Source organism: Zootoca vivipara, chromosome 6, assembly GCF_965207765.1.
Source record: "Zootoca vivipara chromosome 6, rZooViv2.hap1.1, whole genome shotgun sequence".
Classification (NCBI taxonomy): Eukaryota; Metazoa; Chordata; class Lepidosauria; order Squamata; family Lacertidae; genus Zootoca; species Zootoca vivipara.
The window spans coordinates 73,666,657-73,729,049 of NC_142589.1; the positions used below are offsets into that span (position 1 = coordinate 73,666,657).

The 62,393-nt window shown below is 45.6% G+C and overlaps 3 protein-coding genes across 6 annotated transcripts; 1 reads left to right on the forward strand and 2 right to left on the reverse strand.

The window, feature by feature from the left end:
- Window positions 1-4,916: 4,916 nt before the first annotated feature.
- On the reverse strand, window positions 4,917-16,303 carry LOC118087998 (protein RoBo-1-like). Its single transcript, XM_035121143.3, has 5 exons — window positions 16,015-16,303; window positions 10,875-10,994; window positions 10,052-10,207; window positions 8,294-8,437; window positions 4,917-6,801 (listed from the first exon to the last, which is right to left on the reverse strand). The coding sequence occupies exons 1-5, from the start codon at window positions 16,058-16,060 to the stop codon at window positions 6,599-6,601; spliced, it is 669 nt and encodes a 222-aa protein (XP_034977034.2). The 5' UTR covers window positions 16,061-16,303; the 3' UTR covers window positions 4,917-6,598.
- Window positions 16,304-30,312: 14,009 nt separating this feature from the next.
- Window positions 30,313-60,313, reverse strand: LOC118087731 (urokinase plasminogen activator surface receptor). Of its 4 annotated transcripts, none has more exons than XM_035120670.3 (10): window positions 59,772-59,806; window positions 54,485-54,585; window positions 41,834-42,246; window positions 39,293-39,406; window positions 38,564-38,599; window positions 38,123-38,269; window positions 36,737-36,874; window positions 35,367-35,543; window positions 34,209-34,340; window positions 30,313-32,351 (listed from the first exon to the last, which is right to left on the reverse strand). In XM_035120670.3, exons 3-10 carry the CDS (start codon window positions 41,913-41,915, stop codon window positions 32,149-32,151), a joined length of 1,029 nt encoding a protein of 342 aa, XP_034976561.1. In that variant the 5' UTR covers window positions 41,916-42,246; window positions 54,485-54,585; window positions 59,772-59,806; the 3' UTR covers window positions 30,313-32,148. The 4 variants fall into 4 exon arrangements, with proteins under 4 accessions (XP_034976561.1, XP_088528722.1, XP_034976559.1 ...); XM_088672596.1 differs by lacking the exons at window positions 54,485-54,585; window positions 59,772-59,806 and adding exons at window positions 43,969-44,047; window positions 46,874-47,393; XM_035120668.3 differs by lacking the exon at window positions 54,485-54,585 and having other exon boundaries at window positions 59,772-60,313.
- LOC118087732 (urokinase plasminogen activator surface receptor-like) lies at window positions 45,020-57,110 on the forward strand. The gene is made up of 7 exons (XM_035120675.3): window positions 45,020-45,149; window positions 48,971-49,099; window positions 50,883-51,020; window positions 52,046-52,189; window positions 53,391-53,537; window positions 54,492-54,623; window positions 56,684-57,110. The coding sequence occupies exons 1-7, from the start codon at window positions 45,101-45,103 to the stop codon at window positions 56,899-56,901; spliced, it is 957 nt and encodes a 318-aa protein (XP_034976566.2). The 5' UTR covers window positions 45,020-45,100; the 3' UTR covers window positions 56,902-57,110.
- Window positions 60,314-62,393: the final 2,080 nt, after the last annotated feature.

Genomic DNA, 62,393 nt, shown 5'->3' on the forward strand with positions numbered 1-62,393 from the left:
AATATATATGGCCAATATTGAGTGTTGTAGCATGTGTGTTTTTTTTCCAAATGCAACATTTGTTGGGGAAAACATTTGTCAGGGATGTAGCAGAGTCAGACGACTGGGAAAGGTCTGACTCTGAGAATGAGAGAGCGCACTCACAGGCAGAGCCAGAGTGGGTGAGTTGAGCCCCGCACCCTTCAGAGTTTCAAGACATTTTAGAGCAGCAGACCCAGGAAGCTCACAGTCTGGGAATGAAGAGGGAGACGACCTTGGGGGGAGGGCGGTTGCTGGAGGAAAGCAGCGTTCAGAGTACTCTTTGTTAGAGAGTGGGGATGAAGTCTGTCCACTTTCTCCATGAAGCAGGAGAGAGGAAAGGGTTAAGATGCAACGGAAGGACAAGAGGGGAAGGACCGGACATTGTCGGCCTTCATGTTACATACAAGGCAGGGACACAGACTGAGCAACTCTTGGTCATTAATGGCGGGCTCTTGCTTCTCTCTGTGTCTTAATTGTTAATATACTTCCCATAAATCTTCCAAGAGGCTCATTAATTCTTATCGGAGCTTGTTTGCCTGCCTAAGATCATTACATCTCCCTAAGAGAGAGAGCCATTTTATTGAACATTGTCCAGTGTGTGTGTGTGTGTGTGTGTGTGTGTGTGTGTGTGTGGTGGCTACCATTTTGTATCTTGGAATGTAGCCCTGAGTGAATGGAGCAAGGCTGAAGCACCACACTTGGAGAAGTGCTGCGAGCTGGTACAATTCCCGCCACTCACCTACAACAATATGTAGAACAGAATAGATACTTTATTGTCATTGTACATAGTACAACGAAATTGAATGCCATCCCATAAAAAAACAAAATAAAAACACAATTACAGCCACACACATACACACCCCTTCCAACTCCCCGGGATCATATTATTTAGTTACAGCATTTAAGATGGTTATAGCTCTTGGATAGAAACTGTTTTTTAATCTATTCATTTTTGATCTAATTGTTCTGTATCTCTTGCCCGAAGGCAACGGTGCAAAAAGACTACGGTATATCCAGGATGAGATGAATCCTGTAAAATATTATTCGCTTTTTTAAGGCAACGGGAATTGTATAGTTCTTCCCAAGATGGGAGAGGATGACTGATAATCTTTCAGGCTGTGGTTATGACCTTCTGGAGCACTTTCCCATCCATGACTGTGCAGCTGGAAAACCAAGCACAGATACAGTATGTAAGAATGCTCTCTATGGAGCCTTGGTAGAAGGACATCAGCAGTCTCTCACTCAGCTTGTTCTTTTTTAAAAGTCTGAGGAAATATATTCTCTGCTGGGCAATGTGGATTGAATCTGCAAAAGAAATACCAGTAAATCGTTCCGGAGGTCCATTCTTAACCTGAAACTGTTCCTAACTAGCAGTGTGCTTTTGCTAATGGGGCTTCTTGCTGCCCCTGCGCCACCGGCAAACAATTTCCATTCTCATCCTGGGGCAAAGTTCTCAACTCGAGGAAACTCTTCCAGGTTAGCAGAGTTTGTAACCTGAAGCGTTTGTAACCTAAGGCGTTTGTGACTCAGGGTACCACTGTATTCTCTTAGGCATGCATGGTTCAAGTGTTCAAAAATTATCAAGAGACTTCACAACAGACCTGCGAAGTAGGTTAGGATTTGTCCCAGCCTACTTCACCGGACTGTTGTGAAAAGTACAACAGTACAAATTTTGAACACTAGAACCATGCATGTCTAAGGGAATGTGCAATTTTGCAGATGGGGCAGGGAACTAGGACTAATGGAATGGCTTGATTGATGACATATTGTGAACACAACATGTATACCTGGTGTTATGTTCCTGTTCATATTTTTTGAACTTATAAGTTGATAGACAACAATTACTACCAATAATACAGGTGAAACTCGGAAAATTAGAATATCGTCAAAAAGTGCATTTATTTCAGTAATGCAACTTAAAAGGTGAAACCAATATATGAGATAGATGCATGGCATGCAAAGCAAGATATGTCAAGCCTTTATTTGTTGTAATTGTAATTATTTGTCGTTAGGTGGGTCAATTATAAATGGAATGTAATTAATGAAATGTAATAGCGGTGTTTATTTTTGCTTATTTTTGTATTATTGTAACTATTTGTTTTATTACTGTGAAATTTCCAAAAGAAAGTATTTGTAAAAATTAAAAGAAAAAAATAAATAAGTTGCATTACTGAAATAAATGCACTTTTCCACGATATTCTAATTTTTCGAGTTTCGCCTGTATGTAATATACTTTACAATGCTCCTGACATATATTTCAGCTTCCTGGATTTTTTTTTCACCTGGCCTTCAGATATTAAAGGCAGAGTGACTTAACACCTGTTTAGATTTGTCATCCATGTGACGAAATGAAAAGTATGCTGTTTGCAATCAACTTTGCATAAAATAGTTAATTTGCATTTAATTTTAATGGTTCAAAGAATGTCAGGCAAAATGCTCAGCCATCACGCATGTTTGGCCCTCTTTGAAAAAAGTTTGGATACCCCTGCCCTAAAGACTTGGAGATTCTTGGTTCTTTTGGAGGAAGGGTCTTGGCGGGGTGCTGGACCAAGAGAACAGAGCCAGGACTCCTCTAAAAAAGGTGAAAAAAGTGAGTTTCAGAAGATTGGAAAGTGAGAGCCAAGACTCCTACAGCCTTTCTTTCCAACTTGGGAGGTAGCAGGGCCAGGATAGCAACATTTTTATCTGCCTGCTGCGTTTTTAGCTGGGTATCAGTGCTAGCAAGGCTGCCAGGCACACAAGCTGAAATGCATAAAATACTTCCAGCCAGAGTAATAAACCAAGTTGGTTTCTTATGGTGTTACAGCACCCTCTGGTGAATGTCTTGGGAGGGTTCTGAAAAACAGCATCATGACTCCCAAATTCTCTGGTTGGTTGTGCTGAAAAATCTAAGGACATTTTAATTTAAAACCATGACCTTGTGAAATGGGTTTGATTGAAATGAATTGGATGGAGCTGAGGCATTATTTTTAAATTGTGTGCAACTGTCAGTGATGTTAAGAATTAACACAGGCTCATTGTCCTCCCATAAATATTGTAAATAAATCAACCTGTCTGAATGGGCCCTGAGTCAGTTTCTTTCAGGAAGGTTGTTACTACTTATTTCCTCTCACTTTTTTTTTCCTTAGTGCTGCTTGGCCTTTTCAAACACAACAAAAGAGAGAAAACCCATAATTAAAACTCTCTCTCTTCTCTGCCTCCACCCCACACAGGAGGAGAAAGTAGCAGGAACGATTTAGAGGCTATTTTGTCACTAATTCCCTATCCCAGATTAAGCAAGTAATAAAATGGACATGACCTGCCACCTAGAAAGATATTTTGCTGACTGGAACTTACTTTTGTAAGTAAGTGTTGCAAAAAGGATCTTGTCCACAGGAAAAGGTATCAGTGGATAATTTGTAGGATGTTTTAAGCGTAGCCAGCACTTTTATTCTGCTTTGAGCTCATTACACACACACACACACACACACACACAGAGAGAGAGAGAGAGAGAGAGAGAGAGAGAGAGAGAGAGAGAGAGAGAGAGAGAGAATGGAAACAGCAGGCAAGATGACTATGAAATCCAAAAGATATCACGTGACAATTCTTTGTAAAGCTTAATACACATTCAGAACCGGTAGCATAGTGGCAAATTCAGAAATGCAGTGGTCCCTCCATCATAGCTGCCAAGTTCAGCATTGAAAAATAAGGGATCAGAGACTCACCCAGCGGTGTGGCACCAGAAGTCGTTTCTACGCATGTCTGGACATGCGCAGAAGCGACTTCCAGTGCCAGCTCTGCCCATGTCTGGGCACCGAAAGAACCCAGTGCCGGTCCTTTTCTCTCCCTATCTAATGCGGAGGGTGGAGGGGTTGGCCTGCAACCCAAGCACGTATAAGTTTGCACCTCTCTTCAGAAGCCACCCCCCTCCTAGGAATCCTGGTGTTGCTGCTTGAGTTGCTGAAAAATAAGTCAGCATGGGTTTCTGAAAAATAAGTCATGTCAGACTAATCTGATTTCATTTTTTGACAGAATTAAAAGCCTGGTAGATGAAGGGAATGCTGTGGATATAGCCTATCTTGATTTCAGCAAGGGCTTTGACAAGGTGCCCCATGATATTCTTGTAAAGAAGCTGGTAAAATGCGGGCTAGACAATGCTACCATTCAGTGGATTTCTAACTGGCTGACTGACCGAACCCAAAGGGTGCTCATCAATGGCTCCTCCTCATCCTGGAGAGTAGTGACTAGTGGGGTGCCCACAGGGTTCTGTCTTGGGCCCAGTCTTATTCAACATCTTTATCAATGACTTGGATGATGGGCTTGAGGGCACACCGAGCAAGTTTGCAGATGACACCAAATTGGGAGGGGTGGCTAATAACCCAGAGGACAGAATCACCTTAGAATGACTGGGGTGGCTCTCGGGCCAGTAAAATGGTCTTTGTGGGCCATATCCGGCCCATGGGCCGCACACGGCCAACCCCTGACATAACATGTCAAAAGACCCTCTGGGAAGAGAAAATGGCTCCTACTGAAAAGAACTCTGCTGTTGCTGTTCTTACTTCAAGATGGCCGCTGGTTTGTCTTACAACCAGCTGGGTAGTGGGATGTTTAGCTGTAGTTGCCTCGGCTTCTTGTCTCTCTCACCCACAGCTTTGTTTTAGCTATAATTTTATTTGTACACCACTTAGAGGTGGTGGTTCATAAATCTTTAAATAATTTTTTTAAGGCTTACAAATCAATCACTATACATTGGAACCTTGGTTCCCAAACTTAATCCATTCCAGGAGTCCCTTCGACTCCTGCAACAGTTCAGGTACCAAGGCACGGCTTCCAATTGGCTGCAGAGCTTCCTGCAGCCAATTGGAAGCCACAGAAGCCGCGCCGGACATTCAGCTTCCAAAGAACAGTCGAAAACCAGAACAATCACTCGCCAAAACTTCCAGTTTTTGATCGTTCAGGAGCCGGAACGTTACAAAAAATGCACAAAAAATATACAAAAAATGCATATATATATACAGACACAGACACACACACACACAAGTGTGTGTGTGTGTTTTGTCGATAGCTGAGTTTATGGAAAAGTATAAGACAGATACAAAAGTGTGCCTGATATACATATTTCCACCTGATTGGCCAATTTCTTTTATTTCCTTGTTTCTAACATTCTGTTTGGGGGAAGGAGGGGCACAGAGCATGCACCACTTTTGTAATGGGAATCTAGTACTAAGTGGAATCTAACCCACTTTTCTAGCTTTGCACTTCATTGGCTGCACATATTGATTTCCAATATTTGTCCCACCCAGTGATGCCATCAGGGCAAGACATTTGGGGAACAAGCCCGGGGTCTCTTGCAGTAAAATGAGCAGCAGGGTCCCCAAACACAGTAGGACTGACTGACTTTAAAATGTGGTGTGTGAAATGATACACATTTCCATTAAATCCAAAGCCTATACCTAACTGAACCAACCAGAGATTCTAGCCTTCCTCCAAAGGTTTCTCAAGAGGACCTCTTCCCCTTCATGTTATTGGTATAGCAACTCTGAGAGCAAGTGTCTGGCCCAAAGTAATGTTGTGAGTTCCATGGCTGTGCAGGGATTTGAACCCAGGTCTCATAAGAAAAGCCCCTGCTGGGTCAGGACAAAGGGTCATCTACTCCAGTGTCCTTTTCTCACAGTGGCAAACCAGGTGCCTATGGGTAACCTTGGTCCATGTCCTAGGCTCTGTTCATCACACTGGTGCTGGCTCTGATGTATGAGATGAGTTTGTTGACCTTCCGTAGGACTAAGGTCTCTCCATCCTCCCCATAGTCATTAGCAATGCACCCTACATACAGAGGATAGGTGGAGAAGACCTGAACACGACACAAAGCTCCTTCCTTCAAGGTGTGGTGGGCTTAGGTTGAAGTCAACATTGGCAGACGTTGTGGGGCTGTGAAGAGCTTTCTGACCCTACTCAGTCCATAGCATCAGTGAAAGATGTAGGGCAACATACAGAAATATTCCAAAGGGGTGAGCAAATATGTCGGTTTCAGTTTCTCTTCATTTCTCATTTTTCCAGCCTTAAGTTCAGTTCTCCACATCAGTTCGTTGTTGTTGTTGTTGTTGTTGTTGTTGTTGTTGTTGTTGTTGTTGTTGTTGTTTAACAAAAAGGCCTTGTGAAAATTCAGCTACATTTTATTGCAAATTTCATCCAAATACACCCGTTTGTCGGCAATTCTGCATAACGTACACATTTTTGCAAAGCAATTTTCCCTTACATGATGCATTTTGAATGCTGTTTTTACAAATAGGTGCATTTTATGCACATTTTACCTGAGCGCATGCATTTTGGTGCACATTACTGGGCTGGAGAACTTCACTGCAAAATTCAGAGAAGTGCAAAAGCTCGTGGAATGGCTGCATTTTGGTTTGCTTATTGTTTTGGAATTTGCAAATCAAGTAGGTTCACCTCTAAATGCAAAATGGATTGAACTCCTCTCCCATTCCTGGCTGGAATGGATGTCTGGGGTGGAGATCTGGATGAAAACTTACAAGGAGAGGAAGAAAAAGCAGGAGAGGACCAACAGAAGTAAGTTGTGGGAGGGAAGATATAAAAAGAATCAAGACCAACGGGCAAGAAAGAGTAACCCTGCCAGGACAGACAGGGCCAGGCTATATTGGGAGGGGACTCCTGGTGCACTGCTGCACAGGTTGACCTTGACTTCAACATTGCGGCCAGCAACAAACAGCACGTTGGCTCCCATTTCGCACATGGTCCTGGTGGCGCATCCTGTGAAGGCGACCTGTTGGTGCTTGGATTCCTCTGTAACAAGGGACAGAAAAGTAGAGTGGCTGCATTGCCTGAGCATAAAAGGAAGGTGCAGATTTGCACAGAACTTCCATGTGCTAATTTATAGGTAATGCCTATTTAGAAATCATTCCTATGGCTGTGTACGCGCAACATTTTGTTCTAGAATCAATGGGGGCAAGTTCTCTCTTCCCCCCCCCAAACCTGGTCAATGCAATCTAGAGTTGCTGCATATTGCTTGCTCCTGAAAAGAGCTTCCTGAGAAACTGGTTTCATTCCGAAAATGAAATCGAGTCTTGCAATTGATTCTGTTGCCCCACCACATGTCTGTCTGAAAACAGACGTAGGCTGTCCCAGCAAATAGGAGGGGGTATTCACACCTGCCCAATGGCATTGTGGGTGGGAGTATGCAAAGATTGCAAGGGGAGGGTTTTCGAACACCATACCCACCTGCGTGGAGAGCAGGATCTACACTCAACCCAGACTGAAAGCAACATTTTGGGGTGAGCATGAATGAGCCTGTACTATTTTTGCTCTAGAAAAAGCTAAGTGTGTACGCAGCCTCAAACTGAAATAGAAATATAGTATCACTGTTCTGGGGTAAACTGTCCCCAAGTGACCTGTAGGTTCCACTCAGTCTGCTGTCCAGGTGCTAATTTTGTTGATGGGCAACTTCATGTGAGGCACAGGGAGCTCAGCGCAGTGTGGGAGCAAGGCACCTACCCTGCATTGAGCTCCCTCTCAGGAACCGGCAGCAACACTCAGCATTGGGAAGCCAGGTAAGCAACATTGCCCTGCCTTGTGCCCTACCAACCAGTACTCTGCAATTAGGGTGGAGCTAACCTTTCTGTCAGGACACGGGTGGTGCTGTGGGTTAAACCACAGAGCCTAGGGCTTGCCGATCAGAAGGTTGGCAGTTTGAATCCCCGTCATAGCTGCCAAGTTATCCCTTTTTTACAGGGATTTTCCCTTATGCTGAATAGGCTTCCTCGCGAGAAAAGCGAAAACTTGGCAGCTATGATCCCCGTGACGGGGTGAGCTCCCGTTGCTCAGTCCCCGCTCCTGCCAACCTAGCAGTTCAAAAGCACATCAAAGTGCAAGTAGATAAATAGGTACTGCTCCAGCGGGAAGGTAAACAGCATTTCCGAGCGCTGCTCTGGTTCACCAGAAGCGGCTTAGTCATGGTGGCCACATGACCTGGAAGCTGTACACCGGCTTCCTCGGCCAGTAAAGCGAGATGAGCCCCAGAGTCGTCTGCGACTGTACCTGTCAGGGGTCCCTTTACCTTTACCTTTAACTTTTCTGTCATCATTTAACCATGGGATGCCAGGGTAGCCAATATGGTGCCCTCCCAAGTTTGGACTCCAACTCCCAATAGCCCTTGCCATCATGGCGATCAGTCAGAGATTATGGAAGTTGTAGTCTACTGACATTTGGAGGCCATCGCATTGGCTACCCTGATCTAGCCCAATACCGATTACCCCTCCAGTATTACTTCCCCACTTACCGTTTTTGGCAGTGGTGGCAAAGTGGATGCACTGCGTCAGAGTCCCAGTGCAGGCCAACTGCGTGTTGTTCAGACAAACATCAGAGCCAAAGACAAAGCAAGAATTGCAACGAACGCCATTAGGCTGTTGTGACGCTTTTTGTACTGTAGATGGAGAAGAGAAAAGGGGTGTGATCTCCTGCCACGCTCAACATCTCTAAAATCTAGTTTCCTTACATATAATAGAGTAGAGGGAAGCCACCCTCAAACTCAGGATGTTTTGGACTACAGTTCCCATCAGTTGCACTGGCTAAGGCTCATACACCCAATGAGAATTGTGGTCCAAAACATCTGGAGGTTGCCAGGTTGAGGAAGGATGGAGATCATGGCACCTTTCTCCACACACAGAAACATTAGGTTTTATTAGGTTCAACCTAGCAGTTCGAAAGCACGCCAAAGTGCAAGTAGATAAATAGGTAATGCTCCAAGCAGGAAGGTAAATGGTGTTTCCGTATGCTGCTCTGGTTCGCCAGAAGCGGCTTTGTCATGCTGGCCACATGACCTGGAACCTGTATGCCAGCTCTCTTGGCCAATGACGCGAGATGAGCGCCGCAACCCCAGAGTCGGTCATGACTTGACCTAATGGTCAGGGGTCCCATTACCTTTACCTTTACACATATATAGGCCACACTTCATGAAAAGGGGCAGACAAAGCGTAAGACAAAGAGACCTACAGTACATGCATTAGTGTTGCCACAGTCAGTGTGTTGTCAGTCTTAATATGTAAAACTGTGTTCTTGCCCAGTAACTATTCAAAGCCAGTGAATTCCAGATTATGCCTAGTTCTGTCCACAATCCACATGGCTTCCAGATTTGGAAAGTATATACTGCATTGCAAATACTTTCATATTTCCCTCAAAAAAAATTTTTTTAAAAAAATATTTATTGAAAAGCAATTGGGAGGGACCTTTGCCTTGCCCGTGCTTTCACCATTTTGGTCAACATCTCTAGAGTTAACATAAGACCATAAGAGGAGCCTATTGGATTGGACCAGTGGCCCATCGACTCCAGCATCCTGTTCCCAGGCTGGCCAAGCTATGGATTTGAGCACAAGAGCATTCTCTTCTCCTGTGGTTTCCAGCAACTGGTACTCAGAAGCATTACTGCCTCCAACTGTGAGAGAGATAAGATCTTTTCTCCATCAACTTTCTCCATGCTATTTGTAAATGGAAAAGTCCAAAATGCTGTAAACGTTCTTCCCAGAGGAGTCATTCCATCCCCTTTATCATTTACCTTTTCTTAACCCAGGTAGCACTGTGGGTTAAACCACAGAGTCTAGGGCTTGCTGATCAGAAGGTCAGCAGTTCGAATCCCTGCAACGGGGTGAGCTCCCGTTGCTCGGTCCCAGCTCCTGCCCACCTAGCAGTTCGAAAGCACATCAAAGTACAAGTAGATAAATAGGGACCGCTCCGGCGGGACCTGATGGTCAGGGGCCCCTTTACCTTTAACCTTGTCCAATATCCTTTTTGAGGTGGGACAAACATCCTTGGAATGATTTTAGAGAACCTCTTTGTGGTTTTCTTTGCAAGGTGTGCACTTACATCTGGACCCTGAGCATGAGCACATTCTACACAAAAGGACTCAAGATATTCATAGCTTAGAAGGCTTTCCAACTGTACTAGAACTCTGCTCCAAGGTTTAGTGAGCATACGAATTAAACCAGCCCCACACAGAAGTCCTGACCAGTTCCTTTTACATGAGACAACCCCAATTCCGTACCAATTACTTTGTTGGCATTACAGCGGTCAGCCCGACAGCAGCTGGAGTTCCAGCGCATGCGAAAATCCCCCGCCACCAGCCCATAGAACTTGTTGCAGAGGCGATCGTCCGAGTTGCATTTCTTTTCATAAGTTGGGTTCTCTATGTCCTGGGACCCTAAGAATGGAAAAGTCTGTTAGACTGAGCAGCCATCCCCTTATCTGTGCATCTTCTCTGAGGTAGAAAGGATATGGCCCCTCACTGTAACAACTGGACATGGGGAAATAGTTGCGGGTGGTTGTCGATGCTAGTCCTACTCAAAGTAGAGCTGTTGAAATCAATGGACATGGCTTAATCAGATTTGTTAATTTCAGTAGGTGTGTTTTGAGTAGAACTTAGCTGGATGCAACCCAAAGCTTTCTTTAAAAAGTGGGTCGGGAATCTTTGGCCCTCCAGATGTTTCTGAACCCCAACTCCCATCAGCCCCAGCAAGCATGGCTAATGACCAGAGGTGGTGGAGATTGTAGTTCAGCAGCATCTGGAGGGCCTAAATTTCTTCACACCTGCTTCAAAGCCCCACAGATGTTCCTAAAGACCCTGTACATTGTCTGTAATGGTGCATTGCTAGAGCAGAGCAGAATCTCAGTGTTTAGACAATAAATACTGGAGCTTCTCACCACTTGAGAAATTGGGGTGAGGATCATGATACATTTTAAAAACAGGAGAATCAGGCCACCTGCATGCTAAAAACAGCAGAGGGACTAGATGTAAACTTTAATGGTTTGTAGCTCTCAAAAGCCTGGCAGCAGAGAAAGGTTAAGGAGCAAACTCACAACCACCCTACCTGTGTCTTCATCCCGCGCAATGGTGATGCAGCTGTTGACCGTTTCAGTGCATTTTTGTGGGGTTGTACTGCAGTTGAAACCTTCAGTGCTGGTGCAGTCGAAGCAGAAGATAGCATCACCTGTGGAAGAATGGAGAGGGGCAAGTGCATCCATTAGGGCTGAGGCTGACAGCAGAACCATTCAATCACATGCCAACTTCCCCCTGAACCAAAAACCATACACCAGAAGTGAAACTTGGGGAAGGCTCAAGTTCGTTGGAAAATCACACCCTAACAAATCCCAAAGCCTTTCCTTTCTTAGATCCAAAATATATGGGAGATATTATATAAAATCAAATATATATGGGAGATATATATATGGCACAATTATGTGATGGCTTTGAAGTATCCAAAACTGAAATTGATGTTCCAAACCAAGCCTTCTCACCATAGAATAGTTGGCTGCTCTCTCTCTCTTGCTCTCTCTCTTCCTATTACTCACTTGGCTCCACACACCAGGATAAGCTTTATGTGCTGAATTTCTGTTCATTCATCCAGCTATTAAAGGATCGTGAACTTTGGCGGAAGAAAGAAGTGTCCTCCCTTTTTTCCTTTTTTTGAAAAATAGGATATGCCTGAATGGATGACTCGTCAGAGAGGTTAATCACACCAATTAATTAAGCACACACCCATTCCTTTGCTGCTCAGGAACTGGGCCAAGCCCTGTACCAGGCTGGCTCACCATCCCCCATGGCTGAACCAAGGATTAGACAACTCTAATCCTTGATTGAAGAATGATTGAAAAGTTCAGATGACACGATGGCAGAAGGTCCCATGCAATCTTGTCTTCGTCTTTTACAGTACTGCTCCTGCACAGTCATACAGCCAACAGTGCAGGGCACTGCTACCCTTTTCTAGTTCAGCCTTTTGAAGTTCAGCCTTTGAAGTTCTTTGAAGTTCTAGTTCAGCCTTTTCTAGTTCAGAAATACAAACTATGTGGGAAGCTTTACCCATTTACATTCTGCCTGTCAGACACTTTGTTAGCTGTAAGCCCACTGATTTGTTTTTGGTGCCCCCCACTCCACCTGAATAAGAGGACACAGATTTGCAGCCTGCGCAAATTTTATGCAAATCTGTGCCCTCCTTCGCAAGTGGGCTGGAGGGCCCAACCCACATACGGCATACTGGACCCACAGAAGTTTATGCCACACAAAATCCAGTTGCCTTTAAGGAGCCACAAGGTCAGTGTTGGCTCCAGATTTTGGAGGCTCCTTGGGCAAAAGACACACCGTGGAGGACTTCACAGACTCTCAAATTTCAGCAGTGCCCTGTGTGGTGCTAAAATTCAGCATGCGCCCACCCCACTGCCTCTCGCATTCTACAGCATTGTTGTGGCACTCTCTGCAGCACCCATGTGGCCGAAAAAGTCGTAACACCCTAAAAACCACCTCTGGCACCCACCCCTGTGGCCCTCCTTGCTGCAGGAAGTACAGAGGAGGTCTCTCACCAGTGAGGCCCATTACTGAGGCATGGAACCTCAGCAGATGCCCAACCATTGGCATCAACCACACTTGAGAGTCTTCATTGCATTTGCTGCAACAGCTTAACGCTGCTCCCCATCTAAACTCTGATAAAGTGCAGCGTTACTTAGGCTGGGAGCAAAAAGTTTTGCTTTGGTGGAAAAGTCCATGAAGCCAGAGGCTGAAACATGGCAATCTCTGTACCTGCATAAGTAGATGTTATCTGTTCCTAGTTTTATAAATTCTTCTACCCTGCAACTGAATCGGGATGGAGGTCAGAAAAAGAGCACGTACAAAGCAAGGGAAGGTCTGCTCTTTACACAACATTAAATGCACACAGAGGTAAGAAACAGGATAGAGTGCCACCATATGCTCCATGTCATAAAAATAGTGGAGCCGCCGCCGCCACCACCACTACCACTGACTTCTATGTCAATTGAGCTGAAATGTGGCTGAAATGTCTATACATAAGCCCTTGTTGGTCTGTCGCCTTGAGGAAGGTCCATAGCTCAGTGGTCAAGCAATTGTCACTGAGCTATGGCCCTTCCTCGAGGTTCACTTGAACCAAGGTTGCAGGTTCAATCCCTGGTATCTCCAGGCAGGGTTGGTAGAGAACCCTGTCTGAAATCCTGGCAAGCCTCTGCCAATGGTCTGACTCCTATGTTAAGGTGGATTCCTCCCCAGGATGCAGGGAGAAAGAAGGGGGACCCTACATGCTAGCCATGCCCCAAATGCCTCCATCCCAGCCCAGCTGGCAGCACTCTTGATGTTTGCCCATGAAGCAGGAAGATCTGGTGGGGGGATCTTTGGGCGCCTGCAGACTGCCAATATTTTGCAGGAGATATGCAAGCACATGGGGTATGAATGGGGTAACTGTGCCCCTGAAGGACCAGGTGCACAGCTTGGGAGTCATTTTGACTCACAGCTGTCCTTGGAGGTGCAGGTTAATTCTGTGTCCAGGGCGGCTGTCTGCCAGCTCCAACTGGTACGCAGGCTGAGACCCTACCTGCCCACAGACTGTCTTGCCAGAGTGGTGCATGTTCTAGTTATCTCCCGCTTGGACTACTGCAATGTGCTCTACGTGGGGCTACCTTTGAAGGTGACCTGGAAACTACAACTAATCCAGAATGCGGCAGCTAGACTGGTGACTGGGAGTGGCCGTCGAGACCATATAACACCGGTCCTGAAAGACCTACATTGGCTCCCAGTATGTTTCCAAGCACATTTCAAAGTGTTGGTGCTGACCTTCAAAGCCCTGAACAACCTTGGCCCAGTATACTTGAACGAGCATCTCCACCCCCATCATTCAGCCCGGACACTGAGATCCAGTGCTGAGGGCCTTCTGGCAGTTCCCTTACTGTGAGAAGCGAAGTTACAGGGAACTAGGCAGAGGGCCTTCTCGGTAGTGGCGTTCTCCCTGTGGAACACCCTCTCACCAGATGTCAAGGAAATAAACAACTATCTGACTTTCAGAAGACATCTGAAGGCAGCCTTGTTTAGGGAAGTTTTTAATTATTGATGTTTAGAGACGTGCAATTAAAAAGGAATCAAGTGCTCTGTCACCCTAGCACAACAAATCCACTTTTAATCAATCCTTCTCCACAGGGAAAGCTGGGAACTGTAGCTCAGGGAAGGAAATAGGGGTCCCCTTGCAACACCCTTAACAAGCTACAACTCCCTGAATTCTTTTGGAGGATCCACAACTGTTTAAAGTAGCATCATAGTGCTTTAAATGTGTGGTATAAATGTGGCCATGGTCAAAGCATTGCATAAGCTTTGTGCAAGCGATTCAGGATGAAGGTCATCTTAGAGGAGTCTTTTGCACATCCTGATAAATGTGCAATCCATTGTGCATATAGGAAATCCACCTTCACACATCCCTGTTCAATGCACAAAGGTAACCTGTATTACACTTCTCCCACCATACACTAAAGGCAAACACATGAATAAGGCTCTAGTGTTGGAAAGTTACCAGTCCCTCCTTCTGTGCCTTTAATAGCTCCTTGGTCTGCAGGCAATAGCAGCTGATAAGCCTTATCTCCTTACCTTAAAAAGCACCTGCTAGATTCTGTTGAGCAGGTAGCTGTTAATGACACAGGAGCATGACACCGTGTATTCTCCCTGGTTAGTTGGCAACCCTCTCTCTTGAATCGTCACGATTTTTTAAAATGTTGGTGTGTCCCGTTCCCCCCCCCCCAATTCGCTTAGAAATGAGATTCTGTTTCTTGCAAACAAATGCTGAACAACTCTAAACCTAGGAATCCTGAGAACTGCAGTTTGTTACAGGTGCCAAGAGTTGCCAGGAGACCCCTATTCCCCTCACAGAACTACAATTTCCAGAGTTTCCTGGAGAAAGGGACTGATTGTTAAACTACTCTGAGAACTGTGTTTCTGTGAGTGAAATAGGGGTCACCTCTACAATTCCCAGGATTCTTTGTGGCGAAGCAATGGCTGTTTAATGTGGCATGATACTGCTTTGAATGTACAGTGCAGACGGGGCCCCAATGTAACTTAAATAAAACAAGAATGGTTAGCTTCTTTTTTCTTTCTTTTTTTGCAGCACCAGAGTGTTTAAAATGTTTCACAACTATTATTGTAAAGTAATTGTTCTTAAAACACCCCTGCATGGGAGGGCTGCCAGATTTTTCACCAGTGCTGCTCCTGTCCCTTTCAACAGTTGCCTGACACTGATAAATTAAACAAATGAAGTCTTTCCTGCTTGTTTGGCTCCATGCCAGGAAATAAGCTTCACTTAGTAAATGTCTGCATGTCAGGCTGTTACTACACCTTGCTAGCACATTTGCAAAGCTAAGCAGGGTCCGGTATGGTTTCAGATTGGATGGGAAACTGCATGTGGAGATTCCTGCATTGCAGGGGGTTGGAACAAATGATCCACAAGGTCCCTGATGATTCCATAAGGCATGGAAGAAAGCCAGATTAAAAAGATGGCAACCCTTTCTTTTTCTGTGGGTCATTATGCCCATACTGAAATGGAACTGAGAGCATGGAGTCTTCCACACTCCTAGACAGCTCCCTTAGACAGCTTCCTGATGCCTAACTGTCTGGAGCCACAGCAGAGAATTACCATTGCCCATTCTGTTCCATTCCCACAATCCTTCAAGCAGATTATTACCTTCACCCGCTAAGCCTGCATCAAAAGAACAGGGTCAAAGTACAACCTTTCTCAACTAGCATTGCCAACTGGCCGGGGAAAACGACTCCGGCTTGCTCCTACGCCTTCAGGGGGAGGTTTGACAGGCGAAATCAGCAGATTGAAGCTCCTCACTACCCACAAACATTCAACACCTTCTAATCACTAAAGGGGGAGCCAGTCCAAAAGTAGGCAACCCTGGCCAGGCACTCGGTAGGCAGGTACAGCGCAGGCACACGTTTTGAGAAACCAGAGGTGGAAATCTGGAATCCACCTGCAGCTGTAACAGAAACTTGCATGATCAAACCACCCCTGCAGGAATGCTACCGAACTCTTAACGGTGCAGAGGAGTCCTGCAATACGCCTACCTACCAACCCAGAGAATTCACACTTGGAGGAAACTGGGGTCCTTTTATTTTGAGGGGCCAGTAGTAACCCCTCCACCGCTAGGGGAGACACTCTGCAAAGATCAATCCGAACCGTGACTTACCTGTAGCCAACAGAGCCAACAGGAAGGAAAGAGCCAAGAGAGACATGGTGCCGCAAAGTGGAATTGCCTCTGCTTTCAGGAACCTGAGCCAGGAGCCACCTGTCCTCTGGGGAGTTTATACAGCTGGGACTGGGAGGGACAGGGTTGTGTTACTCCGAGGGCACAGAGCTGGGTTGAGCAACAGTGCGCTTTTGTGATGCCCTGGGCAAAACCAGTCTTAGCCTTTCAAGTTGTCAAGCTGCCTCTCCCATCTTTCCTCTTCACTTCCCTGAAGGCTTCTCTTCTTTTAGATGCCAGCATCCAATGTAATTTCTGTAAATCATACCTCCCTTCTTAAATCCTTTACAGCCACCCTCCTCCCCATAATGCGTCACTCTAAGGAGGCCACATGTACTATCTGCTCCCCGCCCCCCGAAAAAAGTCACAGATTAAAACAGTATGCATGCTTAATGCTTGTCCTTTACCGCATAATGCTGTTGTGTAACACCCAAGGAATGCCTTTTTCATTACAGTGGTACCTCGGTTTAAGTACACAATTGGTTACGGAAGTCTGTACTTAACCTGAAGCGAACTTTCCCATTGAAAGTAATGGAAAGTGGATTAATCTGTTCCAGACAGTCCACGGAGTGCTTAAACTGAAGTGTACTTAACCCGAAGTATGAGTGTAATTGGTTCTGGAAGTCCGTACTTAACCTGAAGCGTACTTAACCTGAAGCGAACTTTCCCACTGAAAGTAATGGAAAGTGGATTAATCTGTTCCAGACGGGTCTGCAGGGTACTTAAACTGAAAGTACTCAAACCGAGGCGTACTTAAACCGAGGTATGACTGTATTGTCTTATTAGACAAGCTGTTGTAAGTGAGTAGAAAGAAATCTTCCTTCTTAGACTTTCCAAAATGAGTGCTGGTGTTTGCAGCGGTGCCACACTCTCGCACAAATCAGTGGGTTCCTGCGAGAGCACAGCACCAAAAGATGGATGTCCCAATTTTCATCGGAGGAATGCTGGAGAGTATGACATAGAATGTGTTATGGTTGCCTGCTTTTTTCAGCAGGCCTCTGTAGATGTGCCTCTTAAAAACAGCTTGGCGTACAGACTTTAGCAGGAGCCATTGGGCTACAATAGTCATAGTTTTGTGATTTCTCTGAGCCACTTGAGTTTGTTTGGCCCTTCTCATTTTCAACACTGCAGACACAGGTGGGCTGTCACTGCCATTTCATACACCCAGCTCTTCTCTTGGGAAAATAAATCTTACAAATCCCATGCTCTGCACAGGGTCATGAGCCAAAACAACCAAGTCATGTCCCCATCACCCAACATATTAATCTCTTTTAATCCACTGGCAAGGCGTTGACTCAGAGTCCCCCAAAGCCAGCACCACTCCTTTCCAAGACTCACATTCTTCACTGCACTGTTTATGCCAGTTCACTGCAAAGAGTGTGGATTAGAGAGTGCACAGCTAAACAATGGAATGCACTCCCGCAAGTTTGACATGAGGAGGATAATGTTATCAGTGGCTACTAGCCACAATGGCTATTCTCTGCCTTCATGGTCAGAGACTGTAATTTTTCTGAATACCAGTTCCAGGGAATTGCAGGTAGGCAGAGTGCTGCAAAACCATCAACTGCCCCAGAAAAACCGGAATATCGCATTTTTCCACGAGAGTACAATGGCCTTTGGGGGTGCCTTGCTTTCGCATGATTTCAAGCCGTGATCTCACCCCGAAAAAGCATTTTTTGGCTCCACGATCTTACATGGTGCCCCAAAACATGTGCTTTAGCGCACCATACTGCCCCCCCAAAAGGGCCACAATCTTGTGCGGGTCACGTGACACGTAGGATTTTGGACCTGGAAGGTGGTGTGCTAGATTTGGATCATGTCATGTTGGAGGGTATGAATGCTGTTGTGCTGGAGTTCTGCTTGCCGGTATCCCAAAGGCATCTGATTCACCAAAGTGATTGGCTCTTTGATTTAACAAAAAATACCTTCATGGCCAATCAAAACATCACAAAATACTGAGCAAGCTCTTTGAGACCACCTGAACTCTCTTCATCAGGCTGGATGAAGTCAGCAGATGGGGTGGAGGTATTGAGTGGGTGGGGACTGGTTTTCTATTGAAGGCATAATGTCTGCCTTGGTCAACCCAGTTTTTTGTTACCTGAAGGAGCATCTCAACCCCCATCGTTCTGCCCAGACACTGAGGGTCCAGTGCCGAGGGCCTTCCGGCGGTTCCTTGCTGCGAGAAGCCAAGTTACAGGGAACCAGTAGTGGCACCCGCCCTGTGGAATGCCCTCCCACCAGATGTCAAGGAGAAAAACAACTACCAGACTTTTAGAACAGTGTTTCTCAACCAGTGTGCCTCCAGATGTTTTGGGACTACAACTCCCATCATCCCTAGCTAGCAAGACCAGTGGTCAGGAATGATGGGAGTTGTAGTCCCAAAACATCTGGAGGCACACTGGTTGGGAAACACTGTTTTAGAAGACATCTGAAGGCAGGCCTGTTTAGGGAAGCTTTAATGTTTAATAGATTATTGTATTTTAATATTCTGTTGGAAGCCACCTAGAGTGGCTGGGGAAACCCAGCCAGATGGGCAGGGTATAAATAATAACTTACTATTATTTATTTATTATTATTATTATTTATTATTATTATTACATAGTCTTAGAGCTTATCCCCACTTACCCTTTTCCCCATTCTTTCTGTGCTTTAATATTTCCATGCCCAAGCAGCGTTGTTGGTTTGTTTCCTTTTGGTTTTGCCCCAGAGCTTTCCCCCACAAAAACCTGCTCTTTGAAGCTGAATTGATGCAAACATTTATTCGGGTTTTGTGTGGATTGCCATTTGCTCTGATTGAGCTTTAAAGAGCGGGTTTTCGTGGGGAAAGCTCCAGAGCAAAGAAAGGGGGGGGTTCTTGGACACTGAGCTTTAAATCATGGGCTGTGCCTGGAAAGAGCAGAGGAAAGGTAAGCATGGATGAGCCTTTTCAAAGGGTACAAGACAGCATATTGGTGCTCCCAAATTCGAAGGCTGCCCTGCAACATGACCCAATGAACAGACTGTTCCATCAGGGCTCAAGAGAAATAGGAGTTCTTTTTCAGATGATGAAACATAAGCCTTTAGTCTCTGACAGCTCCAGATGAAGCCACCCCTCCCCAATAAAGCAGCGGTGCAGAAGATAACCGAGAATCTGGGTGAACGAGTCCAACCAGAAAGATTATTCTATACCAGTCTGGGCAAATCAAGGTCAAGTCTGTAAGGTGGGTGGAAGAATCTGATTCCTTGGGGTTCCTATATTCTGCATGGGGCTTCAATGGAAAGCGGGGGCATGCAATCCGCTTTTAAAAGTTAAAAGAGCAGACTCCCATATGCTAGTATATAACAGAAGAGAGAGACTTGCATAACCTTGGTAGGCTTTTGAACATGCTGCCCTGCTTTCCCATGGATTTGGAGTAGTCTGTGCTCACCAGAGCTTGGCAGGAAACTGTGTGTTGGAGGTGAGTTTCCCCCGTACACTCAGAAAGTAGATTAGTTCCAGTAGAAACTCCCAGCGTGCAAGAATATAATTCAGCCCAACCCACCTTTCTCATCTCACATGCATTACAAACCTTCTCTCGCCCTTTTTGGCTAGAAGCTGTTGATGAGACTGAGTTAACTTTTGGGCAAAAAAAAGAGCCCATCATTTTCCTGGCTTGAGAGATGCAAACTATATACACCTGTGACACCAGCTTGAGTTGTTCAGGTATATTTTCCTCTGGGCAGCTGAGAAGTCCCCCTCTAATAAGAACCTAAGGCTAGCGATGCTGGATGAGGCCATGGCAATCACACACTCAACGTAACCAGCTGCACAAAAATAATAAAACTCTTCAACATATGTAACAAAATAACAAGAATATATTCATAAAGTGACAACAAATTAAGAGCGACACAGTGGGTAGAAGTCCCACAAAACTAGTTCATATGTAAAGTCCTAAATTTTCAAAATGTGTACTGTTTTGGTCCGCTTGTAGCCTCTGTATATTCAAAGGGCCAACAAAGGAAAGTTCGTAGCTGTTCCACACATTCCACAAACAAGGATTTCCAGAATAGTCATCCTGTTTTGCCCATCTGGGCTTCTTCAGTGGTACAAACTTCTATATAATATAAATGAATATAATACAGTATTTTAACATCCTTATCTCAAAACATACTAACAATATAAGTAATCGAACCAAAGTGTACATACCACAAGGTTCAACAAGATCATGATTCTAATGACCAATGGTTGCTAGCATAAACTAACTTTGCTGTGGTCTCCAGTTATATAGATAGTAACCATTCAAACAAATTCAGGTGATAGCAATCTACAGATCCAGAGTTGCCTTCTTAAAGTGACCCACACAGCCATACTGATATGAAACCATGGATAATTGTTATTTATCTAAACATAGTTACTAACTCATAAGAAACAACTGTAATCAATTTCAGAGTTTAAACCTGAGGGATGTAAGGGATTCAGCAAGAAAATGAATCTAGTCTCTTTTTGCATAAGGATTTTTCTAGCCTGTAGGTCCCTGATATGCCCAAATCACAAAGAATGCAATATCCTCATCCGAGTGAGATGCTTCAATAAAATGTTGTACCAGAGCAGCATCTATTACATTATTCATCATTCTAGAACAGTGTTCTGAGATTCTTACTTTAATTGGTCTGAGAGTATGGCCCACATATAACAATCCACAGGGATATCTAATAACATAAATTACACGTGACATGGCAAAAGCCTGTAAAACAAACTTAAAACCTGCTTTGATTGTAAACTCTTTAACCTGCAATGCATATTTGCAAGAGGTGCAATGACCACACCTAAAAAATCCCCGTGGGGGACTAGATAAAGTACGTTGCATAAGCGTGGGTTTCAAATCTGTGTGTACCAGTATATCTTTGAATGACTTAGTGCGACGTTTAGCAAACATAGGGACTGTGTCACACCCAGGGATGTCTTTTAGTATATGCCAATGTCTTCTAATAGTTTTCTCAATTTCAGAAGTCATATGGTTGTACTCTAAAGAAGCATAAATGCGTGTGGATCTAGTATTAACACGAGAGTCAGGTGGCAGAAGAGTCTTGATAATGTTTTTTGAAAGGCAGAGGTTATGACAGAGTTGGGGTAGCCTCACTCAGCTAATGATGCAGAAAGTATTTTAGAATGGCCTTGGAAATCTGTTGGGTCTCACTTGGGTCCGTTTAAGCCTCAAAAATTGACCTAGAGGAAGATTGTCTCGAAGATGAGGCCATGGAGCATCAAAGTCCTGGAGCATCCTGTTCGCATCCTGTTCCCAGATGCTTGTGGGAATCCCACAAGCTGGACCTGAGCACAAGAGCCCTCTCCCCTCCTGCAGTTTCCAGCAACTGGTATTCAGAAGCATTTTCATCAGCAATTTTTAAGTGTGTCTAGATTCCAGCCTAGTATCCCTACAGCTCCCTCCTGTGGGAGTGAGTTCCGCAGTTTAACTTTGCACTCTCCCTCATTTGATCACTGAGACAATGCCACCTTTGGGTGTTTGCAATGTCGCCTTTTGGTATCTGCAATGCCACCTCTGGGAGCCTGCATTAAGCTAGTTTCCTTCTAACACCCCTCTCTATCCTGCATCCAAGCCAGCAAGAGGCATTATCTGAGTTCAAGGGTACCGTACTTTTCCGTGTACTGTATAACACGTCCCTGATTTTGGGGGATTCAAAATTAAGAAAAGGGGGGGAGATTCCTCAAAGTTGTTGAGCTTTTTTATGGAGGATTGCCAGAAGCTGTTGAGCTTTGGGGGGGGGGGGAGTTGTTGAGCTTACACACATCGCCAAAGCAACCTATCCTCTGTCCCATTGCCAAAAAAAACAGCAAATCAACTGCCCAGTTACCACAGCGACAGCCAATCGAAAACAGCCCTGGCAGATGAAATTGATGGAACTACGCAGAATTGGATAAGATGACAGGGAGAATTTCAAACCAGCAGGACCAGAAATTCTCGAAAAATTGGAGTAAATATAAGAGTTATTTGAAAGACAATTGTAACCAACTGACTACGCTTGTAGGACTACAAGAAGTTTTGTAAGGAGAACTATATGAAATATTGCAGAAAAGATTTATGAGGATGGATTTTAAGTTATGGATTATTAAAAGCAATAGTTAGGATAATAAATGTAAGATTAAGAGATGAGGTGTGAAAATCATTAGGCGCGGTTGATGGAAGTCTCAGGCTAAAATAGCCAAAATGTTGTATAAGATGAGATGAGATGATATGTTCTGTTTGGAAAATATATGTAAAAACTAATAAAAATGTATATTGTTGTTGTTTAGTCGTGTCCGACTCTTCGTGACCCCATGGACCAGAGCACGCCAGGCACTCCTGTCTTCAGTGGTGCATGCTCTAGTTATCTCTCACTTGGACTACTGCAATGTGCTCTACGTGGGGCTACCTTTGAAGGTGACCCGGAAACTACAGCTAACCCAGAATGCGGCAGCTAGACTGGTGACTGGGAGCAGCCGCCGAGACCACATAACACCGGTCCTGAAAGACCTACATTGGCTCCCAGTACGTTTCCAAGCACAATTCAAAGTGTTGGTGCTGACCTTTAAAGCCCTAAACGGCCTCGGTCCAGTATACCTGAAGGAGCGTCTCCTCCCCCATCATTCTGCCCGGACACTGAGGTCCAGCGCCGAGGGCCTTCTGGTGGTTCCCTCGGTACGAGAAGCTAAGTTACAGGGAACCAGGCAGAGGGCCTTCTCGGTGGTGGCACCCACCCTGTGGAATGCCCTCCCACCAGAGGTCAAAGAAAACAACAATTACCAGACCTTTAGAAGGCATCTTAAGGCAGCCTTGTTTAGGGAAGCTTTTAATGTTTGATGGATTTTTGTATTTTGATGTTTTGTTGGAAGCCGCCCAGAGTGGCTGGGGGAACCCGGCCAGATGGGCGGGGTATAAATAATAAATTATTATTATTATTTATTATATTCAAAAATTTATACAGTGGAACCTCAGTTTATGAACACCTCGGTTTATGAATTTTCGGTTTACGAACGCCGCAGACCCATCTGGAACGGATTAATTCACTTTCCATTACTTTCAATGGGAAAGTTCGCTTCAGTTTATGAACGCTTCAGGTTAACTACAGACTTCCGGAACCAATTGTGTTCATAAATCGACATAAACATAAAAAAACAGCCCTTGCAGCAGCCACCAATAACAATCTCCAACTCGCGGCAGCAACCTATCCCACAGCCCTACAATGCACTGTTGGAGGGTCATATGGTCTACTTGTGAGTAGGCAACCTCCTGATATGCACTACCCATGTATAGGATGATCCCTAATCTTGAACATGATTTTGGAATTTAAAAAACATAGTCTTATACATGGAAAAGTACGGTATATTCTGACCAGGTAAAAGAAGCGCTCAAGCAGGGTGTGAATTAAACCAGTGAGGGATGTGGCCTGGGGAAAGACCAGGGCTGGATTAACAATTAAGCAAAATAAGCCTGTGCTTAGGGCATCAAGGGAGGGGGGGGCACCACAGAAATTTTCCATTGCCAGATTTTTAACATCAATGGTCACAAATTGTTCATTTTCTCAGCTGAAATATATTTTTAAAAAATCCCAACAGAACAACTATGCAGCAAGTCAGGCTTGGTGCCTTATCTCTACTAAGTATAGAAGCAGGTGTGTTTTGTAAGATTAGCTTTCAAGATCTGACCAAAAACTCTGCGATTAGAAAAAGTAGGAGAGAAAAAATTCAAATATAAAGAAAACGGAAATATACCAAAACAAAAATTATTTTCCATCATGCTGTAGGTTTTGTTTCATTTTTTAAAAAAATTATTTTAAGGTTTATTGCTGCTTATATTTTGAATTAGATATACATGGAGGCACCAAAATCTTTTAAGTGCTTAGGGACTCTAAAGGTCTTAATCTGACTCTGGGCGAGACCCAATGGCCAGACGGAGAAGCCTGGGGGATGCATTTGGGGGCCAAGGCCTGAACTTCCTCACCCTGCTCCCTGGTTATGGCTTAAGAGTAGAGTCGATGTTCTGCGTAATTCTTTGCTGAATCCTGTGACTCCTTAAATATATGACGCAAACACACACACACACTCCCTACAGCTCACAACTATTCCTCTGCATTGCTCTTCCTATAGATTCAGCAGGATTTCCCTTCCTTAGCCAAAAGAAAATAAAAAAAGTGAAACCTGAGTCCTTCCTGTTGTGTAAATGGCAGGCTAGTCCTGTGACAATAGCAAGAAAGAGAGAATTTTAAAATCTTCGTTGTCCTCTTGTAGCAACTTACCTTACCCACCACAAGGGGGCAGAGAAGTTCTACCAGAGTTGCCCATGTCTAGGCACCTTAGCAACAAATTTCAAAGGGGATATGATGCATAGAATCATGGAATCATAGAGTTGGAAGAGACCACAAGGGCCATCCAGTCCAACCCCCTGCCAAGCAGGAAACACCATCAAAGCATTCCTGGCATATGGCCGTCAAGCCTCCGCTTAAACACCTCCAAAGAAGGAGACTCCACCACACTCGTTGGCAGCAAATTCTACTGCCGAACAGCTCTTACTGTCAGGAAGGTCCTCCTAACATAGCTGCCAAGTTATCCCTTTTTTTAAGGGATTTTCCCTTATGCTGAATAGGCTTCCTCGCGAGAAAAGGGGAAACTTGGCAGCTATGCCTCCTAATGTTTAGGTGTAATCTTCTTTCTTGTAGTTTGAATCCATTGCTCCATGTCCACTTCTCTGGAGCAGCAGAAAACAACCTTTTCCCCTCCTCTATATGACATCATTTTATATATTTGAACATGGCTATCATATGACCCCTTAACCTTCTCTTCTCCAGGCTAAGCATACCCAGCTCCCTAAGCCGTTCCTCATAAGGCATCGTTTCCAGGCCTTTGACCATTTTGGTTGCCCTCCTCTGGACACATTCCAGCTTGTCAGTATCCTTCTTGAACTGTGGTGCCCAGAACTGGACACAGTATTCCAAGGTGAGGTCTGACCAGAGCAGAATACAGTGGTACTATTACTTCCCTAGATCTAGATGCTATACTTCTATTGATGCAGCCCAGAATTGCATTGGCTTTTTTAGCTGCTGCATCACACTGTTGACTCATGTCAAGTTTGTGGTCTACCAAGACTCCTAGATCCTTTTCACATGTACTGCTCTCAAGCCAGGTGTCACCCATCCTGTATTTGTGCCTTTCATTCCCCCCCCCCCCAAGTGTAGTACCTTACATTTCTCCTTGTTAAAATTCATATTGTTTGCTTTGGCCCAGTTGTCTAATCTGTTAAGGTCATTTTGTAATGTGATCCTGTCCTCTGGGGTATTAGCCACCCCTCCCAATTTGGTGTCTAGAATTTGAGTCTTACCGTACTATGCTTGGTTGCTCCTTTCCACTGTATAATAAACTCCAGAAAAGCATGGACACTCCCACCTAATGATCCTGCCACTTCTACCCCACTAACCAGGTCCTAGCTGTCAAGTTTTCCCTTTTCTCGCGAGGAAGCCTATTCAGCATAAGGGAATTTCCCTTTATAAAAGGGAGAACTTGACAGCTATGAACCAGATCATCACTATTGGTTAGGATCAGATCTAAAAAGGCTCATCCTCTTGTTGCTTCTCCCACTTTCTGGACAATGAAGTTGTCTGCAAGGCCAGTGAGGAATCTGTTCGACCTTATGCTCTTGGCTGAGTAAATCAAAATCATAGAGCTGAACAAATCAGAATCATAGAGCTGGGGAAGAGGAAGCCTCAAAGGTCATCCAGACCAACCCTCTTCTGGTGCAGGAAATCTACTACAGAATTCTTGCTAGGTGGCCATCCACCTTAAAGACTTCTAACAAAGGAGAATCTACCATAGAGTTGTCACCCATCCCATATAATACAGGATTGTCCCGTATTTCATTGTAAAATGCCATGTCCTGTATTGATTCAATACAGGAAGCAGTTTGTCCTGTATTTCCTCTCTCTCTCTATTTCTCCCCCCCCCCCCACATACCCTCCAGTGCTTTGAAGCCAAAATCTGGAATGCCATCTTGCCGGATGCCATCTTGCCGTTTTTTTGTGGTGAGAGCATGCCGGCCATTTGGGTTGCCATGATCATGCGCAATTTCGTTCCCCCCAAAAGTGCTTTTTCATGTACGGTGCCCACAAATGTGTGTTTTGGGGACACTGCATGAAATTGCAACACTGAGGGGGAAAGCCTTTTTTTCGTTAGGGGGGGGGTGAAACACACCACAAAATCGTGTGAGATCATGGCAACCAAAATGACCACCATGCGCTCATGATTAAAAATTTTGAGGTCCCGGTCTGGGACACTTGTGGGGTGTGCAATCCGCCACCCAGTCCTGTCCTGTATTTTGGCAGACCAAAGGTGGCAACTCTAATCCACCACCTTCTTAGGAAAACTGGATCCAGTGTCACATAATACTGTCACATTTTCTTCCTAATATTGAGTCAAAATCCCCTTGTCATTTTGTGACAGTGGCCCAAAGGGCCACAATAAATGTGATAATGTGTACCCCTGTGAATCCTTGAGTGTGCTTCTAATAGAGAAGTTATGGTAGCCTGTTACTTTATGAAACTGATGGTTTTGCAAGTTGCCGCCCCACCATTGAGGCAGAAATACAGCTAATATGTGAATCACAAAGATACAGCTCAAAGCTAGAACGTAAGTTGCTACATGGTGCAAATAACTACATGTAACACAGATTCCCAACATACACACTACAGTAATGCAATGTAACAGAACACGGTGGAAGTCAGAACTTAATCAGCAGAAATTGCCAGTGCTTATTGCGCATGTGTATTAAACATGAAATGAGGTAATGACGTATATGACTGGTGAAAATTGAAGTGCTTTGTCTGAAATTTTATAAATACCACTGCCTGGACCAGGGGTTCCCAAACTAAGGCCCGGGGGCCGGATGCGGCCCAATCGCCTTCTAAATCCGGCCCGCGGACGGTCCGGGAATCAGCATGTTTTTACATGAGTAGAATATGTCCTTTTATTTAAAATGCATCTCTGGGTTATTTGTGGGGCCTGCCTGGTGTTTTTACATGAGTAGAATGTGTCCTTTTATTTAAAATGCATCTCTGGGTTAATTGTAGGGCATAGGAATTCGTTCATTTTTTTCCCCAAAATATAGTCCGGCCCCCCACAAGGTCTGAGGGACAGTGGACTGGCTCCCTGCTGAAAAAGTTTGCTGACCCCTGGCCTGGACCACTGGGCAGGACTGCAGTTTTGTGGAATGATACGACTATAACCTATAATCCTCTTTCTATCTAAATGCAAAAACCTGGACATTGTACCTAAGGGTCTTAGAATTAAGAACCCTCTTCAATCAACTTATCCCACAGAATATGCCAGAAAACTATGCCACACTTTATCTAAGAAACTGCTGAAACATCTTATCGGCGTTCTGTATTCCAAACAGAAGTTAATAAAGGAGGAACTCTCTGCACTGGAGAACTCCATCAGGAATCACCCGGCCTGGCAGAAGTTCCACAAGGAAAAACAAACCATTTACCACTCTCAACTGGAGTTACTGAAGAACCAGAAAAATAAAAAACTCTGCAACCTTTCCAACCTACAGGCCACCAATCAAAACAAGATCAACAACATTGTCAATCTTTCACAGCAAACACTCAGCCCAGCTGAGGAATCCGTCCTTTCACGGGGACTATCATTCTGCCCTGCCAAATCCCAACACATGATTCAGTTCTGCGGGGACCTGGAAGCATTTTTCCGCCGTTTACGCCTGAAGGAGTATTTTCATCACACACAAGAACAAGACAAAGTAGAACAAACTACATCCCCACAACACAACACCTCTCAACTTACTGGGGAACAACCATCACCCTCCAAACGCATCAATGAACAGAACATTGACCACCAACTACCACCGAAAAGAAGTTACACAAAAAGGGACTCCACATGGACCCCTCCTGATGGACGCAGTACCACACTAGATCTGTACATCGAATGCTTCCGCCACAGAATCCAAACGGATGTGACCAGAAAACACCATCGCTTACTACAAAATCTAAACCATGCTGAAAGGAGAGCCATAGAAAATCTCAGGAACAACCCAGACATTATAATTAAAGAGGCAGACAAGGGTGGAGCTGTCGTCATCATGAACAAAACTGATTACATCCAGGAGGCCCACAGACAACTTTCCAATACTGCCTTTTACATGAAATTGGACTCAGACCTCACACAAGCATACAAAAAAGAACTGAACAAGATTATTAAGGAGCTACCCCTACACATCCAAGAACAGATCCTCACAAACACACCAGCGGAACCTCGGCCAGGAACTTTCTATCTTCTACCCAAAATACACAAACCAGGAAACCCAGGACGCCCCATCATCTCAGGTATTGGCACCATTACAGTGGGTGTTTCCGGCTATATGGACTCTGTTCTGAAACCATATGCTATCAGTGCTCCCAGCTACGTACGTGACACCACAGATTTTCTGAGGAAAATACAATATTTGAACAATCTTCCTAACAATACTATACTAGCCACTATGGATGTGGAATCTCTATATACCAACATCCCACACAATGATGGTTTACAAGCCATAAGGAACACCATTTCAGATAAAACCACAGCGGACTTTGCTACCAAACTCTGCCACTTTGTCCTTACCCACAACCACTTCAAATTTGGTGATGACCTGTTCCTCCAGATCAGTGGCACAGCCATGGGCACCCGCATGGCCCCACAGTATGCCAACATCTTCATGGCAGATTTAGAACAACGTTTCCTTAACTCCTACCCACTCAAACCTCTCCTGTACCTGCGATACATTGACGATATTTTTACTATCTGGACACATGGACAACAGACCCTGGAAACCTTCCACCAGACATTCAATGACTTTCACCCCACCATCAACCTAACAATGAACCAATCTATGCAAGAAATACATTTTTTGGACACTACTATAAAAATACAGGATGGACATATAGACACCACCTTATACAGAAAACCAACTGACCGACAAACATATCTACATGCTTCTAGCTACCATCCCAAACATACCAAACAATCCATCGTATACAGCCAGGCCTTACGTTACAACCGCATCTGTTCCAACTCTACAGACAGAGAATCTCACCTAAGAGATCTACAGCAAACCTTTTTAGAACTAAAATATCCACCTGATGAAGTTAAACAACAGATCAACAGAGCCAGACAGATACCTAGAGAGAACCTGCTGCAAGACAGACCCAAAAAAGAAAATAACAGAACACCACTAGTCATCACATACAGCTCCCAAGCTAAAACAGTACAACGCATCATCAGAGATCTACAGCCTCTCCTGGACAATGACAGCTCCCTTTCTCAAGCTCTGGGAGGAAGACCTTTCATTGCCTACAGACAGCCACCCAATCTTAAACAACTCCTCACCCATAATAATACAACCACCAGACTTAACATGGACACTGGTACCAGAGCCTGCAATAAACCCAGATGCCAACTTTGCTGCCACATACACCCAGACAACACCATTACTGGCCCCAACAACATCCAACATACCATCTCAGGACTATTTAATTGCTCATCCTCTAACATTGTGTATGCCATCAAATGCCAACAGTGCCCTTCAGCTCTCTATATTGGACAAACAGGCCAAACCCTACGCCAAAGGATAAATGGACATAAATCTGACATCAGGAACCAGAAGACAGAAAAACCAGTAGGAGAACACTTCAATCTCCCAGGACATTCTATACAAGATCTCAAAGTAGCTGTCTTACTACAAAAGAATTTCAGAAATAGACTGGAAAGAGAAGTTGCTGAATTGCAACTTATCACCAAGCTCAAAACCATGGAGGGACCTGGTTTGAACAGAGATATCGGATTCTTATCTCATTATACATGATTATCATTATACATGATAAGCGATCTTCAGCCATCTCAACCCTTGCTTTTTCATGCAAAACCATTTGCAGTCGTTTGCGGTCATCAACAGCTATCAGTCAGTCAATCACCCATTTCCACCACCCTTCTGAGTGATCCCCCCTCCCCATCCCCACCCCTCCCCACCCCTTCTCTACATAAGTGCCTGGAAACTTCCATTTCACTGTATCTGAAGAAGTGTGCATGCACACGAAAGCTCATACCAAAATAAAAACTTAGTTGGTCTTTAAGGTGCTACTGAAGGAATTTTTTTTATTTTACTTCGATCCAGACCAACACGGCTACCTACCTGTAACTATAACCTTTTGCTTTGCAATAAACAACACTGGACTCCTAACTCCTCACATTTCTGAGTTTTATTGGCATAAACTCAGGAGATAAGCTATTTTTGGCTTACAACAGTTTGAAGTGAAACTGTGAAGCCATCAGATTCTATGCTCTGAGCCAAAAGGCTTCATCAGCCCGGTTTGCCCAAAGGTGAAGTCCAGTACCCAGGTGGAGGGTTCCCCCTATTAATCCCCTATTTTTAATCCCAAGACCTCTTCACTGCTGCTGTGTATTAAAGCAGTGGAGGGCAGCCCCCGTGGCTCTCAGGTGTGCAATGGAATCCTGCTGCCACAGGTGAAACATTGCAGCAGCAGTGGCATGGAACAATGCCCGCAACCCCGAAACAGTGAGTGAAATAACACCCACAGCAACAGCCAGGCACAGGAGGCTGCAAGAGCATGCTGCTTGGTGGTGCAAGGTCGCCTCCAGACTGTTGGCATTTTGTGGGAGGCATTCCAGACAGGACATTTAGGTTTGTGCCTCCGCTCTCCTGGGGCAGCGAGATCCAATTAAAAATGAAAACAGACTTTCTGTGGTTAGGAATATGACGGGAAAAGCAAATTTCAAGTGTGGGGTGAGGGAAAGATTAATGAGAAGACACATAGCCAAGCAATTCAGGATAGATTGTTGTTTGTTGTCTAACCTCCCCACGAGCAAATCAGAACAGATGTTCAATAAAGACGCCCCAGTTTACTGTGCACTTGCTGCATTTCCAGGGCTGGGTTTTTAATGGATTTCACACTACCTTGTCCAAAATACATACCCTGTACTTTGTAATAAAACACTACTGTGTGATGTGTTACTTCTCAAATGAGCTTCACGCCGAGTCCTTAAGCTGGTCCTTATTCATCTCTAGCCAAGGTGGAACCACCTTTGCATAGTGTAAAGACAAACTTTGCCCTGTCAATACCTCCGGGTGTGTACAGAAACAGAAACAAATCTGACATTAATGAAGCTGTGCTGATGTGAACAATGCCTGGCAGGAGGGAACAGCTGAATACACTGCGGGGAACAACTTCACCGCACTCTAAGGTGCTAATGTGAACACACTCATCAGGAGTGCCAACTTGGCCCTGTGACCGTGGGTGCCTGGGGCCGTGGGAGCCATGCAGCGTGCATGGCCCTGGCACAGAAATTTGTGGGTGCCCAGCCCCTTCATGGGAAATTCACGGGCACCCAGGGCCCCAGGGAGTTGGCACCTATGATACCCATAGTCTAACTTCTGCATTACGCTTTGTGCAAGCAAATCAGGATAACCACTCCACTCTTTTTAGGCTTTGGTGCAGCAGGCGAGAGATCGAGGTGACTGCTTAAAGGTCTTCCATGGATAGTAGCCATGCCAAGTCGCTGTTGTTTGTGTCCTACCACCACACCTGGAACGAAGAAAACAGTTCTCTAGTTTCAATCAGGGCAGCGAGAGAGAGAAGCCAGGGCTTCTGAGGTTGGCTGGTGAGAAGCAGGTGCGAGGGTGTGTGGTCGCTTTGGGGAAGACTGACATTATTTCAGGACTGGTACTACGAGTCTGGGTGTCTCTGCCAGCCTATTGCCGCCATCCTGGCATCATTTGTAAACAGATCTCTCTTCCCTCGCAAGGAAACTGACCCTTCCCTGAAAGTTCCAGTCTAGGAAGTAGGAAGCAGAAGTCACAGAGGGTGCCGTGGAATCCAGCCTTGCATGCAACATTGCCAAATTCTTGGACCAGGTGCTGCAGACCAGAGCAATGTTGCAAGTGACAAAAATGCCGCATGGGCTGCAAGAATGCAACTGCGCATGCAGTGCTGGTCAAGTGCTTTCTGCGCTTCTCCTGTCTTCCGCCCTTTCAGTGGAGTCCACATGTCCTTGGGCGTCCGTCAGAGCAGCCGCATCATCATCATCAGGAGAGCGGGCAGCAGCAAGTGCAACAGCATAGCCCCGGAGGTCAGCTCGATGCTGCGGTTGCAGAGGGAGCCAGAGCAGCATCGGATGGAGGCATTCCGGCTCAGGCCCAGCAGTTGTGGTTTCTCCCAGCAAAGCTTCTCCAAGCTGCAGCCACGCAGCACCATCTGGCCTTCCTCTAGAAACAAACACACGTGAGACATCCAGTATAGAGGCACAGGAGGGACTGGCAGATCAATGCTTACAAGTAGGGGAGAAAATCATGATGTAATAATAATAATAATAATAATAATAATAATAATAATAATAATAATAAATTTATACCCCGCCCATCTGGCTGGGATTCCCCAGCCACTCTGGCCGGCTCCCAACAGAATATTAAAAACACAATAAAACATCAAACATTGAAAATTCCTTGACAGCCATCTGTCAGGAATGCTTTGATGGTGTTTCCTGCTTGGCAGGGGGTTGGACTGGATGGCCCTTGTGGTCTCTTCCAGCTCTATGATTCTATGAAAAACTTCACGATATAGGGCTGCCTTCAGATGTCTTCTAAAAGTCAGATAGTTGTTTATTTCCTTGACATCTGGTGGGAGAGCATTCCACAGCGTGGGCACCACCACCTAGAAGGCCCTCTGCCTGGTTCCCTGTAACCTCACTTCTCGCAGGGAAGACCCTCGGCGCTGGACCTCAGTGTCCGGGCTGAACAATGGGGGTGGAGACGCTCCTTCAGGTATACTGGGCCAAGGCCATTTAAGGCTTTAAAGGTTATCACCAACACTTTGAATTGTGCTCAGAAACGTACTGGGAGCCAATGTAAGTCTTTCAGGACCAGTGTTATATGAGGATTCTCTATTGCAGGGGTGGAGAACCTCAAGCCCACAGGTTGAATGTGCCCCCCTGTGGCCCTATGTGGCCCTAGGGCAATGCCACTTGCAAAATCCACTCACTGGTCCTGATCAGAACTCTAGTGGTTTTATCTGGCTGGAATCTGTCAGTGGTGTAGCAGCCCAGGACCGGCGGTGAGTTGGAAACCCGTTGCTATTTCTGCAGCAGGGTCCCTGTCTCCAGCAGGCTGCAGCCACCCAAACAGCACAAAGGGGGAGCTCTGCACCCACTGTCTGCACCAAAGCTGGCCATTTAGGAACACTGAAAACACAAGGTGCTTCCGTTTCAAGAGAATTTATGTTACATACAGTGGAACTTTAGGGAAAACAGAACTTAAGATTGCTCTGAAAGAAGATGTTGGAGCAGCACTCCAAATCATTTCCCCATTTATGTGCACGGAAAATAGTAGATCTATCAGAAAGGATATTCTGCACCGATTCCTACATCTGGGGCCCTTATTAAGGTCCAGAAATTGCATACTTATGGGGGTGGTAGGTTGCTGATGGAGGACCCTGGGTGAGAGACAGGGAAAGGTCGGTCTCCCAGGATGAGATGTCGAGGGGGAGAAAGGAAAGATCCCCGCTGAGAGCTGGCATGAGCTACTGCCTTCTGTGAGCGGTAAGGGCTAATAATTATTTTTAAGAGAGCATTCAAATAATTTCAGTAGCAGTTTCAAGTATGTTGCAAAATCTAAGAATAGATCAAAGACTATTAAACTCCAACAAAACCTGTTACATTGTGGCAGTGAATAAATAATGAGAAATTGGAGTAAGGAGTCTGGTCGATAGAAAAAGTCCATTTTTATTTCAAAGGTTTTGACTCTACTAGTTGATGTAGTAATCCTTTTTTGTTTTCTTTTTCTGCCTGGTGTGTTAAAGTAAACAATAACAATGAAAATCTTTTTTAAAAAATTATTATTATTATTTTTAAGAGAAGACTCTGTATTTGACTTATTCTATTTGTATTTTTTTGTAGCCGCTATTTTATTGTATTGTGAAAAAGTTTAATAAAAATCAATGCAATGCATCCCGGATTATTATTATTATTATTATTATTATTATTATTATTATTGCATAATTATAAGGTCTCTAATAACATCACCTCAATTCCACATGCTTTCTAGTACCTACACACACACAAAGCTCACCTGTGACATTCACACACATGTTCTGGTCCCCAACACACTTGACATGAGTCCAGTTCCCTGTGGCACATTCCCCTTGTCCAGAGTCACAGCAGCTAGCGCATTCCAGGCCATTTTCAGGCTTCCGCTTGACCCCTGGGAAACAAAGAGGAAACAGGGTTTTGACTTAGAGCAGGGGAACCCATTGACCATTCAGATGTTGTTGCACTACAACTCCCATCATCCCACGCTGGTGGGCGTTGGTAGGAGTCCAACAATATCTAGAGGTTCCTGTGTCCTTAAGTTCCTTCCAAGTTACGGGGCCTCTGTGCCTGAGGACCAAACCTAGGGCTGAGCAGCACCATCAGTCCATCCTAGAAGCCAATTTCAGTACAGCAGGGCCAGTCTGCATGGATGCAAAGGGCAAGCATCCTGTTCTAGTCCATACCTCACTGTGCCAGTTTGCTGTCACTATCCTGTTAAGTATGATGGGTTTAATTCACAATGAAATGGGAATGGCTGTGTGTATTGGTGAAAAAGTTTAAGTGGAAGATTCCATTGAAGTATACTAAGCTAAATTAAGAGCAAAAAGGGCTGTCTGATGCCTCGATGAGTGGGATTGTTTTCTACTAGCTAACATGTGAGTGTTTAACCTTAGATCACACTAGAGGTGTTGAATTGCAAATTCGCCATCTTGGAAGGGTGGTGGCTGAAGTATTTTGCTCTCAGACTCTGTGAGAGTAAGGGTGCAAATGAAGCTTTCCAGCATAGCTGCCAAGTTTTCCCTTTTCTCGCGAGGAAGCCTATTCAGCATAAGGGAAAATCCCTTTAAAAAAGGGATAACTTGGCAGCTATGCTTTCCAGGTAAGCAGCCTCCAGCAAACTGCCGGCTGGGATGAGAGACAGACCTCGGCTTCAAAGTCTGTTGAAATTATGTCATATTTTGGAAGGTGCCGAGCCTATGCCTTGGACACAGGCATACGCCTTATGGAATTGTTTGGATGTATCGTTTGGTGTTTCTGTTCTGTTTAGAAAAAAGTTCTGCAAGGAAAGGTTTGAATAATATCTAATAGGTCTGGACAATGCTTCATTTTCAAAAGGTGTTGGTTTTTATGTATCCAGTTGCTTCAAGCTGCACACTATTAATATCTGCAATATATCCAACGAAGGCACAAACATTACCTTGCTCTGAAAAGTGGCTGCAGATGCTCTTCTGTCCTGGCCGGCCATCATTACACAGCGGGGTGGAACAGCAGCTGATGTCCAGCCTTCCCGAGAGCTCTGGGAGTACATACTGGCGGCGGCACAGTGTCTCAAGGCCGCATGTCCGGTAGGTCATTTTCCAGGCACCGTTGGTCACTGGGAAGCAACATTCATTTATAAGAATAGCACATTGCAGCCTGCAAACATCTTAGAACAGGGGGTCTCAGAACTGCCTATGGCTTCATTGCCTGCCTGCTGCAAGCCAATGTACAAATTTCAGACTTCTTCACTCCTTTAGGCTCTTGGCCTGCCTTCTCCAACCAAGTGACCTCCAAATGTTTTGGACTACATACAATTCCCAGGAACCGCCACCTGCTGGGAGTTATAGTCCAAAAAAAAAACACAGAAGGACACCAGGTTGAGAAAGGCTCTGCTGGCCATTGTGTGTGGTTTGTTTCTTCCTTTTTTTTGCCCATCATCTCCCCCAGTTCTCACTTCCCCTCCTCCCTCCAGCCTTTGCCTCTTCCCCTCCTTCCTCTGGACCACCCATTCTTCCATCCCTCTATCATTAGGCATTGCTGCTTCCTCCTCAGTCCACTGCCTCTTCATTTCCTAGGGCCCAGCTTCTTCTACCTTTGCTTCCCAAACACCTTCCTCACCTGACTAGCTCTTAAGTTCAGAGCAGCTCTGCTAGTGGAAACCAGAGACCAGTCTGCCAGTCACATCCCTTCTGTGACAGCATAGCGGCATAGCCAATTGCCATTCCCAGGCCCTTGCTCTTCAGTGTCGCCCATTTTTCTTCTGCAAGATGTATATTTTGTGGTGCACACAACAGTTCCTTCGAGTTACAAATGTGCCCCCATCACCAGGTACCAAAATGTTGTGGGACTCCTGTTTTGCATACTCATGATCCTCTCACGCTATGACAGATTCTCCCCACATCCTCGAAGCGCATCCCTTAACCCCTGCTGGTCTAGCACTACTGCTAATAAATTCCTTCCCAGCAAATGCAACATCCTTTTTGAGGAGGGGGGTTTATTCCTTAACACTATATCAAAACTTTGAAAGTCTACACCCACAAACATACACACATGTTTACTATATAGCAGGGGGGCACACTTCTGTCAACAGAGCACCTTGGATTGTGTAAAGATCTACACGGTGCAGGGAGTAAGCAGGATTTGACCAACTTGGTGCACTTTTAATATGTATTGCAAGCAGGGCTTCCTTCTTCCCAAACCACTTTCACGTTCCTTTTTTTCTCCCCCCCCCCCCTAACAGTCTCCCATTCACACTCTGTCCTTTCAATAGCCTCTGATATGCATATTCCAAAAGAGGCCCCAACTTACCAGTAAAATCCATGCACTGGTTCATGTCCCCCAAACACTTGATCCGGGTGGCATTTCCTGGAGCACACTCTCCAGTGCCTCGATCGAAGCAGCTGTAACACTCCATGCCATTGGCCACCTGAGGAGAACTGGCCGGAACTGAAAAGGCAGAGGAGGGGGACAGGAGTTTACTGTGTGATTTGATTTGATTTGATTTGATTTGATTTGTATTGTATTGGTCTGTAATCCCAGGTCAGATTCCAACATACAATGCAACTCAGTTTTCAATATCTTTAAGCAAAACAACCAATCAAAATGAAAGCACTATCATAATAATATTAATAATTCAATTTATTATTTATACCCCGCCCATCTGGCAGTTACTCTGGGCGGCTCTCAACATAATATTAAAAACACGATAAAACATCAAACATTAAAAACTTCCCTAAACAGCTGGCTGCTTTTAATGTAAGCATTTTTTAGCAAGTGCACATCATACCAAAGAAACTGACTTGAGGAATAAATTGTGTTCCAGCCCTAGTAGGGTTTATCTCTCATGAAACCAGTGTGAATAACCCAACTGTAGCCAATTAACTCTGTACATCAGGAAAGAAATCCGTAGCTAGATAAAACTCTAATCTGTGTTCTACAGTACTCATCCTTTCGCTAAGTAAGACCCACTTTTGCTGGTATGTCATCTCTTTTTAAAAAATCTCATTTCCCTTCAGCAGCCATGATTTCATCACCTCTAAGCTGATGCGCACGTTCTCTTTCTGCATGATCTTCAGGCTCCTAGCACTTATAAGTGAAAGCAGAACGCTTCAAACAAATCCCACTCCTCTCTATTATTTAATCGTCCTCACTTTCTCAGATCCAAGCACTACTGCATCAGTCTAGAGCAGGGATTCCCAAACTAAGGCCCGGGGGCCGGATGCGGCCCAATCACCTTCTAAATCCGGCCCGCGGACTGTCCAGGAATCAGCATGTTTTTACATGAGTAGAATGTGTCCTTTTATTTAAAATGCACCTCTGGGTTATATGTGGGGCATAGGAATTCCTTCATTATTTTTTTCCAAAATATAGTCGTCGTCCCCCAACAAGGTCTGAGGGACACTGGACCAGCCCCCTGCTGAAAAAGTTTGCTGAACCCTGGTCTAGAGGTCAATAATAACGGTGGATCTCACTGAGGAGGATGCGTGTTGTTTTGACTCCAGATGTTTTGACTCCATATTTGACTCTCACATGGAGGAGGTAAATGAAGAAGAGCCTCGAGTGATGAGCACAGAGTCTGGGGTGGTTTATATGGGGAGAGGCAGTCCTTCAGGTATTGCGATCCTGAGTTCGGGACCTGCTATCCCCCATAAGAAAACTCCCCAAAGGGTTTTGCATCTTACCCTCCCCACTTACCGCCTGTGAAACGGGTGTTGCAGAGGTCTGAGTCACAGTAGTAGGTATTGTGCACCTCTCGGTCATCTTCAGAGTACACATTGGCTGTGCGGTTGGACACGCCCTCCCCAGAGCAGCCTTTCATTACGTATTCGGCTATTTCCAGGTCTGGGGACATAAAATGCAGGGAATTGGAAATACAGAGAGAAGCAGCCAAATCAGTGCATTTAGATCCAATAGCCCTGGAGGAAATAAGGCACCATAGCCTGAAAGTTCTTGAGGCATCTGCTCCTCACCATGTCAGGATGTTTACTTAGGTATCCCATCTGCACAATAACATTCAAAGCACTATGATACCACTTTAAACAGTCATGTAAACATCCTGGCAGGAAAGGGCAACACTCAGGTTTGAGCCTTGGCGACTTTCGTTAAGCAAGCAAGCAAGCAAACAGTGTGACTCACCTGGCAGCATAAAAACGCCAGCGTAGTTGTTTGTATCTGGAAGACAATTGGGAGGCAGGTGATCAGTAAAGCGGTTTGGGGCTCAGATGAGGCAGAGTTGCTTCTTTCGTTTGTTCTACCAGAATGTTACACACCAGGCATGCCAACTCTAGGGGGCCAAAGGCACCTTGGCCCCCTCAATATTTGTTTTAAAGGGGACCGAACCCCCTCAGACTTCAGGTGCCCCTGCAATGTGTGTCACAGCTACAGCGGTCCGTTCCTCCAGAGCACTCGGCCTCCTGCGACAAGCGTGCCTTGCACATGCGTCATAACACATGTCCAACATGTGAGGCATCACACATACACCTTATGTGCCAGGCCCCCTCCCCCCAGCTCGTGGGCAACCCAGCATCTTAATCAGAGGTGGAGACCCTGTGTCCATCCATAACTTCCTGGACTCCAACTCCCATCAGTCCCAGACGCCATGGCCAATGGCCAGGCAAGGTGGGGCCTGTAGGTCACATTCACACTATACAGTTTATGCACTATTATACCACTTAAGCAGTCCTCCCCCCCCCAATGAATTCTGGGAGCTGTAGTTTGTCAAGGGTGCTAAGAGCTGTTAGGAAGACCATTGATTCCCCTGCTGGAGCTGCAATTCCCAGAGTGGTTTAACACTCAGTCCCTCTTCACAGAGGACGCTGAGAACTCTAGGTCTGGGAGGAGACCCGTGCTTTTTTGTTCTCTTACAGAAGAGCTTGATGGTGGATGAGAAGCAGGAGCGATCCCTGGGCGTACAGAGCTGCTCGGTCTGGACGCATTCATGGAACATCCCCACACACTGATAGCACCGCAGGCTGTTGGCTGAAAGGGTGAAAACAATAGATTAGCCAACAACAACCATGAAGACTGATGGTAGGAAAGGTGGGGTTCTGCCACTGCCAACAGGATGTGACCCCAAGACCTCCATGTTATTTCCTCGCTGGGGAGGGAGAAGCAGTTGCTGGTTGCTTTCAAACTGCTTGTAGATTCATAATTGCTTTTCTATATTCCAATGTTTTAACACTGGATGACTCAGCAGGCAGACTAAGCTTGTGCTTAGAGCAAACCAGCAAAGCAGAAGGACTAACAAAAATGATATGGGAGGGGGGTTACATTTGACATTTAAAAACAAAAAAACCATTAAAAGTAGCCAAGATGGGGAAGAAATCAGAACTATGTTAGACTTCCTCACACTCTTTCCTCATTTTTTATTACTTCTACCCAAATAAACCAAGGGGTGTCCTACTAAGGTTTATTGAAATAATGCAAAGAAATCAGATCCTGTCATGTTCTGCAATAAATTTTATGGTTTAATGATGTTTTTATTTTGAATTTACATTGTAGGAGTGCCCCATGAGGGTTGTGTCCAATGCTAGTTCAACTCAGAGGGCATATCCACACTTGTCCCATGCCTGGAAAGCACGTTTCTAAGCAATTTTCCCCTTGCCCCACTCCTTTTCCAGGGAAACCCCACTCCCTAATGCTAAATCGGAGCAAATGTCAGTCTGGAGAAAATCCATTGACATTTGCTCTGATTATGCACTAAAGAGCAGTTCCCCTCAAGGGAAAGCTGCAGAACAAGAGGAATTGTGGGTCAGCCCAGAGTAAACTCATTGAAATTAATGGGCATGACTAACTTAGGTAGAATTTGGCAGGAAGGAGGGTGGGGCCAAAACTAAAATTGATTGGCTTTGCCGGCCATTGGCTCTGACTCCCCCTTACTAATTGCCTCACCCTGAAACTTTTGCAGGAGCCAATAGTAATGAGTGTGGGATTGCGTATGCCCATCGTGATACCATAGCGAGCACAAATCACCTGTTTGTTCATTTTTACAACATTTATATACCTTATATACACTGAGGTCCAGCGCCAAGGGCCTTCTGGCAGTTCCCTCACTACGAGAAGCCAAGTTACAGGGAACCAGGCAGAGGGCCTTCTCGGTAGTGGCACCCACCCTGTGGAATGCCCTCCCACCAGAGGTCAAAGAGAATAACAATTACCAGACCTTTAGAAGGCATCTTAAGGCAGCCCTGTTTAGGGAAGCTTTTAATGTTTGATGGATTTCTGTATTTTAATATTTTGTTGGAAGCCGCCCAGAGTGGCTGGGGGAACCCGGCCAGATGGGCGGGGTATAAATAATATATTATTATTATTATTATTATTATTATTATTATTATTATTATTAGCAGAACCTTTACACGGTTTGCAAATAATGAAACAAACATTAAAATTATCAATAAAAGTTTAAAAAGAAGTGTTTGAAAAATTCAAAATGTAATTCAAATCAACAGTTGAGCTTTAAAACAGCTTAAAACACACATCAACCTCTATATGCCTGGATAGACTTGCCAGAACAATAATGTTTTTAGCAGGCACTGAAAATAGTAAAACCGTGTTCCTGCAAGAAATATTCTGCGGGAGAGGGGGGTGCGGGAGAGGGGGGAGGAAAAGAATAGAAGCCTTTTCTCCGAAGCCTTGCTTTGCACTGCCTTATTCCACAGCATATGGTCTGAAGCTCAACATAAAAAAAAAAAACAAGATCATGGCCACTAGTCCCATCACCTCCTGGCAAATAGAAGGGGAAGAAATGGAGGCAGTGAGAGATTTTTCTTTCTTGGGCTCCTTGATCACTGCAGATGGTGACAGCAGTCATGAAAATATGACGCCTGCTTCTTGGAAGAAAAGCAATGACAAACCTAGACAGCATCTTAAAAAGCAGAGACATCATCTTGCCGACAAAGGTCCGTATAGTTAAAGCTATGGTTTTCCCAGTAGTGATGTATGGAAGTGAGAGCTGGACCATAAAGAAGGCTGATCGTCGAAGAATTGATGCTTTTGAATTCTGGTGTTGGAGGAGACTCTTGAGAGTCCCATGGACTGCAAGAAGATGAAACCTATCCATTCTGAAGAAAAGCAGCCCCAGGTGCTCACTGGAAGGACAGGTCCTGAAACTGAGGCTCCAATACTTTGGCCACCTCATGGAAGAGAAGACTCCCTGGAAAAGACCCTGATGTTGGGATAGATGGAGGGCACAAGGAGAAGGGGACGACAGAGGACGAGATGGCTGGACAGTGTTCTTGAAGCCACCAACATGAGTTTGACCAAACTGCAGGAGGCAGTGAAAGACAGGAGTGCCTGGCGTGCTCTGGTCCATGGGATCACAAAGAGTCAGATATGACTAAAGAACTAAACAACAACAAAATTCCACAGCAAAAATCCCCCCTAAGCAACTTGATGAATAGATCTTACCTGCAGCCAACATGGAGAAGAAGAACGTAGCTATCGCCAGCACAGCCTGGCTCCCGTGCCGGGACATCTCCCATTCCCCCATAGTTGTGTTTGCAAAACAGCAGCGTTTGGCTAGGTTTAACCAGAAGATGCGTCCTGTAACCTAAAGCCAGCTGCAGGTTTCTGGGAACTCCTGCAATCCACTCTCCAAAAGCCAAAAAGGCTGGGTTTGGCAGAAGACAAGGTGCAAGATACAGTATGTTTCTCTTGGGAAATTCACCACCATTGATTTCCAGAGTACAAACAGGAGGCTTGTTGGGAGATCCCAGCTTAACACAACCTTTGGGGGCTTTTTAACTGCATAGCAAACAGAAGGGTTCTTTCGGCGGACTTCAGACTCCGGAGATATTCCCCAAGCAGCCTCCTTTCATCCCCTGGAAAATCAACAGAAAAGTAAGATTTAGATTCATTCATCTGTATATGTAGACATCAGGTCGTCACAGGGCAAAAGATTTTGACAGTGCAAAAGTAACACAAAGGTGACATCGACAGAAGTCAACTCAGACCCAAACAGACTGTGTCGTAAACGAGCTTAAAGTGCTAGTGTTTCCTGGATGATCGTAGCATGTCCCTTTAAACAAAAAGGTATTTCAAATGAAAATGTTTTTTTTAAAAAAATGGGATGAAATAAAAAAGGAATTAATGCAAACCTGAATGGAATTAGGTAAAACGGACATGAATGAAAGCGTAAGAGAAACTTACAATTGTGAATCTCCCTGACAAGATATGGCAGAAAAATAAGAGCCCATTAACTTTCCATGCAATGCACCGCTGCTCTTCAGGATTTCTGTTCTCCTGACTTGCTGGCCCCTTCTGAACACAGTCTAATTTCTGGGTACCCCACCAGGAAGAGAGTCAAAAAGTGAGTTCAGAGAACCACAGTGCAGTGGGGCTTCTGGGGACACCCTTCCCACTGCTATCCTCCAAAGAGTGCTCTGGAATAGGTTTTCGCTGGGATGAAAGTATCAAATCAGTTGTACTGGAGTCAGGGGGCAAATGGATATGCTGCCAGCCCACACTGGAGGCTGCAAGAAAGAAAGCTTTTTCCCCTTCTCCTTCTGCTCCCAAGCCGAGAAGGCCAGCACAACCCCAAGCTAGCCGCTCAGGTAAGGAACACTGCAGCTGCCCAACCACTGATGGTCCAACTGAAATTATTCACACCTGACCTTTCATGAAGGTCTCTCATGCTCCACCTCTGGGGTTGGTCAGCCTCCCATTTAAGAAATACTGTTGTACACACAAGCACATGCCCTTCGACATTTCACAAAACAAAAACAGAATAGCACCCTATTCTCACATCAAGGATACAACATAGGGTTCCCAGACCTCCAGGCTGACCCCAGGCTGGAAAGGTCCCCCCCCTGAACTCCCAACAGATGGATATCCAATTTCTGCTTAAATTCTTCCAGGGAAGGAGAGTTCCCTGTTAAGTTCTTATTTATTACTAGGGGCTGCTGCCTGTCCTTGCTTCGTTCACCAATCGGCAACTACGCAGTCCTCAGCGTGATGGCATCCTTACAATTCATTATATAGATAGATATGGCAAGGTTACTCACTTTGTCGGCCCAGAACAAGAGGCTGTTTATTGAGGCTAGCACACAACAACAATGGAAATATGCCCCTGAATAAAAGTTGCTGGGATTCACTAGTAGGGAAAGTTTCGTTGCATTCAGGTCATGCTTGTGAGCTCATAAGCCCATAGGTTAGCCACTGTGGGAACAGGATGCTAGACTAGAAGGACCACTGGCCTGATCCAGCAGGCTCTTCTTATGTTATTAACTATTAAAGCAAATATGACTGTTTGTAGCAACTTTAAAAAAAAACTGCCTCCCAACACAACACGCCTCCTTGGAAGCCTGAGCAAAATTGGGCAATGCCATCCAGTGCATGAAAAACACTCCATTTATGAGGAGGCCATGTGGGTGATGAAGTGAGACATAACCTTAGGTGTTTCAGTATATTTCTGAAGTTATGCCTCATAAGTTTTAACAAGCTTCAATTGGAAACCAGCCAGCTCCCACACTGAGGCTGCACTCCCTAACCTTCGGTGACCAAAATTTTCCACTCAGTCTGCTTGCTGTTATTGCTGTACCCACCTGCCCAGTGTTTTCCGAGAGCTGCGCTGTTATTATTTGCTACTGCAATTCATGCCACCGGGAAGCCGAAATTCTGCAACTGTGTGATGGGAAAACAAATCAGTCTGCAACTAAAGTGCGTTGCATTATGCAATGGCTACAGATTTCCTATGTTCACAAACTATGATTCCAGCCTTCTTTTTTAAAACACTGGCCTTATAAGCCCCTTGCACTGCTGTCAACCTGGAAAGTCAGAATACTCTTAACTATTGGACCATCTAGTTCAGCATTCCAGGGTTTCCCAAACTTGGGTCTCCAGCTGTTTTTGGACTACAACTCCCATCATCCCTAGCTAGCAGGACCAGTGGACAGGGATGATGGGGGTTGTAGTCCAGAAACAGATGGAGACCCAAGTTTGGGAAACCCTGGTCTACACTCTTTACACTGAGTGGCACCCAGTGTTGGCTGTTGCCCATTGGGAGCCCAAACAGTAAGGGGAGCCAGAGCCAATGGCAGGCTCCAGTTTTGGAGCCATCCTCCTCCCTGCTGAGTCCTACCAGGGCAACAAGGAAACTAAAGAAGGGGGGAGGGAGGAGGCAACTGACAGCCAGGACCATCTTCTGGCCAGGTTGTAAGTAGATATGTAGGCAGATGAGAGGCTGGTTAGGGGACACTGTAGACCAGCCTCCACTGCTTTCAACATCTCTCCAGGATTTCAGGTGTTCCCTGGAGATGGCAGGTGGGGATCAAACCTGGGACCTTCTCCATGTCAAGCAGATGCTCTAACACTGAGGTCTGGCTGCACCTTCCACCTTTCCCTTTCTTCCGAAGCACTTCCCTAGGAGCCCTGCAGCCCATCTTGAGATCTGCTCTTCCCCCTTTTCTCACTTTGGCTCGTCCATTCTGTCCCATCCCTGAGAGTGCTGATTTCATCTGGTCCGGAGGGAACTGGCCAAGGTTCCCAAGGCAGCATCTTGTTGATGAATGGATGGGTTGCATCACCCTGTCCTCTCCCCTGCTGAGCAGGTTTTAGGACCAAGCTGCCTTTCCCAACCAGAGGCAATCAGGACAGAGAGCTGGGAGTGTACACCTCGCCAAGCCAAGCCGGAGAACAGGACAGACCGGAGAAGTGATTAAAAAGGGGGGGAAGACAATGAAGGCGGCCATAGAGCTCACCATCCCGATTGCCTTGTTGGCCACAGGTGGGTTGCCAACAGGGGAACTCCCTGCTGCTGCGAATAACCTTTCTTCTCCTTACACCCAAGAGAGAAGGCAGTCGTTCTGACTCCCGACTCCCTTAGGTAGAGTAACCAAGGCTGCGTACACACCATGGACTTAAAGCACAATCTCTCCGCCGCCCCCCCTTCCAAGAATCCTGGGAACTGTGGCTTACCTCTTCTCAGCACCCTTAACAAACTACAGTTTCCAGGATTCTTTGGGGCAGATATGCTTTAAAAGTATGGCATATGTGCAGCTTGAGAGCAACAGGAACGAAGGCTCCTGCACCTAAAACAATTGCACTGAAGACAGAATTTTGGTGGGCATTAGCTTGTCCTCTCTCAGTGCTACAGAGTGGAGAAAAGCTGTCCCCCACAAAATTCCCTCTTCCATTCCAGTATTAATGGTTCCACCCTTAGTAAGGGGCATTCTTTGTATCAGCGCCTTAATTATTCCTTCGCCTAATTCTCAAATTGAAATATGGCAACCTGTGGTTCCCGTTCCTCCAATTTTAACCACACTGTTTCTCTCCCACATCATGTACTGGAATCCGATCAGCCACAGGCTCATCTCCTAATTATCATCTACCGCACCCTTTCCAAGTTGGAAAAAGTAACGTGTATTCCTGGCTTTTAGCAACACCCATCATTGACCCTGTTCGCAGCATTCGATTCTACTGCTCCTTTCCTCCAGGTGGAAAGTGGACCCAAATTGGTTCTGACCCACAGTTCTTTCCCTCAAAAGCAGGTGCGGAATAGGGCCAGCTCTGGAGCTTGGTAAGGTCAGGCATTTGCCGAGGGGCGCCAAAATCAGCAAAGGGTCACTACCCCCCCCCCAAAAAAAATTCATTTGCATTCTCTCTTCTGACACAGAGCATTCAAAATAGTTAAAGATGATGTGTGAAAATTCTTAATTTTCACTGCCTGCCTATTCATTGTGCATTCAAGATTATTTGTGCTCATGGTGGTATCAACAATGTAGTTATCCATCCAGTTTTCAATACAGGTTGTGCCTTCCGAGTTTTCAGGGCAGACACGCAGCATGGCTTCCAAACCAGTACATGTTTCAGAACTTCCTTCTGATATCCTGAAACTCTTTATACAGTTGTACCTTGGCTCCCAAATGCCTTGGGAGTCAAACATTCCAGCTCCCAAACGACTGAAAACCCGAAGTGAGTGTTCTAGTTTTCGAACATTTTTTTGGAAGCTGAACATCCGGCACGGCTTCCGCTATTGCTTCCGGTGTGCCTGCGCAATCAGAAGCCGCGCCTTGGTTTCCGAACTTTTCAGAAGTCGAACGGACTTCCGGAACGGATTCCATTCGACTTCCGGGGTACGTTTGTACTGCAATCGCTCTCTGATTTGTTTCTCCATCCTACTTTTGTTGCTCTACATCAGAAGAGCAGCCCTCCAGAAAGAAATAATGCAATAAAACTGGGGAAGAATCACAAGGTGACTACTAAAGCAGAATGATATGTGGACAGTTCGGGATAAATCCACCATTCATGCAACTGTTATTGTTGCACAAACGACATGTTGCAGAACACATATAAATGCACAAAAACAGACCAGGTGGAAAGAAGCCCCCTGCAGGACTCCCTACAAGTGCCTTGCCACAGAGTCACACACACCCCACTACAAACACACACACACACCAAACTTTCGAATGGTACCATCATGGAATTAAAATCCAGGATTCCTAGCTTTACCTGCTCCAGTCGCTTCTCTTGCCGAATGGTTTCAGGGAGGCAACTCTGGAATCTCAGCTTGCATCCTGCCTTGCAGAGACCAGCATATGAACACATCGCAGTACAACCTCAGAAACACCAACCTACCCACACAAGTCAGTGGGAGATGTTAACTCTTCCTCCTCCGTTCCTCCACTGCCCTGGGCTGAAATGGGCTTATTGGTCAGCTTGGTGCTTATTTAATATACATGGTTTCTTGATTTGCACAAAGTCCATCAACACTTTTCAATGGGTCTTAGGCTGTGATACGAGCCCCACATGCCTGGCAGCAAAGCCAATTTAATTCTGAGTGGACATAGCTAGGATCATGCTGTTAAAGAACTACTTGCTTTTTATTGTTGCTTGAAGTGCCTATTCCACGGGTATTGCTTGGTTTTTTTGCTACGGTCCCATCATCCTACTACAGTGATGGCAAACCTATGACACGCATGTCAGACGTGACACGCAGAGCCCTCACTGCTGGCACGCGCCCCATCGGCCCATTCACGCTGTTGTTGTCGTTTTTGTTGTTGTTGTTGTTTTCCCCCCATTTGTTCTCCAGCTCCTCCTCACGCGACAGCTTGTCTCTGCTGTTAAAACCCGGATCCTTTGTTGTTGTTATTGTTGCTGGTAGCCAGAGATTGGTTTTTTAACCCGTTCTGTGCTGGGGGTTTTGGCGTTTTGGCAGACTATGTTGGTGTTGCGTGTTAGTTCCAGTGAAGGTATTATTCGTCATTTATTTCTGTTCTCTTTCCCCCCCCCCTAAAAGCGCAGCAGCTTTCGGGCATCCTTCCCAAAAAAGCAAAGCAACTTTTGCACACTCACCCCAAACAAAACCTCCAAAACTTTGGTCAGCAGCTCCCCCGAAAAAGCTCAACAACTCTGGGCACTCTGTGATAAATAAGGGTTCTTTTGTTTGGTTTGGTTAAATAATTAGTTTTTGGTTTATTAAATACAGTTATATATTAGAATTATACATTTTTATTATTTAAACTATAAATATCGCGAAATTATGGTTTTTTTCTCGAAGTGACATACCACCCAAGTTATGCTCGGTTTTTTGGCGAATTTTGACACACCAAGCTCAAAAGGTTGCCCATCACTGTCCTACTAGGTACTATACTAGTTTTAGTAGCATTTTGGTGCTGTTTGGAGTGCTTGCTTCCGTTTTGCTTTAAAACTGAGTTGTGATTTATTTGCTTGTGCGTATCATTCTGAACTCCTTTGTGAAACTTCTTCTATGAAGAGGAGCATATGCTTTTTTAAAATAAAATTTTAAAAGTTAATCAAATGTGTGTTTTTTTAAAAAATAATTAATTAATTTGAAAACAACCCAATCCTTGCCTTCAATAAAACACAGAGAGATGAGAAAATCCTTGTTCATTATTTTTTTTAAGGTAGGCATGTCCAGACATCGAGAAGGCCCCTGTACATTTAAGGCAGAGGTGGGGAAACTGAGGCCTGGGTACCAAATGTGGCACTTGAAGCACTTTCTGTCTGGCCCTCACAACTCTCTCCAAGCCACCCTCCCTCCCCAGGCCCACCCTCACTGTCCCTGCTTCACACCCTCCTTGTATTTTTTTTTCCTGGTTGGAATCTGTCCTTGAACTCTGATCACACTTCTTTCTTGGCTGGAGGGAGGCGGGTGGGAGTATGTTTGTGTGTGCGCAAATCCACCTTCTAAACAAAGGCATTTACTGCTTCACCCTCGTTTGCCTCTGGCCTCACCCACCACAGGCATGCGGGGGTTTTATATTCATTTTTGCTTTTCTAAAAGGGAGGGAAGGCAAAGTATCCCAAAGAAAGGCAACCTTGTGGCTGGTAGCTGATCTGAAGGAGGGCTTTCAACAGAGGTTGGGTGCCCATCCATCAGGGATTTTTTTTCAGCTGCAATTCCTGCTTTGCAGGGGCTCGGCTAGATGGCCCCTGAGGTTCCTTCCAATGTTGCCCCAGGAAGGTTCCCCATCCCCAGATTTAAGGGGTGCCCAGTTCCACAGGGGCATCTTATCCAAGCACTCGGGTGGGGAAATATGTCCTTGAAGGGGGTGAAAAAGACTCCTTTGCCAAATGTCATTTCAGCTTTGCTTCCTGAAGCTTGTGGCCTGTCTTGCCACAAGTGCCTGGGGACACGTGAGAATTGCACAAACCAGCAGCAACTCTGTGGCAGCAACGAGACCCTTTGCATGGAGGAAACACGAGCTACCTATGGTACGTGGCCCAGGGAAGGGGTTGCCAACTGACCTGGCCTGTGCATGTCCCTTGATCTGCAGAAATTGTCAGGGGATTCTTTTTTAAAAAAACAAAACATTTTTGCAGAGAGTTGTGCGTCACCACCTGCCTGCAATGTGGTCAGAGTGTGGGACTAGGACCTGCAAGACCAGAGTTCAAATCCCCACTCAGCCGTGAAGAAGGCATAAATACAATAATATATAAAATAAATCCAGCCACTGCACAGTCAAAAGCACAGGCACAGTGACACACTGAAAAAGTAGCAGCCCTTTGCTGTCCCAACAGGAAAAGTTGATCGATCACCATTCCCTCTAGGTGCCCCGCTAGCCTTAATGAACTGGGGTTCATCAAGCCTGTGTTTGGGCTGTGTTTTGCCCGGTGCGTCACCTCTGGTTGCGGTCACGATCCGTTCCAGGGTGACGTTCGCACCCCAAAAAGTCTGCAGCCAGAGCGATGCTTCTGCGCATGCGCGAAGCACGCAGAACGCTTCTGCGCATGCGCGCGTGGCGAAACCCGGAAGCAAACACTTGCGGGTTTGCCGCGTTCGTGAGCTGAAAAGACACAACCTGAAACAGACGCAACATGAAGTATGACTGTAGTCTTATCTCAGATCTCTATCACTTAAAAAAAAAAAATCCATGTGTGACCTTGGCTGGTTAGCTTTGTCTCCAGGCAAGAAGGGTCATTAGCTGCCCATTTAAGGGCTCCCTGGCCTGGCGTTTAACATTCAATTTGCTGCTTCAGAGGTTTATGTGTTTGTTTAAAGGAAGCATATGACTAAGTAGGAGAAGGTGCTCCTGTAGGTTAACATCGGGCAGGAAAACAGAGGTCAGTTCTGAGAAGCCTAGAGCCCTAGATCACCACCTTTTGGAACATTTCTCTTTGCAGAACTCAACAGGGAGGAGGAGGAGGATGGGTGCAAAAGCAGAATCAGCTGGCTCTGCCTGTCATTGGCTCTGGCTTCGCCGATTGTTGGTTTCCCTGCTGGGATGGCGCATCTTGTTTTGCAGCTTACTGCTATGCATATTTACCCCTAATATAGGGTTGCCATACAGTCATACCTCAGAAGTCAAACAGAACCCATTCTGGAAGACCATCTGACTTCCGAAACGTTCGACTTCCGAAGTGCGGCTTTTGATTGGCTGCAGGAAGCTCCTGCAGCCAATCAGAAGACGCAGAACCCCCATCAGACGTTCGGCTTCCAAAAGAACATTCGGAGACCAGAACAGTCACTTCTGGTTTTCAATCATTCAGGAGCCGGAACGTTCGACTCCCAAGGCGTTCGGGAGCTGAGGCACGACTGTATTTCAAAAAGCAAAAATCTGGACACAAAAAGTTGTTGAGGTTTTTTTTGGGGGGGGGAATCGCCCAAAAAGTTGTTTGGGGGAAATCGCCCAAAAACAACATTTCCTGATTCTGTTTTCAAAAAACCTAGACATTTTGCCTATTTTTGAAAACAAAATCCCCCTGGAAGTTAATTTTGCCACTGCAATCCAGGATGTGTCTGGGAAAACCTACCTAATATGGCAACCCTACCTAATATATGCCTTTTTATAAGTATTGTTCCGTTAGGTAACTGCATTGCAAAATTCGGATAACTGCAAATTCTGAAGGGTGGCTGTGTTTCGTCTCCTTTTTAAAAAAAGAGTGGATTTCATAAGCTCACATTTAGCCCCCTCCCTAGTGACCAGTGGGTTACTTGCTGTTTGTAAGCCTCATCATGAATCTTAGCTACCATCTTGCTGTGCCTTCCCTTCCCTAGGCCCTATAAGTGAGACCCTGAAGAGAGGGTGCACCACATCCCAGCACTGCCAGTCCTACTTCTCCACCCGCAGGGGCTTCGTATCGCGAAGCATCTACTGCTGTTCCGAAGACCTGTGCAACGATGTCCCCTACAATGGTAAGAGTCCCTGGAGTATGGTCAGCCCTGAAGTGGAAATTATCACACCTCTGAGCTCTCCAGAGACATGTGCGACACACTGGAAAGAGCTGCCTTGCTCACTTTCATGAGCCACTAACTATGGCCACGTTCACACCATAATTTAAAGCAATATGATACTGCTTTTTGCTTTCATGGCTTCACCCAAAGAATTCTGGGAGCTGTGATTTAAAAGTGCCAAGAGGTGACCCTTGATTCCCTCACAGAGCTAGCATCATTCCCTCTTCACAGGAAACTCTGGGAACTGTAGCTCAGGGAGGGAAATAGCAGTCTCCTAACAACTCTCGGCACCCTTAACAAACTACAGCTCCCAGAATTCTGTGGGAGAAGCCTTGGATGATTAAACTGGTATCATAATGCTTTAGATTTATGGTGTGAATGTGGCCTATCTCCTGCTCTCTGTATGGGACAGTCAGTGGTGTCAAATGTTTATTGTTATTTTGGTTTATTACCCATCCTTGATCAGGAGTCCCCAAATGGGTCACAGCCGTTTAATACAACAACACTTAAAACAGTTTGAAACAAATTAAGGTGGGTCCCAAATATATATATCTGTCAAGGGTCAAAGGCCAATGCAAGCACGAGTGTCCTCTGCAAATGACCAAAATATGTATAATGAAGGTGCCAGCCACACCTCTCTGGTGAGGGAACTCCACAACTCAGGAACTTCTGCAGAGAAGGCCCTCTGCCGGGTCACACTCACCCCAAACCTCTGAGGGAGGTGGAACCACCAAGAGGGTCTGCGTGAAAGGAAGTGGCCTTTTAGATATTTGGGGCCTACATTGTTTTTAGGGCTTTAAACATTGGCATGGGCTCCTTGACCACCTTCTGGACTACTGCTGCCACCCAAGCTCCTGAGGGAGGTGCAACCACCAGGAGGGCCTCTCAGAATGTAGATTTTGAGGTGCTATTTACTGAAGCCTTCCACAAGCAGTGCTCGTGGGCCTCAGAATTGGTGACCCTTCTTTTTTCTTGCCTTCCCACAGTCACGTACAGCACTGAACGCAACGGAGTGGAGTGTTACAGTTGCATAGGCAGTTTGGAGGAGTGTAATGGGACCAGAATTCCCACAGCCCAGTGCAGGGGTAAAGAGAACCGCTGCGTGGAAATCTCTCGCCAGTGGCTGCCAGGTAAACTATCTGAGAGGTGTTTTTGTGCCCTTCCAATTTGTCACTTCTTTCAAAATTCAGCCCCCCCCCCCACAGTTGCCCCAAAGCTATAACTGCTTCTATGGTTCCCCCGCTTTGATGTCAAAAGGCTTTTTGTACCTCCTCAAGCCCTGCTGGGGGGAAAAATCCATTTAAAATAATAATACAGTGGAACCTTGGTTCTCAAAGGGCTTAGTTGATGAACAAATCGGCTCCCGGACGCCGGAAACCCGGAAGTAAGTGTTCCAGTTTTTGAAAAAACTTTGGAAGCCGAACACCCAATGTGGTTGTTGGCCATTGTAGCCGGGGCAGCTGCACCAATCAGAAGCCGCGTCTTGGTTTTCGAACATTCCGGGAGTCGAAAGGACTTCCGGAACAGATTATGTTCAAGAACCAAGGTTCCACTGTAATAATAATAATTACTAAACTGCCCCCATCGGTACCCCACTGTGATGCCAAAAGGTGTTTGTTTGTTTTTGTGGGACTCCCAAAATTTGCCGTTAAAAAAATAATAATTGTGTGTGTGTACAAGTTTTACCAAGCACTTCTGTAGATCCTCAGCTGTGGTTCTGGGATGCCGAAAGGTTTTTGCGATTCCCCGACTCCCCAGAGTGTAGAAATAAAGGAAGGGAAAGCCACACTCACTTTGCACTTTGGTATGTTGGCCCTGCCCACTTTGGCATGGGGGCAGCGGGCCCCAGCCCTTGGCCCCAAAAATGCTTAGCCACCTCTGATAGAAACAGAGGTGTGTCTGCTTAAGAACCCCTGCTGGTTTTGGTGGCAGAAGCCATGTGTACATTGCAAAAGATCTCAGGTGGATTCTAGGGCGCACTCTCAGTTCATGTGGGGCAATGGCCTGGCCTCTCCAGTGTCCCATGTGAACTGGCGGTGTGCTGGTGGTGCCTACTGGAACTGGAGGAGCAGAAGGAGAGGAGACCAATGGAAAGTGGAACCAGAGCCATTGAGAGGCGGAGGCATCCCCTGGCTGGTTGTAAGTGTGCATTGCACTGCAGGAGAAAATCAAGGAGTCCTGCGTGGTTGTCAACTCACTGCGAATGCAGCCTGAATGCCATTGAGCTCCTCTATAGTGTGCTTGGCATACAGAATAACCCAGCCCTTCACTCAAATACACTCCCCAACAGCCATTGGCAATGATCTTTGACACCCTCCTCTGTTTCCACAGGAACAGGTCTGGTGGAGCCCATCATCAAAGGCTGTGGGAATTACCCCAAAGAGGAAACGCTCTTGGCATACAGCATAGGAGGCAAAATCAGCTACGTGGCCATCCGTGTCTGTGAAGGTTCCAGGTGCAACAACAGCTCTTTCACAGGTAACTCTGGGTTGCAGGTTTACTGGGATGACCCAAACTGGAGCGGCAGGAGTCTTCAGCCAATTTCGACTCAAATGTGCATGCCAAAACTAAAATGAAACTTTGGGTGCTTTGTGTTTAAAATTTCATCCCCGTATATTCATGCATCACTGAGGACTTTGAAACCAAAATTTGAAAATTGCAAAAACTCAGAAGTCCAGTTTTTTAAAAAAAGAATATCCCTGGATTGCATAGATGTATTTTTAAAGTCCTTTTGGCTCACATGTCCGTCCGTCCATATTCCCCCCACCCCATATAAAAATATCCCACTCACAAAAAGCAGCATTATTAGGCAGTAAATATCTGTGAACAAGACTGGGCAATATTTGTTATTATATTTAATAATAATAATAAATTTGTATCCCACAAGGGCCAGAAAACTTGGGGGGCAAAGCAGTTTCCCCAAATGTGGATTAACTACCCCCCTACAAGTAAGCACACAGGCAAGAATCCAACACAATAGCTTTCGCTCTCTCTCTCTCTTGCTCTCTCTCTCGCTCTCTCTCTCTCTCTCTCTCGCTCTCTCTCCCCCTCCCCCCCCCAGCATCTCTGATCCTGGAAATAGTATATGGTCATCCCTGAATAATAGCCATGAATTTGCCCCTGCATTACATCAAAACTCCTCCACTCTCACTCTCTCTGTATGACTGTGTCAGAAATGGAATCCAGGAATTTCTGGTTCCTAATTTTGTCCCACATGTCATTCTGGCCTCAAAAAATGCAAATAGCAGCTGTGGGGAGATGAGGTTTGTGTTGGGGCTGGAAGAGACAGAGTTAAACTCCTCATTCCCACAGTCCAGAGGCTGCTCAGCTCTCCTAACAGCTGCTATTTGCAGAGCAAATAAACAAAATCATGCTAATTGTCACACCTAATTTGGCCCTTACTGAAAAAGACTTTTGTCTCCTACCTTTCAGGATTTTCCGTGAGGGAACTCAACGGGCTGGTGTGTTACAGCTGCCTAGATGCAGGAAATGATGAATGCAGCGCAGAGAATCTGCAACTCATGAACTGCATGGGAAACATGGACCATTGCATGAATGTCATAGGTAAGAGATGGTGCAAGATTTATGGCAATAGGTGGAGGAGGCTTTTGAGTAGGCAGTGCCTCCTCAGGTGGTAGTAATGATAATTATCTTACACTTCTAAAGTGCCTAACATTTTCTAAGTGTTGTATCTATATTAAAAGATAGGGCTGTCCCTGCCCACAGGCACACAATCTGATAGGCATGATACGAAAGGAAAAGGGAATGGGGAGGGTAAAGGAAAGCAAGCACCAGAGCAGGTGTGCCTTCACTTGCTAGTGGATGGGGCCAGGTTGGTTTCCTCTTTGTTGTGATCCTAAAATACCTTCTGAGGTCCACCTCACATGTACCAATCACGGTACTAGCCAAGGTCAGTTCTCAAGATGGCTTACTTGCAGCACTGGAAAGCCCAAATGGTTTAAGAATGCAAGCATACATGCACACCAATTAATACACAGCATGATAATAAACTACCTTGGCCCAGTATACCTGAAGGAGCATCTCCACCCCCATCATTCAGCCCGGACAATCACGTCCAGCTCCGGGGGCCTTCTGGTGATTCCCTCACTGTGAGAGGTGAGGTTACAGAGAACCAGGGAGAGGGCCCTCCCGTCAGATGTCAAAGAGATAAACAACTACCTGAATTTTAGAATACATCTGAAGGCAGCCCTGTTTAGGTTTTAATGTTTGATGTTTTATCGTGTTTTTAATATTCTGTTGGAAGCCAACCAGAGCGGCTGGGGAAACCCAGCCAGATGGGCGAAGTATAAATAATAACTTATTATGGTGATGATGATCCCACAGCCAGGGCCAGCCCAAGATATTTTGGCACCTGAAGCAAACCACAAAATGGTACTCCCCACCCCCTGCCCAGGGAAGGAAGTGTGAGTGAAGATCTACATCAGGAGCAATCGGGGAGACAAATCAACCTTATCCAGTGGGGGACATGGGAGTCAAAGGGTTTCACAGCAGGGAAATGGGCCCATTCTGAATCATGCCAGGCAGGTACAGAGCCCAGGAGAGCCCATGGGGCAGCCAGGAGACATTCCCAGCTCTACCTGAAGATGTCAAAGGTTGAACCTGAGACCTTCAGCATTCAAAGCTGATGAGTTACGGCCCTTCCTCACAGTCCTGTCACATCCTGGCCCTTCCAGCTTCTGGTTACAGGAAGCTACGAGTAAGTTCATTTTCCCCAAACACAAGGAATGCATGATTAGGATTCAAGACAAAGGATGGATGAGAAATTTGATTCAGGATGCATTTAAAGCCGAATCAATCAAATCCGCACTTTCTGAAACAATATGCAAACCGAAACACAGCCATCCTACAAAATTCATACTTATCTGAATTTTGCAGTGCAGTTCTCCAATCAAGTAATGTTTATAAGAATACATGAATTAGGGGAGAGTGTGCATTAAAATGAAGCTATAAAATGCATTGGATACTTACCTGTCAGGGGAGACACCTTGATCATTGGATACAAAAATGCATTAGATTGTAGAGAATTGCTTGCCTAAAATGTGTCACATTAGTAAAAAAAATGCCTGGAACAATGTTTTTGTTAGGAGAAAATTGCCCTGAAATGCTGGTGAATTTCCATGAATATATATATTCATGTATATTAGGTCCAACTCACATGTACCAAAATAAAAAAATTCCTTCAGTAGCACCTTAAAGACCAACTAAGTTTATATTTTGGTATGAGCTTTCGTGTGCATGCACACTTCTTCAGATACACTAGAAACAGAATCACGTGTACCAATCACGGTACTAGCCAAGGTCAGTTCTCGAGATGGCTTACTTGCAGCACTGGAAAGCCCAAATGGTTTAAGAACGTAAGCATACATGCACACCAATTAATACACAGCATGATAATAAACGACCTATATATCATATATACCATATATACCAGTATATATAGGCAGCAGAAATGTAAGAACTGAATTTAAGATTGGGGGAATGAGTAACAGAGAGAAATTAAATTGACCAACACTCCTATCCCTACTCATATGATCTGATCCCTCGTCCTGGGAAGATAATTGGCAATGCAACTCCCTTCCCTCCTCTCCTCTCTTCCAACGCAGATTACGTCCGCGGCGCCACCCTCCGAGCTGGCTGCGCCAACCAGCAGCTCTGCCAGGATATGGTCTTCTATGGAACACTGCTGCCCAAGCTTCCCGTCAGCTACGTGACCTGCTGCCAGGGCCCCTTCTGCAATGGAGCGCCAGGCCAGGGTGAAAGGAGAGGCAAAGGCATCCTCATCGCCCTGCTGGCAGCCCCACTGTTCATAGCCCTGAACTAAACCACAAATGCCTTCTTCGCCCGTCTGCCCCCGTCCCAAATGCCAAACTCCTTTAGATCAGCTGCCGCAGAAAGGCAATTGCTCTGTCCCAGGTTAGCAGTGCCCCACCTGCATCACCCAGGTGTGTCTTTCTTTGGTAACGTGATGGGAGCAGGACTTCTGGAACTCTTCCTACCCATAAGGCCGTCCTTCTTAGCCCTGCCAGGTTTCAATGAACTTCGCCAACCCTCCCACAACAACTCAAAAGGACGCAGCCCACAAGAGGTCAAGCTGTTTGCTTCCTTAAATTTCCACCCACGTCCGGTGCAACCACTCGGGATTACTTGCTCCGGGAGCTTTAATAAGATTATGTGATGGAAAAACCAGGCCATCTCTCATGGCCCCTGAGCCACCCCCTTGAGTGTGAAAAGGACTTTTAACGTCACGTTTTGTATTTCCCTTTTTTGTAGCGGCTGCCTCTCTCAACTCATTTCAGAAAGTTGGGAGGGAGGGAGGGGAATAAGCAGGCAGAAAACCAAATAAATGGCTTGGAAATCAGTGGCACAGCTGGGTTAGTTCCAGCCTCGGATCCAGGGAGATTAATTTCTAATTCATTTCTGCAGATTTCACGCCAGCGGCTGGTCTGTTTCTTGGCAGGACCATCTTCGGCAGTAGCAGATTGCAAGCTCCAACCTTGCAGTGTCTCTAGTTTGGCCAGAAAAGGCAAGGCTTTAAATACACTCTCCCTGGAAGATTTCCCCCCTACTTTTCCCCACCCCAAAAAAAAAACTTTCTAACATTCGTTATAACCCCAGATGGATGGGGTAGAAATAATATTATTATTATTATTATTATTATTCGGATGAGGGGTTGCACAGGCAAATGAGCTGCAATCTGACTGAAGATGGGTCATCCCAATACAATGGTACCTCGGAAGTCAAACGGAGTCCGTTCTGGAAGTCCGTTTGACTTCCAAAACATTCGGAAACCAAGGCATGGCTTCCGATTGGCTGCAGGAAGCTCCTGCAGCCAATCAGAAGCCACAGAAGCCGCGCCCGATGTTCGGGTTCCAAAGAACGTTTGCAGACTGCAACAATCACTTCCGAGTTTGTGGCATTTGGGAGCCAAAATGTTTGACTCGCAAGGCGTTTGCAAACCAAGGTACGACTGTACATCATAAAAGCATCTTTGGGACAAAGGAAAAGTGGGGAGGATTGGGGAGTCCCAGGGCAATCCAGGTTCAAATTCCTGCTCATCCTGAAAGCAAATTTGGTGATGTTGGGCCAGATTCTCACTTTCAACCCAGCCTACCCCATAGGGTTGTTGAAATGATAAAACAGGAGGGAGGACAGGGGAAAAATATAACTGCATAAATCAGGCATCCCCAAACTCGGCCCTCCAGATGTTTTGGAACTACAACTCCCACCATCCCTAGCTAACAGGACCAGTGGTCAAGGATGATGGGAATTGTAGTTCTAAAACATCTGGAGGGCCAAGTTTGGGGGTGCCTGGCATAAATGAATGAAGATGGATGGCGAAATACAGAAAGGAGGCTGACTAAGGGCGCATCCACACTCCTGCTTGTCCCATGCCTTGAAAGCTTGGGTCCAAGTAGTTCTCCAATTGTCCCGTGCTTTATAGGCATGTGTCTGAGCAGTTTTTTGTTTGCCCTGCTGCTTTCCCGGGAAAGCCCTCTCTTTAGCGCAGAATCGGAGCAAATGTTGAGCAGTAAAGAGTGGTTTTTCCCAGGGGGGAAGAGACACGACAAGCAGAATTCTGGATGATCCCAGAGGTCACTTCCAGGCAGGGGATGGTGATGATTTGCAATAATTTAACATGCAACATTAAAAATGGCTTAAGACAACTTATAGTAAAAGGGCCATTCACATATTGCAAGTAGGGTGTTGGCAACAGTTTGTTTCTTTTTAACTGAAGGTCCCAGGATATCCATGCACATGCATGACAACTTGCGCTCATGTTGCTATTGGGATGGTCATGCGCAATCGTGATTTCAACACTGGTTGTGCCTGCAAAGGTTTTGGGGTGATCATACAGCTTCCTATCCAATCAGTGCCTAGCCCGCAACTTCCTAGTGAAATCCCATAACTTTTTACACCACAAATGTTCTGGTTTGCTTTCCTTCTGCTATTTGTTGCACCATAGCCCTTCTGGACAGCAATAATAAATTCAGCATGAATGCACTATTGTTGTGTCAAGACTGTGTTGCAGAATACATCCACAGTAAGACGCCAGCCTCAAGGGTCCCTTGCTTGATTTCTCCCGGAAAGGGTAAATTCAAATTAAATTGCCAACAATGCCCTGCAGATGCTGTTTTTTAAAAAGTGTTGCACACTTGAAGTGCCCCCATGATAGATACCTACGGTATCTGGAAGCACCCAGAGAGAAAGGGGGGTGGGGGTGACCAGTTAAGCCCAAAACAGCACATGGAGTAACAATATTTAAAACAGTTGCTATATTGCAAGTTGACGGGTGGATCTTGGCTTTGAAGGTTTAGAGTTTTCTGTGTCTGTTCCTCAGAACTGGGGGGTGGGGGTCCTCATAAGCTTGTCAATAGTTCCTTGTTAAGATCAAGAAGGGCAAACAAGGGCCACATTCACACCATACGTTTACATTGCTTTGATAGAGCTTTAAATTAGCCATGGCTTCCCCCAAAGCATTTAGGGAGCTGTCGTCGATTAAGGGTACTGAGAACTGTTCCCCTCCCAAAGAGACCATACCCATCTTCACAGAGGACTCTGGGAATTGTAGCTCTGTGAGAGGAATAAAGGGCCTCCTAGCAGCTCTCAGAACCCTTAAGAAACTACAGTTCCCACAATTCTTTGGGGGAAGCGGTGCCCTAGGTTCCTCCCTAACCAAGGTCTCTCTCTTACCTTGGACTCTGCTTTGAGATGCAAGGCTTTCTGGCTGGAGATACCATCCTCTTCTCTTCAGGAGTGACTCAGTTTCCCACTTCCCTGCATTCCTTCCTCCTTTGAGGAGGAAGGGCTGAAACCGCCCTAAAAATAACCAGATGCCAGCGACTGTTCCGGAGCCAACTCCGCTCTGCTTTGCCAAAAAACACCACTCTGATTCCAAGCTCTCGGCACAGTTCCCACAGTCATTTTTTCATCTTCCAGAGTTAACGAGGGCCCTCCCCCAAACCCAGTAGGTTGCTGTGCCTCATTATTATCCTAATTACCTTGCATCATGGGAGGGTACAGCCTTTTTATGAAACATGCTGTTTGGCTGCAGCTCAGCCCTGATGGTTTTAATCCACATCTGTAAGCGAAGGAGCAGCTTCCAAAGGGGGTTGGGAGACAATGCACTAAGGCTCTTCCCTGTCTTGCTTGCACAAAGACTACGCCGTGGTTAGGTGCCGAACTTCCAGAGAAGTTGTTCGTCGATCATCCACCCTGATTTGTTTGCAGGGAGGTTGGAGACTGTGTTGGCTGCTTAATGAGCCTCCTTTCTGTGCGGAGGTGAGATGCCGTTGCATCACAGGAAGTGTCAGACACTTTCCAGCACATCTTCCCATCACTTTCCTTCTTGCACAACCCAAAGTGGGTTTGTTACGCAGGAACTCCCAACCAACTTCTCTCACCCTTTTAAGAATGGCTGCTAGCCAAGGTGACTGTTCTACACCCACAGTATGCCTCTGAAAGCCAGCTTCTGAGATGCACAGGTGCGGAGAATGCAGTTGTGCTCAGGCCCGGCTTCCTGGCTCCCCATAGGCATCTGGTTGGGCACTGTGAGAACAGCAATGGATTAGATGGGCCTTTGGTTTGATCCAGCAAAACTCTCCTTATGTCCTATTGCTGGGGAGGAGAACCTCACACCCAGGGTGTGTGTGGAATGCAACCTGCCATGTCTCTTTCTGGCCCTTGGGTCTCTCTCCTTACCATCATTCTTCTCTCTCGGCCAGTTAGAAAGGATCCCAAGTGACAAGGCAGGGAAAGAGCTCCGCCAGAGATTTAGGAGAGTCCCTGTGCGCTTTGGGTTTTGAAAATCCAAAAACATGCCTTTTGGGTGGGAGTGGGGGAGAGAGACATCATTTAATAAAATAGGAATATAGGAAGCTGCTTTATATTGAGTCAAATTACTGATCCATCTAGCTTAGTATGTTGGAATAGCTCAGCCAGTAGAGCATGAGACTCTTAATCTCAGCGTTGTGGGTTCAAGCCCCATGTTGGGCAAAAAAATTCCTGCATTGCAGGCAGTTGGACGAGATGATCTTCATGGTCCCTTCCAACGCTGCAGTTCTATAACTTGATAATTCTGCAGCAGCTGTCCGGGATCTCAGGCAATATTTTCTCCCAGACCTACCGAGAAATGGCAAGGACTGAACCTGAGACCTTCTGCATGCAAAGCAAATGCTAAACAGGAGGGAGGTGTGCATTTGTAGCCGTAAGTGAGCCTATTTTGAAACTAATACTTCTGACGGTCTTTGCCAAAAGCTGGCATCGGATCCCATAGGAACACATCATTGTCTTGGCTTGCTACAGTGGCGGAGCTTCATGCTCCGGCACCGGGGGGGGGGGGCGGAGAGCAGGCAGGGATCGCGCTGCTGGGGGCGGTGTGCTCCCCTCTCACTCCTCTTCATCCACCAGTGGCTTGCTAACACAAACAAGTCGTAATTATTTCCCACTGCCAAATGTTAGGAGGGATGGAGCAGGCCTGTGCGTGCGCGCGCACATTTAAGAAATGTAAGGGCTGCAGCTCAGTGACTGAGCATCTACTTTGCATACAAAATATCGCAGGTTCAATTCCTGGCATCTCCAGGTGGAGTTGGGAAAGTCACTTACCCATAGCTGCCAAGTTCTCTCTTTTTTTAAGGGAAATTCCCTTATGCTGAATAGGCTTCCTCACGAGAAAAGGGAAAACTTGGCAGCTATGCTTACCTGAAGCCCTAGATAACTGCTGCCAGTCAGAGCCACAGAAAACACAGATAAGTCAATAGTTTGTCTTGTGGCATAAGCAACCTCCCGTGTTCCACACACACACCCTGTCTCTCTCTCTCTCTCTCTCTCTCTCTCTCTCTCTGTGTGTGTGTGTGTGTGTGCACGTGCACGCACACACACTTATATCTTACCTCATACACACAAACACTTGCAGAACTAATTTATTGGGCTGGCGTCTCCGTCAGGTTTCGCTTGCCATAATATATATGCATAATTCCTTAGGCTCACTGTCACTGTGGCCAAACTGGTTTTGCAGGGTTTTAGAGCAGCAAAATTAAAAACTAAAGCAACTTGTTTAATAAGAGGTAAAAGTAAACACTGCCACCAGTGTTCCTTCTTTCAAGTGGCCTTCAGTTCCGGGGGGGGGGGGGCTGAATGGTTGAAGCCTCTCCAAAAAACGGGACTTGCCGTAATGACAAGCAACGCTGCACTCAGAATGGTGCTCTCTGACAACTTGAAGGTTTTTTTTTTATCAGGATCTAAATCTCTTAATTGTTGGCAATATTGAACAGCGGGTCCTTCTAGATGTGGATGACACATCTGCTGTTCTGCTTT

Bases quoted from the DNA above. Each gene is read 5' to 3' on its own strand.
- LOC118087998 (XM_035121143.3), bottom strand. From the start codon at position 16,060: ATGTCTCTCTTGGCTCTTTCCTTCCTGTTGGCTCTGTTGGCTACAG. The intron at 10,995-16,014 runs GTAAGTCACGGT...ATTCTTCCACAG, and splicing joins GTTGGCTCTGTTGGCTACAG to GTGATGCTATCTTCTGCTTC. The intron at 8,438-10,051 runs GTACGGAATTGG...CTCCATCTACAG, and splicing joins TAATGCCAACAAAGTAATTG to TACAAAAAGCGTCACAACAG.
- LOC118087731 (XM_035120668.3), bottom strand. From the start codon at position 41,915: ATGGGGGAATGGGAGATGTCCCGGCACGGGAGCCAGGCTGTGCTGGCG. The intron at 34,341-35,366 runs GTAATGTTTGTG...TTTGTTTCCCAG, and splicing joins CAGCCACTTTTCAGAGCAAG to GGGTCAAGCGGAAGCCTGAA. The intron at 32,352-34,208 runs GTGAGCTTTGTG...GTTTGTTTCTAG, and splicing joins CATGTGTGTGAATGTCACAG to AGGAAGGCCAGATGGTGCTG.
- LOC118087732 (XM_035120675.3), top strand. From the start codon at position 45,101: ATGAAGGCGGCCATAGAGCTCACCATCCCGATTGCCTTGTTGGCCACA. The intron at 49,100-50,882 runs GTACGTGGCCCA...TCCCTTCCCTAG, and splicing joins GGAAACACGAGCTACCTATG to GCCCTATAAGTGAGACCCTG. The intron at 54,624-56,683 runs GTAAGAGATGGT...CTTCCAACGCAG, and splicing joins CCATTGCATGAATGTCATAG to ATTACGTCCGCGGCGCCACC.